The sequence below is a fragment of the Musca domestica genome, unplaced genomic scaffold (assembly GCF_030504385.1).
Source record: "Musca domestica strain aabys unplaced genomic scaffold, Musca_domestica.polishedcontigs.V.1.1 519, whole genome shotgun sequence".
Classification (NCBI taxonomy): domain Eukaryota; kingdom Metazoa; phylum Arthropoda; class Insecta; order Diptera; family Muscidae; genus Musca; species Musca domestica.
The window spans coordinates 26,109-98,197 of record NW_026712349.1 but is presented as its reverse complement, the minus strand read 5'-3'; the positions used below and the strand labels follow the sequence as shown (position 1 = coordinate 98,197).

The 72,089-nt window shown below is 37.8% G+C and overlaps 1 protein-coding gene and 1 long non-coding RNA gene across 2 annotated transcripts; one reads left to right on the top strand and one right to left on the bottom strand.

Moving 5' to 3' along the window:
- The first annotated feature begins 20,085 nt into the window (after positions 1–20,085).
- On the top strand, positions 20,086–50,216 carry LOC131805377 (uncharacterized). Its single transcript, XR_009343664.1, has 3 exons — positions 20,086–20,262; positions 20,338–20,417; positions 49,863–50,216. It is a non-coding gene; the product is annotated as an uncharacterized LOC131805377 (long non-coding RNA).
- A 7,227-nt stretch (positions 50,217–57,443) lies between these two features.
- LOC131805376 (uncharacterized) lies at positions 57,444–60,451 on the bottom strand. The gene is made up of 2 exons (XM_059128481.1): positions 59,809–60,451; positions 57,444–57,466 (listed from the first exon to the last, which is right to left on the bottom strand). The coding sequence occupies exons 1-2, from the start codon at positions 60,449–60,451 to the stop codon at positions 57,444–57,446; spliced, it is 666 nt and encodes a 221-aa protein (XP_058984464.1).
- Positions 60,452–72,089: the final 11,638 nt, after the last annotated feature.

Genomic DNA, 72,089 nt, shown 5'->3' with positions numbered 1-72,089 from the left:
TGATGCATAAAAAATTAGATGGGTTGCGAAGCGAAAACATCGAGAATCTTAACCAACCAACCAAAAGTGCAATTGCGGCCACATCCCCGATATCCTAACATCATCACCTACACATCGACTAAATACTCTCATACATACATAGTTTATTTCCACGGAACGTTGCTCTCTTTTGCTTGTGCAATGCTTAATTAATAACTGCAAAAAAAGTTTATGTTTTATTTGGGGGTGGGGCACGAAGCGAGGGGAGTAGACAGACGATGAAAAGTAACGAACACCGAACCAAAATTTGTTTCAAAAAAAAAAAAAATCTTTAAAACTTGAAAGTTCGAGAGGGGTAAAAATGGCATTAACTACAATGTGAAATAATCCAGTCAACATGGTTGGCTCACCAAAGCAGTTCAAGGTTGGCTGTTTGCTCAGAAGTAAAAAAAAAATACTGAAAATGAAAAACGAATCTAAAACGAAACGAAGAAGTTGCAGAGTACACAGGGAAATAAACTTTTGTTTAAGTTTGCAAAATTTCAAGAAAATTTCAGCGGGTGATTTTGATTGCTTTTTTCGGTTAGCACTAGTCGGATGTTTAATTGAAATTCACGAGAGACGAGAGAGGTTAAAGGGTTTTAAGAAATCACAGTTTCGCTTTAGCGATTAATTTATAGATGGAGAGGCTGTTGGCCCAAGGATCAATCAAAGTAGCTGTTCTGAATTTTTACAGTGCAGGATAGATGTATCAAATGATTTTTGGTTATTCGAACTTTAAGGTTACGAAAAGTTCTAAAATGGTAATAAACATCTAAAATGGTACCATTTGGTATTATGTGAACGGCTAGAGCTAAAAACTTGCAATTTGATATGAGAATCAAGGTAGGAAAGTAAATTTGATATATGAAGCTGGCTTTGAAAATGCATACTAAATGTGCGAACTGTACCAAATAGCACTAAATTTTGGAACATTTTGGTTTAGGGTGAACGTAGGAAGCTAGAATTTTGAAATTTTGTATTGGGATCCCTGTTTATGGTTGGTTGGTGAATAAAGGGGTGGTTTTTGGAAATTTATGTACTACAAGTGCACGGGAAGTACTATATTTGGTACACTTTGGTATTGAGTGAACACATAGTTTTAAAGTCTGAAATTTAGTATTAGGGTCGTAGGTCATGTGTCACCTGGAGATGGTTTCGGAAATGTGTACTATTATTGTTCGAAAAGAACTGAATGGTACTATATTTGTTATCGGTTGAAGAGATAGAGATACAATTCTGAAATTTGATGTTAAGGTTTCTGATGTTATCGTATTATAGATTTGATGGTGGTTTTGGAAATCCGTCCTGTATTTATATGAAAAGTACTAAATGGTACTAAATTCGTTATTGGGTGATAGGAAAAATCATCAAATTTGATATTGGGTCTCTATTGGTATATGCAATTGAGATATGGAGGTTGTTTTTAAAAATGTGTGCTATTATTGTATTATTGAAGGAATAAATCTGAAATTCCGAAATTTCATATGGATATGGTGTCTTTGGTTGAGAGATGAAGTTGGTTTTTTACATGCGTAGTATAACCGTACTAAATGGTTCTAAATTTCGTAATGGGAGAAATCAGAGAGCTGAAATCCTGAAATTTGATAAAGGGGTCACTGTTAGTTTCTAGGATTTATATATGGAAACGTTAAAATAGTTTTGGAAAAATTAGTAAAATCATAGTAAAGGATTTTGAAGACTGTATTTTATTGATTAAATTTTGAACCACAAATTACAAACACTTCGGTAGGTACTCCTACCAAATTGGTCTGTAGCCCACTTGTTGCTAATATCAAATTGTAGACATTTTTCGTTAGGAGAATTTTCATCGCTAAAACCTACCAAAGTACAGTCAATTAGGTTTGGAACATTTGCTGAATTCTTCGAATTGAACTTCAGAATGTGACGCAATATGAGAGCTACAAAATTCTAAGTGGAGGTGATAATATTCGGTTAGTAGATCAAAATCCCAAAAGGGTATTGGGTTTTGTGGCCAAGCTTTTTATCCCTTCAGGCAGTTGGCTAAATATTATTTAGTGCCTCATCGAAATAACGGCTATAGACCCTAAGTCCCTTTGGACCAAATCCATTTCAGGACATTTGGAGTCGAACTTGCGATGTGGGTCCCTGCGTCTGTCTATCTGGTGAGCACGCAAATTTGGTACATCGTAATATTTTCATCAAACTAAATCGAGATCAGAGATGAGCAATATCGGTCCATACCTTCTTGTAGCTCCCCCACATAATTCGAAATTTTGAAAAAAATATTTTACTTCCCAGAAAAAAAAGAAACAAAAACCCGATTTTGCCCCAACTTTGCTCCAACAAATCCTAATATTTGCATAAGATCTAGGCCAAGTCCGAAAATGGACAATATCGGTCCACTCCATCAAGAAATCTAACTTCAAGTAAATTTAACTCTTATAAAATGTTATATAAAAGTTCGATATTAAACCAAGGTCTGGTGTGAAGATGGAATACATCGGTCCATCCCTTCTTCTTCCCTTAGAAAGGTTCAAAATTTTAATATACGTGAAGCTTATAAAACGCGAAATTAAAATCCGATTCCATTCAGACTTGACACATCTCAATATTTCTGTCAACACAAGAGAGATCGGACCATACCTTCCCCACATAGGGTTCAAGATTTGAAAAAGAAAACGCTCAAAAAAAGCGAAATAAGCATGCAACTCTATCCAAATTCACAATTTTATATGCCATAACTTGCGAAACAAGTCAGTTATTCTTTAGAACTCGCTATATCTAAATATTTCTCCCAAACAGAAAGCTGGGATGATTTTGGAATTTATGATTTCGTTCGACAATTAAAAACCAGTAAAGAAAGTCCTAAAGTCGGGCGGGGCCGATTTTATGATACCCTACACCACTTTGCTAATTTAGTTGAGCTCCACTTAATAATTAACAGTTTTTATGGGAGAATTCAATCATATCCGCTATGATTATAATTATAATTTAAAATTCAAAGGACTAAATATGCCAAAGCATTTGTATCTTTTAAATTCGGACTTGTATTGCCCATTTGGTGCAAAATTAATTTGAAATCAGATAAAGATATATATGGGAACTATATCCAAATCTGAACCGATCTCGATAAAATTTGGCAAAGATATTTTTGAGCTGTATTTGATATATTTCACTGAATATCGTTGTTACGGAGTGCATATTACGGCTGTGGGTAACAAATACAAAAAATCGGATGAACAATATATATATGGGAGCTATAACTATATCTGAACCGATCTTTACCAAATTTGGCATACTACTTACGGTCGTATGTGCCAAATTCCATCCCATTTGAACAGATATTAGACGTTTGGTGCACAATAAATGGTATATCGGACGAAGTTAGATATGGGAGCTATATCCAAATCTGAACCGATCTCGATAAAATTTAGCAAAGGTATTTCTGAGCTGCATTTGATATATTTCCCCAAATATTGTTGTTACAGAATGCTTATTACGGCTGCGGAAGACAAAAATAACAAATCGGATGAACAATATATATGGGAGCTATAGCTATATCTGAACCGATTCCGATAAAATTTGGCATACTTATTTTCAGGCCTAATTTGGTTGTATATGCAAAATTCCATACTATTCGGGCTGATATTACACGTTTGGTGGACAATAAAAGGCAAATCGGACCGATTATCTCCAATTTCAATAGGGTTCGTCCCTGGGCCGAACAAATGTTGTTTGCAAAATTTCATTTCAATCGGATAATAAATGCGACCTGCATTTTGTTCACAAGAATACGGACGGACGGACAGACGGACTGACATGCATAAATCAACTCAGAAAGTGATTCTATGCAGATCATCAAGAGGAACTATGGGTCTATCGTGTTTCCTTTTGCCTGTTACAAACAAATGCACAAAGACATAATACCCTGACCACCTTGTGGTGTAGAGTATAAATACCACAGTATCGATCGCCTCAAGTAAGGGCTTCGCCGGGAATGGGACGGTGTGACGGTTTCATTGGCCGTTTGAAGGCCATAATTCTGGAGGGTTTATTAAAGTCTGGGGCACGCAAACAATTTGGCCACAGAACTTGGACATTCCAACAGGACTCAGCACCCTCGCGCCACCTAAGAATGGTTACAAAATGAGGTTCCTCGCTTCATTTCCAGCGCACAATTTCCACCAAAATCTCCGGATACCAATATATTGGACTATTGGGTCTGAGGTGTTTTGGAAAGCAAGGTTCGCACCTAAAAATACCAAAATGTCGATCACCTCAAGCAAGCGATCATCTAGAGCAACATTCGGGCAGCGTGTGACGGTTTCATTGGCCGTTTGAAGGCCATAATTCGTGCCAAAGGTGACCAATTCGAACAAATCTAAACTTATTCTAAAATTTGATGCTATTTTCGATATTTTTCTTTCATTCAATAAAATTAAAAAATATATAAAAATTATGGCGTTTGACTTTGTTGCAGTTTTTTTATCTCACCCTGTATTTTGGCCGATATTAGCCATTATTTACGCAATAAACCTGAAATCGGATAAAGGATATATATGCGAGCTATATTCAAATCCTAGCCGATCTCGATAAAATTTGGCAAAAGTATTTCGATATCTGGTACCAAATATCATTGTTGTCGAATGCATATCACGAATGTGGGGGTCTTAAGCACCAAATCGGTTGAAACCTATATATGGGAGCTAAAGCTATACCTGAACCGATTTCCTCCAAATTTGACGTACTTGCTTCTAGACTGGATTCGGTCGGATGTACCAAAACTCAGGGCTTTTGGAATGATATTGGCCATTTGGTGCACTATTAACACGAATTCGGTTGACGATATACATGGGAGCTATATCCAAATCAGAACCGATCTTGATACAATTTGGCAGAGACATTTCTGGGCTGTATCTGATATCTGGTACCACATATCATTGGTGTCGAGTGCATATTTGCGAATGTGGGGGACTTGAACACCAAATCGGATGAAACATATATATTGGAGCTATAGCTATATCTGAACTGATTTTCTCCAAATTTGATGTACTGGTTTCTAGGATGAATTTAGTCGTAATTGCCAAAATTCAGTTCATTTGGCTGATATTAGCCATTTGGTGCACACTAAACCTGATATCAGATAAATATATATAAAGGAGCTATATCCGAATCTGAACCGATATCGATAAAATTTGACAGATCAATTTTCGAGCAGTATCTGATGTCCAAATATCGTTCTTGTGGAGTTCATGAAACATATATGGGAGCTATGCCTATGTCTGAATCGATTTTCCCCAAAATTGATTTACTTGGTAATTTCGGCATATTTTGCCATTTGGTGCACAATTAACCCGAAATCAGTTGAAGATATATGTGAGCTATATCTAAATCTGATCCGATTAGTTGTTGTAAGGTTGTAAGGAATCGCTGACTTGTTTCCCAAGTAAAAGCATTAAAAAGTGTGACCCTTTGTGGGTTAGGTATCAGAAGGTGTACTTAGATATACATCACCTTCACAACATATCCTGCGTTAGCAAAAATATTGTGATGGGTGTAATTTGAATAAACCAGATGCTTATTTCGGATTTTATGATCCTTTTGAATATTCATAAAGTTGACACTTTGTGGGGGAGGTGCCAGAGGGAATGGTCCGACCTCTGCCATCTTTGTAACAGATCTTATGTTGATGGAAATATTAAGATGTGCAAAGCCTGAATGGAATGGCTTCATACTAGACCTTGGGTTAATAAAAATATTGTGATTTGTGTAATGTGAAGATATTCGGACTTTTGCATAATTTTGTTCCTTTGTGGGGGAGGTACTTGATGGAGTGGACGATATTGTCCATTTTCGCACCTGACCTAGCAATGATGCAAATATTAGGATTTGCCAAGTTGAAGCAAAATCAGATTATCCTTTCTCTTTCTGTGCAGTAATATATTTGTTTTAAAAATTTCGAGCTTTTGTGGTGGAGTTACCAGAAGATGTGGAACAATTTTGGCCCTCTCCGAATTCGATTTAAGTTCGAAATTAATATTACGATGTTCTAAGTTTGGACCAAATGGGATACTCCCTTCGAGTATCGTGCGCATAAGCCAGACAGATGGACGGACGTTCGGATATACGTACTGACGAAAATCGCTAGATCGACTCCGAGTGTCCTGAAACGGATTTTATCCAATAAGACCTAGGGTCTAAAATCGTTATTTCGATGAGCCACGTTTTGGCCGTATCAAATGATATATACCCTCTCTACACATAAAACTGAGGGTATAGAAGGATATGAACCTCATTTCCACCCCTCCTCCTCCATCATTCAAAAAAAAATCTGCAATTTATTGTCAAAATTTTGAAAAATTCCCATTAAAGTGTTAAATTACATTAGCCGTCGCAAATCGGTGTTAATAATCGACGAGTCAATGAATAGATAATCACTGATTTATTTTCAATAAACCCCACTCTCTGCATCCGGCTTGCGAGCGATTTTTTGGCAACGTTTCCATAACATCCTCGTTGTTTTTTATTGGAACGTTATTTCGATGTTGTTGTTGCTGGTTTTATTTTGTTTCTCTTTTTTTTCCCAGCTACCCGTTTTCCTCGCTGATGCTGATGAAAGTTTTTAATGTTCAGCTGAGTTTGTCTATGCGAGTATGTTTTGCGAATAAAATTGACTCCGGAAATGCTGTGCAACACAAAAACAACAGCACCAGTGTCGAGCAGTCAGCCAGCCATCCAGCCAGCAAGCAAGCAGCGATTTCAGTGCCAGTAATACCAATAGCAACAACAACACCAGCAACATAATCTTCTTAATGGTTGTAAAAAGGATTTTCGCTGTTATAATTTTAAACATTAGCTGCAGTTGAGTGTGTGTGTGAGTGTGTTAAAGTACGAGTGTGTATGTGTGAGCTACATTTTCTTCTTCTTGTTTTTCGGTTTGCAACTTAGGTTGCTGCAGTTGCCGTTGTCGTTGTTGCTGCTGCTGTTATTGCATGTTGTTAACGTCTTCTTAATTTTTTCGTGTTGTTGTTGTTTTTTTTCTCATTCTTCATTTATTCGTCCTTCGGCATCCTTCAGAATCCACAATTCCACAAGATTATTTATGACATCCATTTTGTCGGTGTATTTTTTGTGAGTTAAGTTGAATTCCCCAGCTTCTTCACCATGTCTTCCTCGACGACGACGTTAATAATGACTTTTAACAAGAACTGCATACGAACGAAGGAATGAATACAGAATGATCGGATCCGACCGGACCGGACCGGACACCAGGAACATTGTCGTCCTTGTCGTTTCAATACTTTTCCACTTTTGTTGTTTTATTTTTAATGTCCTGCATTAAACAATCACCAGCAGCAGGAAAATGCTCAACGCAAATAACTCAACGCTCTTGGAATCATGGAAAGGAGGGATGGAGGGGTGGAGAAAACGGAGGAGGGGTGGTAGAATATACTTGAAATTTGTTTTGAAAACTCTTTGTTTGGCTGGCTGTTGCGCACAAAATTAATAAGAAATTTATGTCAGCAATGATTTCAACTACAAAACTTAAATATTCCACTCTCGTAAAAATGTTAAGAAATCATGTCGAGCGTTAAAAGCGCTGGTGTTAATTTGCCAAACACAACGCTAAAATTGAAGTTAAGTTCTTACGTAATTTCGTAATTTAACTTGGCAATGTTCTATGAATATGAATTTGATTTGGCGTTTTATTTTTTGTTTCATCTGAACAACATTGTGTTAAATTGGCGTAAAACAATCGTGAATGGGAGGAATCAGAGTTAGAAAGGCTGAGTATGCCATACCCTAGAAAACTCGGAAAATGCCAAACAATTTTGGGTAAAGTTTGAAAATTTCAGCACTTTTAGACCCCGGAACCCTATTGACAACAACACATTATTTTGCATAAGAAAATCCCAAATTTTCTCAAATATTGACCTCTGAAATTCTGGGAATACCTGTGTCTCCTATTTTTCATTGTTTCAATGTAAGGCACTTCAGTTCCTGATTCCAACAATATAATTGATCTCTTGAGAAAGTCTCCTTTTTCCAAAAATTGATCTTAGCATTTTGAAATTTAGTCCTTATTGTGGGGTGCCAGAAAGACCATATTTCGTCAGGGAGGTAATAAGAAAGGGAGGGAGAAATGCTTACTTCTTCTTACATTATGGTACTTTTTTGGTGGAAAAAATATAGTTTTTTGTGGGTAAAAAAATTGGTCGTGAGCTGAACATATCGCAATATAATATTCGGCAAATTAGCTGAAAAATGAGGTGAAATTTCAAAAAGTGCAAGAACTTACACCGCAACAGAAAAAAACCAGTAAAGAAAGTCTTAAAGTTGGGCGGGGCCGACTTTATGATACCCTACACCACTTTGCTAATTTAGTAGAGCTCCACATAACAATAAAAGTTTTTATGGGAGAATTCAATCATACACGCTATGATTATAATTATAATTTATAGTTCAAAGGACTAAACATGCCGAAGCATTTGTATCTTTTAAATTCGGAATTGTATTGCCCATTTGCTGCACAATTAATTTGAAATCGGATAAAGATATATATGGGAGCTATATCCAAATCTGAACCGATCTCGATAAAATTTGGCAAAGATATTTCTGAGCTGTATTTGGTATATTTCCCTGCATATCATTATTACGGAGTGCATTTTACGGCTGTGGGTAACAAATATGACAAATCGGATGAACAGTATATATGGGAGCAATAGCTATATCTGAACCGATCTTTACCAAATTTGACATACTAGCTTCTAGACCCAATTCGGTCGTAAGTGCCAAATTCCATCCCATTTGGACAAATATTAGGCGTTTGGTGCACAATAAAATGTAAATCGGACGAAGTTATATATGGGAGCTATATCCAAATCTGAACCGATCTCGATAAAATTTAACAAATGTATTTCTGAGCTGCATTTGATATATTTCCCCAAATATTGTTGTTAAAGAGTGCATATTACGGCGGCGGTGGACAAAAATAACAAATCGGATGAACAATATATATGGGAGCTATAGCTATATCTGGACCGATTTCGATCAACTTTGGCATACATACTTTCAGACCTAATTCGGGTGTATATGCAAAATTTCATACAATTCGGGCTGATATTACACGTTTGGTGCACAATAAAAGGCAAATCGGACGAAGATATATATGGGAGCCATATCTAAATTTTGACCGATTATTTCCAATTTCAATAGGGTTCGTCCTTGGGCCAAACAAATGGTCTGTGCAAAATTTCATCTGGATCGGGCAATAAATGCGACCTGTACTTTGTTTACAAAAATACATGGACAGACGGACGGACGGACAGACGGACGGACGGACATGCATAAATCGACTCAGAATGTGATTCTATGCACATCATCAAAAGGAACTATGGGTCTATCTCGTTTCCTTCTGCCTGTTACAAACAAATGCACAAAGACATAATACCCTGACCACCTTGTGGTGTAGGGTATAAATAGACTCAAACGAGCTAAAGAGTTGCTTCGTTTGGCCGAAAGTGGTTAACTGCCGAATTTGGTTTTCTCCGATGAAAAAACATTCGTTGTCCAGCAGTTTGTAAACAAACAAAATGATCGTATTTACTTGCCAATGAGATCAGCTGGAAATGTGTACCTTCGGTTGGCCACCAGAACTCAAGCGCTGGCCATGGTGATGGTGTGGGCCGCCATAACAGCCGATGGTCTCTCTCTGCTCGTATTAATCGACCGTGGCATCAGAATAAATTCCGAATATTAACGCGAACATTTTGGCCGCAGACCTTGGACATTCCAACAGGACTCAGCACCATCGCACTCAGCACGCGCCAAAATGAGTTTCCTCGCTTCATTTCCAGCGCCAACAAATTCTCCGGATACCAATCCGTTGGACTATTTTGTCTGGAGTATTTTTGAAAGCAAGTTTGGCACAGTAGGCAGGTTAAGTTCGTAAATGGGCCATGTAGGTCCACGTTTTCATATAGCCCCCATATAACGGTACCTCCCGATATTCGGTATTTTGATGATTTTAGCGTCATTATTCACCGGAATTGTTTCAAATTACGTATTTATAATTCGATATGGGAACTACAGTCTGTGACAGAAAATTATCTATGCAGGTCCACGTCTTCGTATAGCCCCCATATATCAGTACCTCTATATATTCGGTATTTTGACGAGTTTAGGTACAATACCCACCAAAATTGTTTGAGATGTCGTATTTGAACTTCGTAATGGCTGCTACAGCCTGTGACAGATAATTGTCTTTGTTGGTCCAGGTCTTCGCACAGCTCCGGTATAATGGTACCTCCCTATATACGATATTTTGATGATTTTAGCTACATTATTCACCGTTTATTTCAAGTTTCGAATTTGAATATGGTAATGGCTTATGACAAACAATGGTTATGTAGGTCCACGGCAATATTCGGTATTTTTAAAATTTAACAGAATTTTTTAAGGATTTTATTTATTTTTTTTTTTTTAATTTCCAAATTCGTTCCAAATGGTGGAGGGTATTCAAAGTTTGGTCCGGCCGAATTTACTTCTTTTTAACTTTTTATTTTTTGGATGGCAAATATAGTTTTTTTTTACAGTTGAGCCTTCTCAAAAATAGTTTCGAAGATTATTTTGTCGTACGTCTCTGTATCTCGTCTCACAGTCAATCTATGGTTTGTGATGTGTAAAGTTTGAAAAAAATCGAGAAATCATATCGCTTTTTATGAGAGTTAAAATACTGATCCCTTGTGCCGCACCTGTCCTTAGTCTATAGACCATATCATTAACAAGATGTGGTGGGACCTTAAAAAAAAAAAAATAATAATAATAAATAAATAAATAAATAAAATAAAAAATAAAAAAATATTGTAGGCTACCGTTATATACCATTTCAAGGAGGGAATGTTAAATTTGTCATTCCGACACCATACAAAATATATATTCATGATCAGTATAAGTCTGTTCGTATGCTGAAATCACGATACAGCACACATTATTTGATATTAAGCTTAATTATTCCGTACAATAGTTTGTAGTGCATCGAGGATGGTAGATATTGGAAATGGGATATATCGGTTCAGGCAGATTTTGGTATAGCCCCAACATAACGGTACCTGGCGATATTCGGTATATTGACGGCTTTAGCATCATTTTGTACGGATTTGTCCAAAAACTGAACATTGTGGCAGAACATTGTATATATAAAGGTACCTTCCGATATTGAGTGTTTTGATGAGTTTTTCCCTCGGAATTGTTCTAAAATTGATATAAAGAGTTAGTAATGGCTTCTACTTCTGTTTGCAGAACATTGGCTGACCACTTTTTATACCCTACACCACAAGGTGGTCAGGGTATTATGTCTTTGTGCATTTGTTTGTAACAGGCAAAAGGAAACGCGATAGACCCATAGTTCCTTTTGATGATCTGCATAGAATCTCTTCCTGAGTTGATTTATGCATGTCCGTCCGTTCGTCCGTCCATGTATTCTTGTGAACAAAATGCAGGTCGCATTTATTATCCGATTGGATGAAATTTTAAAAACAACATTTGTTTGGCCCAAGGACGAACCCTATTGAAATTGGAGATAATCTGTCAAAATTTATATATAGCTCCCATATATATATTCGTCCGATTTGCCTTTTATTATGCACCAAACGTGTAATATCTACCCGAATAGTATGGAATTTTGCACATACAACCAAATTAGGCCTGAAAATAAGTATGCCAAATTTGATCGAAATCGGTTCAGATATAGCTATAGCTCCCATATTGTTCATCCGATTTGTTATTTTTGTCCTCCGCAGCCGTAATATGCACTCTGTAAAAACAATATTTGGAGAAATATATCAAATGCAGCTCAGAAATACCTTTGCTTAATTTTATCGAGATCGGTTCAGATTTGGATATAGCTCCCATATATAACTTCGTCCGATTTACCTTTTATTGTGCACCAAACGTCTAACATTTGCCCAAATGGGATGGAATTTGGCACATACTACCGAATTTAGTCTAGAAGGTAGTATGCCAAATTTGGTGAAGATCGGTTCAGATATAGCTATAGCTCACATATATATTGTTTATCCGATTTGTTGTATTTGTTACCTACAGCCGTAATATGCACTCCGTAACAACGATATTCAGGGTAATATATCAAATACAGCTCAGAAATATCTTTGCCAAATTTTATCGTGATCGGTACAGATTTGGATATAGTTCCCATATATATCTTTATCTGATCTCAAATTAAGGCTGAATTCGGTTGTGCGTAACAAAATCCAATCGATTCGGGTTTATTTTGACCATTTGGTGGTTGGGATATATTTGGGGTTGTGGAAAATTACAAAATTCTACTAAATTTCGTAGTTTGGTAAGGAAATCTGAAATAAGGAACTTAGGTCATTAATGCGATGTTGGATAGATGTATCAAAGAGTTCTTGGAAATTCGAATATTAAATGTAACAAAAGTACACTAAATTTGGTACCATTTAGAGTCATTTGTACAAATAAGTGTAAAATCTGGAAATTTGGTATAAGAATCAGAAATCTGTGTACAATAATTGTGCGAAGAGTACTGAATGGTACTAAATTGGTCTTGGTTGAAGAGATAGAGATAACATTCTGATATTTTATATTCTCATAATTATTGGCATATGAGGTCGTACTACAATTGTTCGAAAAGTACTTTGTGGAACTAAATTTGGTATTAGGTGAAGGAAAAGGACTTGAATCCTCAAATTTCATATTGAGACCTCTGTTGGTACCTCGAATTGAGATATGGTGGTAGTTTGTATAAAAAGTGATAAATGGTACTAAATTTTGTATTGGGCAAAGGATAGGGCTGAAATCCTGAAATTCGATATTCACTGTTGGTGTCTGTTGTTAAGATATGGGGCCGGTTTTGTGTGAAGGAATGCAGCTGAAATCCCGGAATTCGATATTGATGTCTCTTTTAGTATCTAGGATTGAGATAAGGAGAGATTGAAATAAAGAGTGTTCTATAATTGTAAGAAAAGAGGAAAATAGCATTAAATTTAGTATTGGGTGAAAGAAGAGTGCTGTGATTAAGGTATGGAGGTATTGGAAATGTTTAATATAATTGTTCAAATTTTTTTTTTTACTCATAAAAGTTCTATAGCCATAACATGTTACATTGCATGCCATTTGATATATATCCGGAGAATTTTCCCATCGATCATGGACAATATACCCTTCTTAATATTTATTATCATTATTGTACTTAAAACCTTGACAAAAGCAACACCCAATTTTTATTTCCCCCAAAAATAGCAATAAACAATACAAACTACAAATATTTCACTTACATTTGCATATACGCATATGTACATGAATGTTAGCACCTATCATCACATACATACTCGTACATTCACACAGACATGTAACATCCATTATTCTGACATGGTTACGTTTTAATGTTTATTTTATGCCTTTCATGCTTTTTGTTTAATTAAACATTGACGATCATTGAAGCGTTTATTTGAGGTTTACTCGTTATGTGAGGTTAGATACTATTTGGGTTTTATTTATTTTATGCCTCGTTTCATTGTTTTGCAACATCAAAGAAAAAATCTTGTTTAAATGACCTAACAAGCCAAAAATTATTTTTATTATTTGAATATCATCATGGTTGTCAGTCAATAGCTGCCAAATGTTTAAAGGGAGAAGAGATATTTGACTGGGTTCCCCTTGGGTAAGATATGAGATGGTAACAACTTAAAAAGCAGTAAATTCGGCTGGGCCAAACTTTGAATACCCTCCACCATTTGGTACAAATTTGGCAATTTTCAAAAAAATAAAATCCGTTAAAAATTCTGTTAAAATCTTAAAAATACCGAATGTAGCCGTATATTAGGGTATATACGACTACGGGGACCTGCATAGGTAACTTTTGTCATAAGCTATTACAATATTCAAATGCGAAACTTGAAAAAATCTGTTTATAATGTTCAAAATACCGAATATAGAGAGGTACCATGGAGGTTATAAAACGCGAAACTGCACAGACAATTTTCTGGCATAGGCTGGAGTATCCATTGCGAACTTCAAATACCTATTTTGAAGCAATTCCGGTGAAAAATGTCGCTAAAATGATCGAAATACCGAATACCGGGAGGTACCGTTATATGGGGGTTATACGAAGACATGGACCTAAATGATTCATTTACTGTCATATGCTGAAGTATTCATTACGAACTTCATATACCTATTTTGAAGAAAATTCCGGTAAATAATATCGCTAAAATCATCAAAATACCGAATATCGGGAGGTGCGGTTATATGGGGACTATACGAAGACGTTGACCTACGTGGCTCATATTCTGTCATATGCTGGAGTATCCACTGCGAACTTCAAATACCAAATTCGAGACAATTCCGGTGAAAAATGTCGCTAAAATTAACGAAATACCGAATACCGGGAGGTACCGTTATATGGGGACTATACGAAGACGTGGACCTGCAGAGACAATTTTGTGTCATAGGCTGGAGTACCCATTACGAACTTCAAATACAAAATTTGAAATAATTCCGGTAAAAAATATCGCTAAAATCATCAAAATACCGAATGGCGGGAGGTACCCTTATATATAGGGGCTATACGAAGACGTGGACCTGCACAGACAATTTTCTGGCATAGGCTGGAGTATCCATTGCGAACTTCAAATACCTATTTTGAAGAAAATTCCGGTAGATAATATCGCTAAAATCATCAAAATACCGAATATCCGGAGGGTACCGTTTTATGGGGGCTATACAAAGATGTGGAACAGACAATTTTTTGTCATAGGCTGTAGTATCCATTACGAACTTCAAGTACCAAATTCGAGACAATTCCGGTGAAAAATATCGCTAAAATGGTCGACCGAATACCGGGAGGTACCGTTATATGGGGACTATACGAAGACGCGGACCTGCACAGACAATTTTCTGTCTTAGGCTGTAGTATCCATTTCGAACTTCAAATACCAAATTTGAAATAATTCCGGTGAATAATGTCGCTACAATGATCAAAATACCGAATATCGGGAGGTATCGTTATATGGGGGCTATACGAAGACGTGGACCTAAATGGCTCATTTACTGTCATATGCTGGAGTATCCATTATGAACTTCAAGTACCAAATTCGAGACAATTCCGGTGAAAAATGTCGCTAAATTGAACGAAATACCGAATACCGGGAGGTACCGTTATATGGGGACTATACGAAGACGTGGACCTGCACAGACAATTTTCTGTCATAGGCTGGAGTAGCCATTACGAACTTCAAATACAAAATTTGAAATAATTCCGGTAAATAATATCGCTAAAATCATCAAAATACCGAATATCAGGAGGTACCGTTTTATGGGGGCTATACGAGGACGTTGACCTACATGGCTCATTTTCTGTCATATGCTGGAGTATCCATTACGAACTTCAAGTACCAAATTTGAAACAATTCCGGTGAATAATGTCTCTAAATTAATCAAAACACCGAATATCGGGAGGTACCATAATATGGGGGCTATACGAAAACGTGAACCTGAACAGACAATTTTCTGCGTCAGGCTTTAGTATGTATTAGGAACTTCAAGTACCAAATTCCAGACAATTCCGGTGAATAATGTCGCTAAAATGATCGATATACCGAATACCGGGAGGTACCGTTATATGGGGACTATACGAAGACGTAGACCTACATGGCCCATTTACGAACTTAACCTGCCTACTGGCAATATAAACATGTGTGCAAAATTTTAGCCTTTTATCTCAATTCGTTCGAAAGATAGGGCGATTACAACAGACAGACGGGCAGACAAACGGACGGACATCGCTAAATCGACTTAGAATTTTACGCTTTTCAAGAATATGTATATTTTTTTGGGTCTGGCATGAGTATTTCGAGGAGTTACAAACGGAATGACAGAGATAATATACCCTCCATAGTATGGAGGAGGGTATAAAAAGGAAGTCTTATTATAATTCTTTTACATCCGAGGAGGTTCAGGTCACTTCAATCGACACGTTGGCCTTAGAGTAGCTGATCTCAGAGGCCACTCCTATAGAGAGGCTGGTCACAGAGGTCTCTGCCATAGGATAGCTGGCCTAAAAACCACAGTTTGGAAGAAGTTGGTTCCAGGGGTCATTACTATAGAATAACTGGCCTACTTTAGAATAGCAGGCCTCAGATCCAACTACTTAAGATTAATATGTCTCAGGGGCCACTAGTGTTCATGATGAGTGAACAACTCGGTTCTGAGAACGACTACCCTTAGAAATGCTATATATGTTTATATATGTGTCATATCCCAAGAATGACCTAATTTCCCCTCCCTTATATCAACAAATATATCTCAATTCAATCAACATAACATCCGTCACACAGAATAATCTTATCAATTAAAGAAAAAACGAAAATAAAAATATCTTTTAATTCCGATATTCCACAATCGAATTATAATCTTTTCGTCTTTGGTAGCGTGCACACCCACACACATACACTCGAACTCCTCTCTCGTATTCGTATACGCCATGAATTTTAATTTATAATTTATAATGAATTTTTATCAATCAGGCATTTCATTACAGGTATCTCTTCGCCTCAATCAACAGTTCTGCATTAAGAATTTATAATGAAGCCGCGTAATTTGCTTTCGGTTCATACAAAATATTTACATAAATGATGATATTTATAATTTAATCAAAAAAAAACGAGAGAAGAGAATACCTGGTGTCCTGTTACACAAACGCACGCCCGCACACACACTCACCACTACATCAATACTCCATCTCGCTGTCATAAGTCACAGCATCGGCTGTAGCGAAATATGTATTTTATACCATTGACATTGCTGCTTAATAGACTGACTGACTTCCAGTCATAACAAGTTCGGAGAATGTGTATGTGTGTTTATGTGAGGAAGTGTGAGGTTTCATCTGCTGGCCATCTCATCATCATTCCTCGTCTCTGTTTGTATATTCTCAGATCCTCATTATTTCTTCAGGATTCATGGCGTGTACACGTGCCCAGTTAAGAATAGCATAGTTAATATGCGAAAATGCATGCACACAGACACACATACATGCTCACACACACACTCTCAGACAATGGCAAGATGATGTGTGAAACGAACGAGTAATCCATGTGAGATATGAAATGATTTAAGGCGAAAGGGGAAAAGTGATTTGGGATGACAAGAAATGGGATCAGATTAATTGAAAACAATTTTGTCACGAAGCACGAATACTGCTACCCTATTGAAATATCCTCCTAAGCCTGCTACTCAAGAAAATTAGTCTCCGAAGAGAGATATACCAGAGGGTCTCTGAGGCCAGCTACTCTATAGGAATGCCCTCTGAGTCCTGCTACTCTATAGGAGTGACCTCTGAGGCCAGCTACTCTATAGAAGTGGCTTCTGAGGCCAGTTTCTCTGTAGGAATGGCCTCTGAGGACATCTACACTAGAGAAGTAGCCTCAGAGGCCAGCTACTCTGTAAGAGTGACCTCTGAGGCCAGCTTCAGTGTAGGAGTGGCCTCTGAAGCCAGTTACTCTAGAGAAGTAGCCTCTGAGGCCAGCTACTCTATAGGAGTGACCTCTGAGGCCAGCTACTCTATAGGAGTGGCCTCTGAGGCCAGCTACTCTATAGGAGTGGCCTCTGAGGCCAGCTACTCTATAGGAGTGGCCTCTGAGGCCAGCTACTCTATAGGAGTGGCCTCTGAGGCCAGCTACTCTATAGGAGTGGCCTCTGAGGCCAGCTACTCTATAGGAGTAGGCCAGCTACTCTGGAGAAGTAGCCTCAGAGGCCAGCTACTCTGGAGAAGTAGCCTCAGAGGCCAGCTACTCTGGAGAAGTAGCCTCAGAGGCCAGCTACTCTGGAGAAGTAGCCTCAGAGGCCAGCTACTCTGGAGAAGTAGCCTCAGAGGCCAGCTACTCTGGAGAAGTAGCCTCAGAGGCCAGCTACTCTGGAGAAGTAGCCTCAGAGGCTAGCTACTCTAGAGAAGTAGCCTCTGAGGCCAGTTACTCTGGAGGAGTAGCCTCAGAGGCCAGCTGCTCTGCAGAAGTAGTCTCAGAGGCCAGCTACTCTAGAGAAGTAGCCTCTGAGGCCAGCTACTCTAGAGAAGTAGCCTCTGAGGTCAGCTACTCTAGAGAAGTAGCCTCTGAGGCCAGCTACCCTATAGGTGTGGCCGCTGAGGCCAGCTACTCTAGAGAAGTAGCCTCTGAGGCCAGCTACTCTAGAGAAGTAGCCTCTGAGGCCAGTTACTCTAGAGAAGTAGCCTCTGAGGCCAGCAACTCTAGAGAAGTAGCCTCTGAGGCCAGCTACTCTAGAGAAGTAGCCTCTGAGGCCAGCTACTCTAGAGAAGTAGCCTCTGAGGCCAGCTACTCTAGAGAAGTAGCCTCTGAGGCCATCTACTCTAGAGAACTAGCCTCAGAGGCCAGCTACTCTAGCCTCAGAGGCCAGCTACTCTGGAGAAGTAGCCTCTGAGGCCAGCTACTCTAGAGAAGTAGCCTCTGAGGCCAGCTACTATAGAGAAGTAGGCTCAGAGGCCAGCTTCTCTAGAGAAGTAGGCTCAGAGGCCAGCTTCTCTAGAGAAGTAGGCTCAGAGGCTAGCTTCTCTAGAGAAGTAGGCTCAGAGGCCAGCTAGTCTACGGAAGGAGCCTCAGAGGCCAGCTAGTCTAGGGAAGTAGCCTCAGAGGCCAGCTAGTCTAGAGAAGTAGCGTCAGCGGCCAGCTACTTTAGAAAAGGAGCCTCAGAGGCAAGCTGCTGTAGAGAAGTAGCCTCTGAAGCCAGATACTCTAGAGAAGCAGCCGCTGTGTCCATTTACTTTAGAGAAGTAGCCTCTGAAGACAGCTACTCTAGTGGACGAGCCTCGAAGGACCTCTACTCAAGTCATGGCCCATAAAGCCAGTTATTCTGGAGAAGTAGTCTCAGGGTGTAGCTACTCTAGACCTTCCGGACTAAAATAGGACTATTTACATTATCATTTCTGGAGTCAATACATCTTTCCTTCCCAGAAATTAAAACCTCATCACCCCTTTTCACCAACACCCTCCCGTGGCAACATATGCCCTGTGTGTGATTGTGGAAATTTTCCTACCTTTTGTGATTTTCACAAAAGTTTTCTTCTTTGCATTTTTTTGCGCTTTATTCCACTTCTGCGTTTTTTTTTTGCTCTTCTTAATTCCAAATAAATGATAATAATAATTGCACACAAAATGTACACATGTTTCTTATAAGTGATATGCATTTATTTTAACAACAATAACAAACAGCTACCACCCGCTGTTGACGTTTGCAGTGTTGTCTGGTTGCAAACAGCATGACAGTCAGTCAGTCAGTCAGCCAACCAGCCAGGCAGTCGACTGTTTGTTCGTTAAGAGACTCATTAAAAATTATTGTTGGAATTTAAATGGTATGCAAGTTGTTAGTGTTGTTGTTACTGTTGTTGGAGTTATTTTGCATAACACTTCCAGGTTTTACAAAAGATTTCCATAATTTCAGACAGTTCACTTTGAATTGTCATTAAAAATTAGAAAAGAGCAACGAGCAAGAGGTGTTAAATAATTTGCGAACTAAGTGCTGGGCGGAGGCACTGAGTATTAAAAAAAAAAGATGTTGGGAGTGTTTAGGAATAACAATAGGAAAATTATATTAAATAGTAAGGGAGAAGAGGAAGAAAGAGTAAAGTTTTTAATGTATGAGGTCAATGTCCTTTTGGGTGCGACAGAAAAAGTGAAGAATTCTCGGTAATAATAGCTGCCACGGCCAACATTTTTATGAAATAATTTTATAGACCGTACCATCAATTTGAATAAATATTTCATGTATATTCAGGATTTTTCACCTTTTACCAATAATTTTTGGTGTAAATTTGTAAATCTAAAACTTTTTGGGATACATAATTGGTCTAATAAAAATGCATTTCAAAATTTCATTTTGAAAACATTTTGCTTTACATAATTTTTAAACAATATAGGCTTTGTAATTTCAAGCAAAAGCTTTATTCGATATTCGAATATAGCAAATCTTAAAAATTATTTGATTTAGAAAAATTTGATTGCAAATACATTAAAAATTGGGGAAAAACATTATTTTAATAAATCACAAAAATATCAAATCCTATCTTTTTTAATGTGGAAAATATTTAAAGAGCTCACAAATGGATAATCAACAAGAAGGGCATAATTGTTAACCCTCTTGGAATCTATTGGAATATTCTCAAAAAAGGAATCCTAATCTCCAACACAAATTTTCAAACATATTGTCGTAAGTAAACTATAAGTTATAACTGAAATCGCATTTTCGCTACTAAGATATTTATTCTTACATTTAACGTGTCAGGTAAGCAAGAAATCAAACCTGATTAATCATCCTGCAAGGAACCCCGATTAAAAATCCTGACGACATCACGGAATTTAATGGTTAGTCCAACTTTTGTATATGAATACGTTTGCCTAAGTTATATAATTATACCAATTTACATCTGTCCTGGACGAATTATACAAACATCTGTCAGTTAAGCTGATAGATGTATACCCTCAGCCTCAGATATATATATATATATATATATATATATATATATATATATATATATATATATATATATATATATATATATATATATATATATATATATATATATATATATATATATATATATATATATATATATATATATATATATATATATATATATATATATATATATATATATATATAGAAATAAAGGGTATAGCCTAGTCGAAATAACGCTTTTTGACCCTAGGTCTCTTTGGACCAAATCCGTTTCAGAACATTTGCAGTCGAACTTGTGATGTCCGCCCGTACGTCCGTCTGTCTGGTTGGCTGGCTGGTGCGCACGATAGCTCTCGTAGGGAGTTACCGATTTGATCCAAACTTGGTGCATCGTAATATAATTATCAAACTTAGATCGAGTTCGAAGATGGACAATATCGGTCCACTCCTTCTGGTACCTCCCACACAAAATTTCAATATTTTAGGGATTAAGCCTGACCATTTTGCAATAAAAAATATTTTCAAGACAGATAATTTACTGCACAGAAAGAGAAAGGACAGCCCGGTTTTGCTCCTACTTTGCATATCTTAATATTTGCATCAGGTGCGAAGGGTCTAAATTTTGAATAATTATAACTCTCATAAAATCTGATGTATGCTTCCGGTTTTCTTCAAATTACACACATCATAAAATTTTATTAACCCACGGTCTGGCTTGAAGATGAGATATTTTTGTCCACTCCTTCTTGTATCTCCATGGAGCTCATAAAACCTGGAAATTAACACCCGATTCCATTCAGACTTGACACATCTCAATATTTCCATCAACATAAGATCTGTCATAAAGATGGTGGAGATCGGAAAATTGCTTCTGGTACCTCACCCACATTGGGTTCTGCGAATCCCTTCCCAGAAAGGGTCACAATTTTCAAAATTTATGTATATTTGTCATACCTTCCGAAAAAGTCTGCGATTCTTCCCAAAAGGACTTGGCAAATACAGGGTGAGATTAAAAAGCTGCAACAAAGTCAAAAACCTTAATTTTTATTATTTTTTTAATGTTATTGAATGAAAGCAAAAATGTCGGAAATAGCATGAAATTTTGGAATAAGTTTAGGTTTGTTCGAATTGGTCACCTTTGGCACGAATTATGGCCTTCAAACGGCCAATGTTGCTCTGCGGTATATTGGCCCATTCCCGGCGAAGTGCTTGCTTGAGGTGATCGTCACTTTGGTATTTTTTAGTGCCAACCTTGCTTTCCAAAATACTCCAGACACAATAGTCCAACGGAATGGTCGCCATTGTGCGCGGGAAATGAAACAAAGTACCTCATTTTATAACCATTTTTGGGTGGCGAGTACTGAGAGCGATGGTGCTGAGTCCTATTGGAATGTCCAAGGTTTGCGGCCAAAATGTTTGCGTGTCCAAGGCTTTAATACACTCCCAGAATATTTTCGCTATAATGTTCGGCATTTATTCTAATGCCACTGTCGATTAATACGAGCGGAGAACGACCATCGGCTATTATGGCGGCCCACATCATCACCATGGCCGGCGTTTGAGTTCTGGTGGCCAACCGAAGGTGCACATTTTCAGCTGACCTCTTTGGCAAGTAAACACGATCATTTTGTTTGTTTACAAACTGCTGGATAACGAATGTTTTCTCATCGGAGAAAACCAAATTCGGCAGTTCACCACTTTCGGCCAAGCGACGCAATTCTTTAGCACTTTTGAATCTACTTTCTTTCTGTTGCGCTGTAAGTTTATGCACTTTTTGGAATTTCAGTGGATTTACTCCGAGCTCATTTTTCAATATTTGCCGAATGGAATAATGCGATATGTTCAGCTCACGAGCCATTTTTCGGCCACTGCAACGCGGGTTTCGATCAAGTCGCTTCTTTACTTTTCGAACCATTTCTGCTGATGTTGCTGTTTTCTTCCATCCACTTCCTGGACGTCGGGCTACGCTACCAGTATCACGGTAACGAGCGATGGTACGGGACACCAAAAATATATTCCCATTTAAATGCTGGAGTGCTCTAATGATAGCCACCTGTGGTTTTCCAGCCAAATATAAATACTATCACGCTTGAATTCCATCACGAATAACTTTTTTTCTGGAAGATTTTCACCGAAATTCTTTTGTACGCTTGTAAACACTATAATGAGCTGTCACTGGAATAATTTTAGCAGCTGACGGACGAGTGACTTAGAAATGATAGCAGTCTGAAATTGGTTGCAGTTTTTTTCTGAACCGATTTTCACCAAATTTGATGTACTTGCTTCTACACTGAATTCGGTCGGATGTGCCAAAATTCAGGTCATTTGGATTGATTTTGGCTATTTAGAGCATAATTAACCCGAAATCGTTTGAAGATATATATTGCCCATAGTTGTGTAGGCTATAAAAATAGTGAGAAAAGTTTTTGTGCTCCTAATTGAAGATTTCCGATATAATATAGGGTCGATTTAATAGAAAATATAAGCCTTACATCTCTGAAAACCCTCTCTTATTCCACTGTCCACTTTCCTCCGGGAAATTCCCGCTGAATTTTATTCCAAAAAATTGTACGTCGATGTGCTTTTGGTGATGGGTGCGCTTTTAAATTGGTTTCTGACGAATGTAAGGATATTTGAGCATTTCTGACGGTATGGCAGTACATTGTGGAACCTCCTCCTCCTATATGTGTTTACATCTGAGTGATGGATGTCTGTGTGTGTGTGTGTGTGTGCCGGCTAAGTGGTATTCACATCCATTTTACAACATTCGGAGTTAAATAAAACCGAAATCAACGTCATCCTGTGTACTTGGCACATTCATTTTATGAGGCCTTCCGTTACGTTTCGGAACTGCCGGTTTTTTTTTTTTTTTTTTGCCCACTCTCGTTCTCTTCCCCATCCCATCATTCGTTTGCTGCATACATTTGCTCAGGTTTTATTTTTTGCTTTTTGATTCTGTGATTTTTTTTCGAATCGTTCTGCCATTTTTGCAATGTTGCTCATAAGTGGTTGTTGTTGTAATTGTTGTTGTTGCTGCTGTTGCATATGTTATGACTGCTGCAGGAATAAAGTGACTCAAAAAAAAAAAAAAAAATACGGAAAAAATGTGCAAAGGACACAAAGTGAAACGAATCCAAAGGAGCAGGAGAGAGAAACGTGCTCTACAATCTGCTCACATTATGCACTTGAAACGGAGGAAAGCGTGAAGAATTTAAAGTAAAGTTAGTGTTTCCTCACCCAGCCACATCCCAGCTTTTGTGGGGGACGACAATACGACGATGGCAACAGCATTAACACTTGGACTGCTGCATCATCGTCAGTTTCATTCGACAAAAATCATCATCATCTGTAGCAGCAGCAGCAGTAGAAGAAGCAACGTAGGGCGGCATCATTTTGGTCGCGCTTGTTGATGTAGCCATCACACGACATGACCACGCCAACATGTTGGCGCATATGTTCGGCAAACATTCACACACACACACACCCAGACACATACCTACCCACTGCTCACCCACAAAGGCTTGTAATTCTCTTCATTATGCACCGCAATCATCGTCATCAACATCGTCCGATTCTGTATCAGCCTTGTCGACGTCATCATAAACACCACCAACACGACAGGATGTTACAACCAGTTAATGACGACAGTGGGTTTGGCTCGGTTCGGTTTGGTTGAATGAATCGTGGCGGTGAATGTGATGGCGGCGGCAATACAAGACCAAATGTTATTTTTTTTTCTGTTGGTCTTCCGGAAGTGGTCAGAATCGAAAATATGTTAGGGTTTTGTAACCATCGTCATTGGAGAAAATTTGTGGGAGCTGTTGAAATTGAATGGAATATCAAAATATGGACAACAATTATAATTGTTTAACACCTACATCGGCTATATAGAAGGACTGGATATATTAACAACATAGTATGGAGGGTATATTAAGTTTGTCATTCCGTTTGTAACACCTCAAAATATACATTTTAGACCCCACAAAGATATCGCATTCCGATTTAGCGATCTCCGTCCGTCTATCCGTCTGTGGAAATCACTCAAGCTTCCGAACGAATTGAAGTAGATTGATAAAATTTTACTCAAATATATATTATATCTGCAGGAGTTTTGGTGTTGAAAATGGGCCATGTAGGTCCACATCTTCGTATAGCCCCCACATAACTGTACCTCCCGATATTCGGTATTTTGTTGATTTTAGCGACATTATTTACCGGAACTATTTCAAATTTAGTATTTAAAGTTCGTAATGGATACTACATCCTAAGACAGAAAATTGTCTGTGCAGGTCCACGTTTTCATATAGCCCCCATATAACGGTACCTCCCGATATTCGGTATTTTGACGATTTTAGCGACATTATTCACCGGAATTGTTTCAAATTTGGTGTTTGAAGTTCGAAATGGATACTGCAGCCTAAGACAGAAAATTGTCCGTGCCGGTCATTATCTTCGTATAGCCCCCATATAATGGTACCTCCCGATATTCGGTATTTTGATGATTATTCATCGGAATTGTTTCAAATTTGGAATTTGAAGTTCGAAATGGATACCACATCCTAAGACAGAAAATTGTCTATGCAGGTCCACGTCTTCGTATAGCCCCCATATATCGGTACCTCCCAATATTCGGTATTTTGATGATTTTAGAGACATTATTTACCGGAATTGTTTTAAATTTGGTAATTGAAGTTCAAAATGGATACTACACCCTAAGACAGAAATTTGTCTGTGCAGGTCCACGTCTTCGTATAGCCCCCATACAACGGTACCTCCCGATATTCTGTATTTTGATGATTTTAACGTCATTATTCACCGGAATTGTCTCGAATTACGTATTTAGAGTTTGTAATGGGATCTACAGTCTGTGACAGAAAATTGTCTATGCAGGTCTAGGTCTTCGTATAGGCCCCATATATCAGTACCTCCTTATATTCGGTATTTTGAAGATTTTAGGTACAATACCCACCGAAATTGTTTAAGATGTGATATTTGAAGTTCGTAATGGATGCTACAGCCTGTGACAGAAAATTTTCTCTGCTCGTCCAGGTTTTCGCACAGCTCAGCTTCTGATTATTCACCGTTTATTTCAAGTTTCGAATTTGAATATGGTTATGGCTTAAGACAAACAATGCCTATGTACGTCCCCGGCGTATAGACCCCAACATAACGGCTATATTCGGTATTTATACCCTACACCACAAGGCGGTCAGGGTATTATGTCCTTGTGCATTTGTTTGTAACAGGCAAAAGGAAACGAGATAGACCCATAGTTCCTTTTGATGATCTGCATAGAACCACATTCTGAGTCGATTTATGCATGCTCGTCCGTCCGTCTGTCCATGTATTTTTGTAAACAAAGTACAGCTTGCATTTATTGCCCTATCCAGATGAAATTTTGCACAAATCATTTGTTTGGCCCAAGGACGAACCCTATTGAACTTGGAGATAATCGGTAAAAATTTACATATAGCTCCCATATATATCTTCGTCCGATTTTCGTTTTATTGTGCACCAAACGTGTAATATCAGCCCGAATATTATGGAATTGTAAACGTACGATCAGATTGGACCTGGAAATTAGTATGCCAAATTTGATCGAAATCGGTTCAGATATAGCTATAGCTCACATATATTTTTTTCATCCGACTTGTTATTTTGGTCCTCCGCAGCCGTAACAACAATATTTAAGGAAATATATCAAATACAGCTCAGAAATACATTTGCTAAATTTTATCGAGATCGGTTCAGATTTGGGTATAGCTCCAATATATAACTTCGTCCGATTTACCTTTGATTTTGCACCAAACGTCCAATATTTGCCCAAATTGTATGAAATTTGGCACTTACGATCGAATTGAGTCTAGAAGCTAGTATGTCAAATTTGGTGAAGATCGGTTCAGATATAGCTATAGCTTCCATAAATACTGTTCATCCGATTTGTCATATTTGTTACCCACAGCCGTAATATGCACTCCGTAACAACGATATTCAGGGAAATATATCAAATACAGCTCAGAAATATCTGTGCCAAATTTTATCGAGATCGGTAAAGATTTGGATATAGCTCCTATATATATTTTTATCCGATTTCAAATTAATTATGCACCAAATGGGCAATACAAGTCCGAATTTAAATGATACAAATGCTTCGGCATATTTATTCCTTTGAACTTTAAATTATAATTATAATCATAGCGTGTATGATTGAATTCTCCCATAAAAACTTTTAATTGTTATGTAGAGCTCTACTAAATTAGCAAAGTGGTGTAGGGTATCATAAAGTCGGCCCCGCCCGACTTTAAGACTTTCTTTACTGGTTTTAAAATTTTAACCGAATTTTTTAAGGATTTTATATTTGAAAATTTACAAATTCGTTCTAAATAGTGGAGGGTATTCAAAGTTCGGCCCGGTCGAACTTACTGCTTTTAACTTTAACTCTAGCACATACATTTAAATACTTTTCTTTCTTGTTTAGTACGAATTTACAAAAACCAATCTTTATCACACGGATAAGCACTAAGATTGACTCTCGTGCAATATTTCGGATGTTTCGTTTGGCCGTTGATTCTCGATCCGTCAGTCAGTCAGTTATTTCACTTTTCTTTTATATATGTAGATTGCTATTATTATTAATAGAGAGGCGGTTTGTGAAAAATTCAGTATTTAGAGAGACGGAGAGGGGAAAGATATGGCCAGTTCCAAGTCAAGTATCCTGCAACATATTTCGTCAAAAAAAAAAAAAAAAATACATGACATCTTAGTTATTTCCACGAGACACTTTTTTCATTGTGTAATAAGTTCTACTTGAACCTGAAAAAAATCTCAATATTAAATTATATTCCTCTAGTACAAAAAAATGCCTTCAAAATTTAAGCTCGCATGGGTCAATTACCCACACATCTGTATCTTAGTCCTTATTTGTCACAACCATACACACACACACTTGCATCCTCAAACCCCTGGAACATAAGTTCACTAATGTAATAACATACTTCACTCTACTTAACACCCGGTCTGAAGTGGGACAAAGTCATGACCCGTTTGTGTTGTGCGACTGATGTTAATGCATCTGCAATGTCATGTCGTTTTACAACTCATCTTTGCCTTTCGTATCTGAGTATCTATCCTCTCGTAACTCGCTATTGCCACATCAATGGCAAATGACGTTTGTTTGTCACTTTTGCTGCCGCTAGAAATGTTGTGACTGATGATGACTGTCAACCATTCCAATTCTGCTCTGCAGCGAGTCAGTCAATCTCCTGGTATGGTGTATGGGTGTGTTGGAATCTACGACTACGACAAGTACCCAACACATACATAGGCAAAGCTTTTATTCAACCATATTTTAGGTAAATGAATTGCTACTCTGTAAGTTAATGTCGCCCTTAGACGGGGCGAGGTATGCGATATTAGTGTAGACTATCCAACTACGCCCACACTTACACCTTTCTATGCGAAGTGTGTTTAAATTGTTCTGCATTGTTTTAAACGGCGTGTATGAAGCGTTGTCTGCATCATGCATATTTAGTACATTTTAGTACTTTTTTCCAAAAACCCAGGCTTCTAGCTTCAGAATCAACTACCAGGCATAACGGCCGAAGCTGGAATACTAAAATTGTATAAAACTGGGTTTTTTAAAAAAGTACTAAAAATTGAATACTTTGCATTGGATAAATGGAATGAGTTGGAATTTGGAATGAGAGTCACTGATGGAGTGTAGGATAAATGGGTTTGTGGAAATTCAAACTTTAAGGTTACGAAAAGGTAGTAGAAGTGGTACTAAACTTCCTAAATGGTTCCATTTGATATTACGCCAATAAATAGAGCTAGAAATCCGGTATGAGAATCAAGGTTGGAAAGTAAGTTTGATATATGAAGGTGGTTTTGGAAATGTGCACTAAGTATGCGAACTGTACTAAATGGTACGAAATTTTAAGTAGCTTGGTTTAGGGTGCACAGATGAAGTTGAATTTTTTTTATCGGATTCCCTGTTGGTGGCAAGTTTGTGATAAAGATGTGGTTTTGAAAATGTGTACTACAAGTCAAAAAAGAAGTGATAAATAGTACTATATTTGGTACAATTTGGTATTGTGTGAACAGATAGTGCTTGAAATTTGGTAAAAGGGTCGCTGTTCATGTGCAGCCTGTGCATATGGAGGTGGTTTTGGAAGTGTGTGTAATAATTGTACGAAAATTACTAAATGGTGCTATATTTGTAACAGTTAGATTTAGGGTGAACGGATGAAGCTGGAATTTTGAAATGTTGTTTTGAGATCCCTGTAGGTGTTAGCTTCGAGAATTAAAGTTGGTTTGGGAAATGTGTACGAAAATTACAAAATGGTATTCAAAGTATTCAAATTTAGTACCAGTTAGTACACCTAAGTACGATTTTCCAAAGGTACCTACATGCCACAATATCACAATACAATAGTAATCTTATTTCTGAATTTCAGAATTTAAACTCTATCGGTTCTTCCAAAATTTAAATTGTACTAAATTGTATACCTAAATAGTACACATAAGTACGAATTTCAAAACCTGTATACACACCTCAGTCTTACAATGCGATAGTCATCTTATTTCTGAATTTCAGCATTCCAGCTATATTGTTTTACTCAAATCGAAATAGTACCAAATTTAGAACCGTTTAGTAGACATGGTACAAATTCATATAACTACCAACATCAGGCAATCAATAGAAATCTTATTTGCAAATTTCAGGATTCTAACTCTATCGGTTCTCCCAAAATTTAATTTGCACCAAATTTAGTACCATTTACTACGCGTAAGTAAAATTTCCAAAACTACATACATACCTTAGTCTTACAATGTAATAGTAATCTTATTTCAAAATTCCACGATTCCAGCTTCATCCGATCCTCCAAATTCGAATTGGAACAAATTTAGTACCGTTCTGTACATTTCGTAAACATGAGTACACACTTTTAAAACTACCTTCTTATATCGACCCTACCCCTCAAACACTGATTCCCATTCCAAATTTCAATTTACCGGTTAGAGGATTCAGATGATACGAAATAATACAAAATGTACAACATTTTACCACTTTTCGTACACGTATAGTGTGAATTTCCAAAACCTCTTTGGTTCACCCATCCATCAGTGACCCTCATTCCAAATTTAAGAGTTCTCTCTCTACTGCATCGTCAAATACAAGGAGTATCATATTTAGTACTTTTCGTACCGTTCCGGTACGAATTTTAAAAAACCCAGCCCTCACTCAAAATTTGAAGATTCTAGCTTCAGCTGTTTCGTGTTAAGTTAGGCAGTCAATCGGTTAGTTAGTCAATTACTTTGCTTTTTATACCCTACAACACTATCTGTTGGGGTTATTATAAGTTTGATTGGGCCAAAAATTATGTAACACCTTGAAATATTGGTTTCTCAAATAGAAAACTATAGTCGATCTAGCTATGCATGTCCGTCCGTCCGTCTGTCCATGTTAATTTGTTATCACTCTATATGTCGCAGTTATGGCCTGATCTTCTTGAAATTCAGAATGAAGGTGGGGCTAAGGCCAGAATAGCATAATATCGCATAATATTTACGGGTTGAAATGGACCCAAAAATAAAAACTTTCCTGATTTTGCAGTTGCTCTTCAGGTCGCAATTATGAACATTAGCATGGGACTAGAAATTAGGGCTGGACCGAAGTCTTCCAATTTTGATGGTCATCGAGTAATATTATAGTATTAATATTATTATGAAATAGACCATAACATTTGTGTTAAATAAAAGTTAAATTTTCCATTAAACCGCGAATATTTTTAGTCTCGGCAAAATCACAAAAAGACGAAAAGGTCAATTCTGACCGTTGCGTAGATGCCGATAGTAAATATATCGGATATATATAGCGAAATATATACAATGTGTATATACAAAGAAAGGGGATATTAGCTAGAATGCTTATATCTCAAGAATGGCTGGACCGATTTTGACAAATTTTGTCAATTCAGAATACCTTCTTGACAGAAAAGTATAAATTCTAAAAAAATCGCTTAAAAGATGTCAAATATGATGTTAATGTAGATTTTGTAGTATTTTGTGACATTGTTTTATTTTTTCATGCTTTTATCGCATGCGATTTTTTTTAGTTTGACTTAAAATATTGAAGTGTATATTTTGTAATATTTTTTACCTTACAACACAGGTTGGGGTTATTATTATATATATTGCAATCATCGTTCAATCCTCACGAACATTTTCGTAAGGGTAGGGTTCGGCTCAGAAGGGCTGGGCCTATAGTTTTCAAGATGTCCGCAATATTTAGGGGTTGAAATGGACCAACAACTACAAATGTGCCTGATTTTGCAGCCGTTATAAAGATCACAAATAGAAACCAAAAGATACGAAATATCGTATGAAGTTAGAGGGCAGCGGGTAGAACGGACCACTGCTTTTGTGTGAAAAATACCAATATTTCCATTCTACCGAAACGCTGAAAATTACTTACAGGCGAAATCCAAAATACAAAACTACGAACTTCTGGCTTTGTCATGCTGATTTCGTTGACAAATATAACCAAATATCGTAGACAAGTAAATTATATAGATGAGTCTAAATTTAGGGATGCAGAGGGGCCTCTGTTTTTATTTAGGGGTTCAAATAAACTAAAAACAGAAAAAAAATTTCCTGATCACACAATTGAAGCCAATCGACACACCGAAGAGAGTTAAGGACAGGGAAGAATTCTAGCATTTTGGATGACCATTGGATTATATTTAGCTGTAAAATGGACCACAACAACTAACAGCACGACGGAGTGCGTAAATATTGGGCAAATGTCCCTGGTTAAAATGCTAATGGTAATATCTGGGCAGTGCTCCGTGACATAATTTCAAAAGCGAAATCTTCCAAAATGGATTTGGAAATAAGGGTTCTTCTAACATATTGTAGTGTTGTAGGGTATCACATGGTCGGCCCCGCACGGCTATAGCCTTTGCTTTCTTGTTTATTGATATAGATTATGTAATAATAATTTTTTTTTATTATAATTAAAATTATTATAATAACTTCATTATAAATTTGTGAATCATTGTGAGGCGCTTTTTCTATTTCGTTAAAAATATTATTGTATACATCTAATAATTCTATCCTCAGCAATCGTATAACTCATAATAGCAGTTCACCTTTGAATCCCATCAAAAATATTTCAAATTACAATACACATTTTTACATAATAAACCAATCGGGGGGAGAGGGTAAGAAGTGAAAAAACACATTCAAATGAAAATGTACACATGTGAATTGTTAAAAGTTGTGCATAAAGAAGTGAACGAAATAAAACCCACGAGAACCTCATCCCCAAGCAACACCATCCAGAGCAATACCACAAGAAGCATTAATGCTCGCTCCTTGCACCCTAATGGCAAGAGAGCGAGCAACCAAGCAAATGGAAGCTGTGGGGGAAAGAAATGCTGATTATGCCACAGAGTTAATTGCACTTAGTTAAATGATGAAAGCAGAAGAAGCCTTGAAAAGGCGCAAAAGAACGGGGAAAAAATGAAACGGAGAAACTCGAGACGAATAAATGAACAACAGTATTTCCGTTTGACGGTCTACAACTCCAAAGGAGTTCGTGCCGACATTCATGTTTTGTTGTTGAGGCGTTAACGATGCTGTCGCAGTTTCAAGTGCAACATGCGCCTCATACCGTCGAAAAAAAAAACTTTGCTTCCCCAAAAGTGGATGGGAATAAAAATGGGTGTGTGTGTGCGAGTCGTAAAACAGGTGCTTGAAAAAAGTTCAGATTATCTGGGTAAGGAAAGTGTTGGATTCAATTCAATTTTTTTTTCTTTTTTATAATTTGATTGTGTTCTTTTTGTTGTCGAAAAAATGTCACATACAATTTAAGTTGGAGGGGGAGGAGAGAAGGTTGGTAGCACATAAGGAAAAATGAGAGCATGTGATTCTCGCCAACTGCAAGGAAATTGGGTTTGGGTTAAAATCTCCACATGGCGCACTTGGCAATATATAATAACAACAAACTCAAATATCGAGGAACGGCTTAGTTCCTCCTGGGTAGTAAGGGATGGAAAAGTAAAGTAATTGACTGTCCGACTGACTTAATGATTCATAAACGCCTAGAAGAAAGTCTAAGCTAGAATCTGGAAATTTTCGATGGGGATCGCTCTTGTTTCGAAGGTGCCAAATAAGACTAGGTTTTTGTAAATGCGTGCTAGAACGGTACGAAAAGTATTAAAAGTTACTAAATATGGTACCCTTTGTATTTGAAGAAGCAATAGAGCCAGAACTGTTAAATTTGGAATGAGGGTTAGTGATGGAGTGTATGATAGATTCATTGTATGACATGGGTATGTGGGTGGTTTTGAAAATTCGTACTTAGATGTACTAAATGGTACTAAATTTGGTACAATTTAAATTTTTGGGAAAATTGATAGGTTTGGAAACCTGAGATTTTGATAAAGGATAACAATCATAAATATTATTGCCAGAATATTTATGATTGTTATCCTTTATCAAAATCTCTGACAACAAACTCAAATATCGAGGAACGGCTTAATTTCTCCTGGGTAGTAAGGGATGGAAAAGTAAAGTAATTTACTGTCCGACTGACTTAATTATTCGTAAACGCCTAGAAGAAAGTCTAAGCTAGAATCTTGAAATTTTGGATGAGGATCGCTCTTGTTTCGAAGGTGCCAAATAAGACTGGGTTTTTGTAAATGCGTGCTAGAACGGTACGAAAAGTATTAAAAGGTACTATGGTAAATATGGTACCCTTTGTATTTGATTAAGCAGTAGAGCCAGAAGTGTTAAATTTGGAATGAGGGTCAGTGATGGAGGGGTGTATGATAGAGTGTATGTTTTGAAAATTCATACTTAGATGTACTAAATGGTACTAAATTTGGTACAATTTAAATTTTTGGGAAAATTGATAGGTTCGGAAATCTGAGATTTTGATAAAAGGAAATTCGAACTTATGTGTACTAAATGGAACTTAATTTTGTACAATTTAATTTTTTTAGAGAAACGGTAGAGTTGGAATCCTGCAATTTGGAAACAAGATTGCTATTGCATTGTGGGATTGGGGTATGTAGAAAGTTTTGGAATCTCTTACATATGTATACTAAAATTTGTACATTTAAAATTTTTGGGAGAACTGGTGGAGTTGGAATTATGAAATTTTAAATAAGATTTCTATTGAATTGTATGATGTTGGTAGTTATGGAAATTCGTACATATGTGTACTAAATGGTACTAAATTTTGAACAGTTTGAAATTCGGTGAACTACTAGAGCTGGAATGCTAAAATTTGGAAAAAGGATTATTATTGCATTCTAGGACAGAGGTATGTAGGTAGTTTTGGAAATTCGTACTTATGTGTACTAAGTGACACTAAATTTGGTATTATCTAAATTTTGGAGGAATCTATAGATTTGGGAATCTAAAATTTAGAAATAGGATTACTAGTGCCTTGTAGGTTTGAGGTATGTAGGAAATTTTTGTAATTTCGTACTTATGTGTACTAAATGGCACAATACTTTTGGTACAATTTTAGTTTTGGGAGAACCGGTGGAGTTCGAATCCTGTAGTTTGGAAATAAGATTACTTTTGCACTGCGGTATTCGGGTATGTGAGAAGTTTTAGAAACTTGTACTTATGTGTACTAAATGGTACTAAATTTGGATCAATTCAAATTTTGGGAGAACCGGTAGAGTAGAAATACTGAAATTTGAAAATAAGATTACTATTACATTGCGGGATTAGGGTATGTAGGTAGTTTTGGAAACTCTTTCCTATGTGTACGAAATGGCACTAAATTTTGTAAAATTCAAATTTTGGAAGAACCGATATAGTTGGGATCCAAAAAATTGGAAAAAAGATTACTATTACATTGCGGGATTGGGAATGTAGGTAGTTTGGAAACTCACACAAACAGGGTGAGATAAAAAAAAACTGCAATAAAGTCAGACGGCACAATTTTTACATTTTTTCTTTTTAATTTTATTTTTAATGAGAGCAAAAAATGTCGGAAATAGCATCAAATTTTAGAATAAGTTTAGATTTGATCGAATTGGTCACTTTATGGCCTTCAACCGGCCAAGGAAACCGTCACACGACTCCAGACAAAATAGTCCAACGGATTGGTATCCGGAGATTTTGGTGGCCATTGTGCGCTGGAAATGAAGCGAGGAACCTCATTTTGTAACGATTCTTGGCTGGCTCGTGCTGAGTGCGAGGTTCTGAGTCCTGTTGGAATGCTGAAATTTAGAAAAATAGACTATTATTGCATTGTAGGACAGAGGTATATAGGTAGTTCTCGAAATGTGTACTTATGTGCACTAAATGGTACCAAAGTTTGTACAAATGGTGAGAACCGATAGAATTGGGATAACGAACTTCTGAAATAAGATAACTAAAGCGGGTCTTGTGAATATAGGAAGATTTGGAAACTTGAACCTATGTGTACTAAATTTAGTACATTTAAAATTTTGGGTGAACAGGTACTCTTCGGAAATAAGATTTCTATTGGATTGTATGATAATAGTAGTTATGGAAATATGTACTTATGTGTACTAAATGGTACCAAAAATAGTACAATTAGGATTTGGGTGAACCAATAGAGCTAGTAGTTTGAAATTGCTATCGTAAATGAGATTGCTATCGGAGTGTAGGATTGGAATAATTTGTATTGGACAAACGGAATGAGCTAGAGTTCTGAAATTTGCAATGAGAGTGACTGATGGAGTGCAGAATAGTTGTAACAAAGGGTTTTTGGTAATTCAAATTAAAAAATGGTATCAGTTGGTGTTCTGCCAAAAGTTTGGAAGGTAAGTTTGTTATATGAAGGTGGTTTTGAAAATGTGTACTAAATTTGCAGAACTGTACTAAATGGCACTAAATTTGGAAAAGTTTGGTTAAGAGTGAAGGGATGAAGGTGGAATTTTGAAATTTTGTACTGAGGTCCCTGTTGGTGGTAGGTCTGTGATAAAGAGGTGGTTTTGGAAATGTGTTCTACAAGTTCACAAAAAGTACTAAATATCACTGCATTTGGTACAATTTGGTATTGGGATAACAAATTTACCTGAAATTTAGTATCAGGATCGCTGTTTATGTATAGCCTGGACATATGGAGGTGCTTTTGGATATGTGTGCTATAATTTTTCGAAAAGTACTAAATTTGGTACATGGCGAAGGGAAAGAGATAACATTCTGAAATGTGATGTTAAGATTGCTGATAGTATCTGTTTTTTTAGAAAAGTACTAAATTGTACTAAATTGGTTCTTCGGTGAAGGGATTGGGTTGGAATGCTCATACTTGATATTGATATCCCTTTTGGTATCTGGAATTGAGATATGGAAGTGGTTTCGGAAATTTTAATAATTGTACGAAAAGTACTAAATTTTGTATTGGGTGAAGGAATAGAGCTGGAATCCCAAAATTTGATATTGAGGTCTCTGTTGGTATCTGGAATTCAGGTGTTTTTGGAAATGAGTAATTTAAAACTAAGAAGAAGAAGGACTAAGTGGTACTAATTTTGGATCACTAAGATGGCGAGGGTAGAGTTTTAACGCATATTATTAAGTTAATGTGCGTACTAAATGTTACTAAATGCTGTATTAAGTAATGGAATGGAGTTGAAATTCTGAAATTTTATATTGAGGTCACTGTTGGTTTCTATTATTTACATATTAAATTAGAAATAGTTTTGGAAAGAAAAATTGAATGTGGCGCCATTATGCAATGGTTTTACTAAAAGGTAAAAATATTCTTATTATTCTTTCCGAAAAAGGAAAAACTGGAATAATATATTAAGCCTTGAAAGTATGAAAATTCAGTAAGAGGTATTAATTATTTTGTTTAAAAATTATGTCAAATTAGTACTCACAAGTTAAAGGTAACAAGTAAGTTCCGCGGGGTCGAACTTTTGATACCCTTCCACCGTAAGATAACCATTTAAAATTGCCAAAATCATGAAAATACCGAATATCGGTATGCTATATACAATCGTAGGCCTATTTGCACAATTTTTGGTCAGAGTCAAAAGTACCTATTAAGAACGCATTATACTGAATTCCAGACAAATCCAGTGAAAAATTTGGCTAAAATAATCAAAATACCGATTATCCGGAGGAACCGATAAATGGTGGCTATATGATATCGTGAACCTATATGGAACATAAATATTTTAATTTCAAAAAAAAAAAAAATGGAAGAGAGGGGAACTTCCTCCTTATAATTACTTTTAAATCGCCGATACAAGTGTCTCCTAATTTTATCTCTACTTTCATAATCTGCTGGATTTTTCCTATTTTTTTTTTGTATTGCATAAAGTTATCAAAAAGTAGAAAATATATTCGATGTCGGAATCGAGTCTTTTTTTCACGAATTTGAATCCACAACCCTTTCGTTTTTATGGCTTCCAGAACTTTTTTTTTAAATTGGAGTTTAATTTTTTTAAATTTTCAATTTATAATTTTTTGAGTTAGAAAAATGTATAGCAGGCCAATGTCTTCCACTTTTCTCATCATATTTTCCATTTCAGCACACATTTTCAATAAATTGTAAAATCGTATTCAATACGCTATATTGATGCGGATGAAATAAAATGGATTCGAGTTGTAAGAAGAAGATCGACGATGCTGGTCAATGGCTAGACATTAAAAAAGCACACATTCTAATCGAACCACATAACATTGAGTACGAAGTTTAATACATACATACTTATACAAAAATACAACATCTTGCTGTGCTATTTGAAAATTTATGGGTCCCATGAAAGAATATTGAAAAATAAAAACAAATCAAATTTGAACTTTGGAGTGATGGGAATTTAAAATACTCGAAAATTTTGTGAAAATTTCGTGGTGAAAATATTAAAACTAAAAAATATCAGATTCGAAATATCCAATCATCATTGACTTTCACCAATTCAATCTCCCCCTGTCCATCTTCGTAAAATTTCTCTCTTTAAAATTTTAAATTTTTACCAATGGTTCGTGTTTATAATTCTTATTTTATAGGGTATATTAATTTTGTCATTCCGTTTGTAACTCCTCGAAATACTCAATGCAGACCCAACAAAGTATATATATTCTTGATCAGCGTAAAATTCTGAGACGATTTAGCCATGTCCGTCTGTATGTTTGTCTGTCTGTTGTAATCACGCTATCTTTCGAACAAATTGAGATAGAAGGCTAAAATTTTGCACACGTGTATATTTTGCCAGTAGGCAGGTTAAGTTCGTAAATGCGCCATGTAGGTCCAAGTTATCATATAGCCCTCATATAATGGTACCTCCCGATATTCGGTATTTTGATGATTTTAGCGACATTATTCAGCGGAATTGTTTCAAATTTGGCATTTGAGGTTCGTAATGGATACTACAGCCTAAGACAGGAAATTATCTGTGCAAGTCCACGTCTTCGTATAGCCCCCATATACCGTACCCCCCGATATTCGATATTTTGATGATTTTAGCGACATTACTTACCGGGATTTTTTCAAATTTCACATGTGAAGTTCGAAATGAATACAGAAAATTGTCTGTGCAGGTCCACGTCTTCGTATAGCTCCCATATAACGGTACCCCCCGATATTCGGAATTTTGATGATTTTAGCAACATTAATTACCGGAATCGTTTCAAATTTGGTATTTGAAATTCATAATGGATATTACATCCTAAGTCAAAAAATTAGCCATGTAGGTCCACGTCATTATATAGGCCCCATATAACGGTACCCCTCGATATTCGGTATTTTGATGATTTTAGCGGCATTATTTAACGGAATCGTTCCAAATTAGGTATTTGAGGTTCGTAATAGATACTGCAGCATAAAACAGAAAATGGGCCATGTAGGTCCACGTCTCCGTATAGCCCCCATATACCGTACCCCCCGATATTCGATATTTTGATGATTTTAGCGACATTATTTACCGGGATTGTTTCAAATTTCGCATGTGAAGTTCGAAATGAATACTTCAGCCCATGCCAGAAAATTGTCTGTGCAGGTCCACGTCTTCGTATAGCCCCCATATAACGGTACCCCCTATATTCGGTATTTTGATGATTTTAGCTACATTATAAACAGATTTTTCTTCAAGTTTCGCAATTAAATGTTGTAATAACTTATGACAAAAGTTGGCTATGAAGGTCCACGTCGTCGTATAGGCATTCGGTATTTTAAGATTTTAACAGAATTTTTAACGGATTTTATTTTTATTTATTTTTTTTTTTTTTGGAAATTGCCAAATTTGTACCAAATGGTGAAGGGTATTAAAAGTTCGGCCCGGCCGAACTTACAGCTTTTTTAATTGTTAGTACTCAAAATGTATATTTTTTTAAATTTTAATTTTTTGGAGAGAAAAATGGGAAAATGTTCACCTTTTGCATTAAAAAGTCTTCAAAATCATTTTTTTTTTTTTTTGAATTTTACCAGTGCGAACTAGTTAAACCCTTGCAAAATGGGCCCACATTCAATATTTCTGTCTAAAACTATTTCAATGTCTCCATATGTAAATCCTGAACCTCAATATCAAATTTAAGAATTTAAGCTCTACCCATTCACTCAACGGCGAGATTAGTACCATTTAGTTCATAGTACGCATTTCCAAAAACACCTTGCTCACTCAACTACAGACATCAATAGTCACATCCATATCAAATTCAGGATGTCAGCTTTAATCCTTTAGCCAATACCAAATTTAGTACCATTAAGTGCTTTTCGTACTTTAGTAGACATTTCCAAATCACCCCCATATCTCAATCCCAGATATCAACTGAGACCTCAATATCAAATTTGAGGATTCCAGCCCTATTTATTACGATTTATTGCTTTTCGTAGAAATATAGAACGCATTTCCAAAATCGCCTCCATATCTAAACCACAGGCACCAACAGTGACATCTATATCAAATTTCAGGATTTCAACTCAATTCCTTCACCCAATGTCGAATTTAGTACACACTTTTTGTACAATTATAGTACACAGGCATTTCCAAACCACCTCCATATCTCAACCCCAGGTACCAACAGTTTCCCCAATATGACATGTATGCCAAATTTGAGGATTCGAGCCTTATCCGTTCAATTATAGTAGACATTTTTAAACTAATCTCCATACATCAACTTCAGATACCAATAGTGGTCGCAATATCAAATTTCAGAATTCCATCTCTATCCCTTTATTCAATATCAAATATAGTACCACTTAGAACTTTTCCTACAAATATAGGACGCATTTACAAACCACCGCCAAATCTCAATACCATCAGTAATCTAAATATAAGATTTCAGAATTTTATCGCTATCCCTTAGCTCAATACCCCAGCTAGTACTATTTAGTACTTTTCGCACAAATATACGACGCATTCCCGAAATTACCACCGCGTGCTTGGGCTAGGCGTGAACAACGACCCTAATATCAAATTTAAGTTTTAAAGCAATATATTTTTACTCAACAATCAATTGTCCTAAATATAGTACTATTTAGTACTTTTCGTCCACTTGGAGTACACATCTCCAAAACCACCGTCGCTTTATCACAAACCTACCACCGAAAGGGAACCCAATAATAAATTTCAAAATTTCAGCTTCATTATTCATTCAGCCTAAATTAAACTGTTCCAAATTTAGTACAATTTAGTGCAGTTCGTACACTTAACACACATTTCCAAAACCACCTACATATCTCAATTCCAGATACCAACGGAGGTCTCAATATCAAATTTGAGAATTCCAGCCCTATCCATTAATTCAATACCAAATTTAGTACCATTTTGTACATTTCGTACAAATATAGGTCACATTTATAAACCACCACCAAGTCGTAATACCATCAGTAACCTAATTTTCAAATTTCAGATCTTTATCTCTATCCCTTCACCCAATACGAAATAAAGTACCATTTAGTACTTTTCGTACAATTGTAGTACATATTTCCGAAACAACCTCCATATGTCCAGGGCGTAAACAGCGACCCTTACACAAAATTTAAAATTTAAAGCAACCGAATATAGTACTATTTAGTACTTTTTGTCCACATTTGTCCAAAACCAAAATCTCTTTATCACATACCTACCACCAACAGGGACCCCAATACAAAATTTCAGCTCCATCCGTTCATTCTGAACCAAACTGTTCCAAAATTAATACCAATTAGTACATTTCGCCCACTTGCAGTACACATTTCCGAAACCACCTCCCAGATACCAAGATAGACCTCAATATCAAATTACAGAATTCCTAAATCTAAAAATAAAATTTCAGATTTTTATCTCTATTCTTTCACCCAATACTAAATATAGTACCATTTAGTACTTTTCGTACATTTATAGTACACATTTCAGAAATCACCTCCATATTTCTAGGCTATACTTGAACAGCCACCCTAATACTCGAACTCAGACTTCAAGTATATAGTGTGTTCACCAAATACCGAATTGTACCAAATATTTAGTACTTTTCGTACACTTGTAGTAAACATTCCCAAAACCACTTTTTATCACAAACCTACCATCAACAAGTACACCAATACAAAATTTCAATTTCATCCGCCTACCCTAAACCAAAAGGTTCCAAAATTAGTACCAGTTAGTAAATTTCGCACACTTTCCCAAAAACCACCTTCAGATGTCAAATTTTCTTTCAACCTTCGTTCTTGTGCAAAATTTCAAGGGTTTAGCTCTATCCGTTCACATAATACCAAATTGTTTGTATCTTTTAAATTCGGACTTGTATAGCCCATTTGGCGCACAATATTTATGGGAGCTATATACAAATTGGAACCGATCTCGATAAAATTTGGCAAATATATTTCTGAGCTGTATTTGATATATTTCCCTGAATATCGTTGTTACGGAGTGCATATTACGGCTGTGGGTAACAAATATGACAAATCGAATAAACAGTATATATGGGAGCTTTAGCTATATCTGAACCGATCTTCACCAAATTTGACATACTAGCTTCTAGACTCAATTCGGTCGTAAGTGCCAAATTTCATCTAATTTGGACAAATAGTAGATGTTTGGTGCACAATCAAAGTTAAATCGGACGAAGTTATATGTGGGATCTATATGCAAATCTGAACCGATCTCGATAAAATTTAGCAAAGGTATTTCTGAGCTGTATTTGACATATTTCCCCAAATATTGTTGTTACAGAGAGCATTTTACGGCTGCGGAGGACAAAAATAACAAATCGGGTGAACAATATATATGAGAGCTATAGCTATATCTGAACCGATTTCGATCAAATTTGGCATACTTATTTTGAGGTCCAATCTAATCGTACGTGTAAAATTCCATACTTTTCGCACTGATATTACACGTTTGGTGCACAATAAAAGGCAAATCGGACGATGATATATATGGGAGCTATATCTAAATGTTGACCGATTATCTTCAATTTCAATAGGGTTCGTCCTTGGGCCAAACAAATGATTTGTGCAAAATTTTATTGGGTAATAAATGCGAACTGTACTTTGTTTACAAATATACATGGACAGACGGACGGACGGACATGCATAAATCGACTGAGAATGTGATTCTATGCAGATCATCAAAAGGAACTATGGGTCTATCTCGTTTCCTTTTGCCTGTTACAAACAAATGTACAAAGACATAATACCCTGACCACCTTGTGGTGTGGGGAATAAGAATGGAACAACTATCCTGCACTCCATCAGTGACTCTCATTCAAAATTCTACCCCATTCCCTTTGTCGAATACAAAATATTACATTTTTAGTACATTTTAGTACTTTTCGCACCCTCTTAGTACGAATTTCACACGCCTTCTCATCAAGGCTTGTCTGAAAAGAAGTAATGTAACATCCATCACTTCCATCCATCTCCCCTTGGCGAACACCCTATCTACCATATCATATGACATGGCTAAGAAGTAGCAGCAGCGACAACAGCTGGTTGTAGCAACAAAAAATATATTGTTTGACAAAGAAAAAATTAAAAGCAAATATTTCAATATAGAGTATGGCCAATTGCAAGACATTTTGAAAGGAGATCTCTCTGAATGGATATGTATTATGCTGCTGGACTAAAAATCCCTCACACACACACTCACCCATACACAACTCCATGCAGAAATGCATACACGAGCATATTGTAGCTACAAAAATTCTTTTGTGAAGCAAAGCAAAACACAAAAACGAAAAAAGGAAAATCATGAAACATTAAATATTTATTTTAAATCAAATATTTATTGACATTCATTCGTTTGTTTGACGTTCTCTTGGAGTGGGGCCACAAACGAGCGAACAATGCCAACCCAAAATCGATATTGAATTCGAACCTATTCACCCATACAAACACACACTCACACACCCATAACATCAATATAAAAGTCCACCCCAAAAAATTGCTGACATTAAATGCAGTTTTTCCATTAAAAAAAAAATAAAAATATAACCAAAAAACCCCGAATAAAATTATGCGGTTGTTACTTTTAACGATTCGCATGATGCTGATGAAATCGAAAATTCGAATATGGTTTATGTGGAATTTGAAATGGGATTTTTATTTCTCTGCCATGGATTAGGAAGAGGGGGAGGAGGGTACTTGCAATTGCATGCCTCGTTAGCAAGTGACAAGTAAATGATTGTGAGCATAATGGATTTTCGAAGTTAAATTGAGGAGAAATCATTTTAAATAAACTTGAACGTCGGGAATTATAGCATTTAGTTCCATTAGGGAAATAAGAGTTATTTGAACATGAACATTCTTCATCAGTATATAAATTTATTTAATTTTATCCATCTGCATGTTGAGATAATGTGCTCTGTATATAGGGGTACCTACCTGCAAGTCATAATAAATATAAGGCCCATATATCGCTCCTCTTCTTTATTAGGAGTTCTGCTTTATTCGAAAAATTAGTATTCAGGGTAAGATAAAAGAACTGCAACCAACTTCAGGCTGCTGTCATTTCTAAGCCACTCGGCCGGCAGCTATTAAAATTATTCCAGTTATAACTCATTTTATTGTTTTCAAACGTACAAAAACATTTTGGTGGGAATTTTCCAGAAAAAATTATTCGTGAATTCAAAGGTTGGCAAACCACAAGTGGCTATCGTTAGAGCACTCCAGCATTTAAGTGTGAATAAATCTTTTGTGTCTCGTTCCATCGCTCGTTACCGTGATACTGGTATCGTAGCCCGACGTCAAGGATGTAGACAAGGAAGTAGAAAACAGCAAAATCAGCACAAATGGTTCGAAAAGTAACTTGATCGAAACCCGCGTCGCAGTGGCCAAAAATGACTTGTGAGCTGAACATAATATTCCATTCGGCAAATATTGAAAAAATGAGCCATTGAAATTCCAAAAAGTGCAAAAACTTACACCGTAACAGAAAGAAAACAGACTCAAAAGAGCTAAAAGGTTGCTTAGCTTAGCCGAAAGTGGTGAACTGCCGAATTTGGTGTTCTCCGATGAGAAGACATTCGTTGTCCAGCAGCTTGTAAACAAACAAAATGATCCTGTTTACTTGCCAAAGAGGTCAGCTGAAAATGTACACCTTCGGTCGCCCACCGGAACTCAAGCGCCAGCCATGGTGATGGTGTGGGACGCCATAACAGCCGATGATCGCTCTCCGTTCGTATTAATCGGCCGTGGCATCAGAATAAATTCTGAATATTATCGCGAAAATTTTCTGGAGGGTGTATTAAAGCCTTGGGCACGCAAACATTTTGGCCGCAGATCTTGGACATTCCAAGAGGACTCAGCACCATCGCACTCAGCACGCGCCACCCAAGAATGGTTACAAAATGAGGATCCTCTAATCTTCTTCGGATACCAATGCTTATCTGGAGTATTTTGAAAAGCAAGGTTAGCACTAAAAAATACCAAAGTGTCGATCACCTCAAGAAAGCGCTTCGCCAGGAATGGGCCAAAATACCGCAGAGCAACATTCGGGTAGTGTGTGACGGTTTGAAGGCCATAATTCGTGCCAAAGGTGACCAATTCGAACCAATCTAAGCTTATTCTAAAATTTAATGCTATTTTCGACATTTTTGCTTTCATTCAATAAAATTTTTAAAAAATAGTTAAAATTATGGCGTTTGACTTTGTTGCAGTTGTTTTATCTTACCCTGTATACCCACTATAGCCGTAAGACTGAGGATATTCAAAATTGGCCTCGGGTCTTATGTCAGATAACTTCTTGCAGCTTCATCGACAAAATTCTCTCAGAATTATATTATTTGAATTGTTCTTTGTGAAAAAAAAAATGAATCTGTACGGAAGTTTTTGAGAATTTTATCTTTATTCCTTTAACCAATACCAAATTTAGTAGCATTTAGTTATTTTCGTACAGTTTAGTAGTGTTAATTTTCAAAACAATATCCATATCTCGACCTCAGATACTAACAGTGACCTTAATATGAAATTTCAGGATTTCACCTCTGTAATTGCCCCTAATTACAAAACTTAGTACATTTATTACGCATATCTAAATTGAGCTCCTTTTCCCAACCACAGGCACAATCTGAGTTAGCCATATCAAATTTCTGGAATCCAGCTCCATCTCTTCACTTAATACCAAATTTAGTACTATTTCCAAACCCCTCAATATCTGAACTAAAAGTGACATCAATATCATACTTTAGAATTGTATCTCTATCCCTTCACAAAATACCACATTTATTTTTTTCTACAGTCAAAGTAAGAATTATGAAAACAATCTCCATATTTCAATCTCAGATACAAACATTGACTTTTATATCAAATGTCTGTATTTCAGCCCTGTAGTTTCCCTCAATGCTAAATTTAATACCATTAAGTAAAATTTTAGTACGCCGCATTCCGAAACCAGCCCCCTTTCTCATCTCCCACAGACAGCAACAGTGACATATATATCCCAATTTAGTAATATTTAGTACTTCTCGCACAATTGTAGTACATATTTACAAAACAACCTCCATATCTCAATTCCAGATACAGAGAGACCTCAATATCAAACTTACAACAGAGACCTCAATATCAAACTTAAGGACACCAGCCCTAACCTTTCACCCAATACCAAATATAGTACCATTCAATACTTTTCGTACAATTATAGTACATATTCCCGCAACCACCTTCATATGGCCGGGCTACGCGTGCACAGCGACCCTAAATTTTAGATTTGTCGCAAGTCTACCAACAACAGGAATCCCAATTGAAAGTGTCAAAATTCATTACTTTTTCCTTCTTTATCCAGTTCTTGAAATTGGAAGAAAAGTATTGTGCTATTTGACTGGATAACGGATATTCTGAAGAATATTACGTGTGTGGTTATCAAGAAAATTGTCTTTACAGTAAAAGGTTTTTCAGAACATATCCCTGTGCTAAGACTTACTTACTTACGAGTTTAATGTCCCGTGAAATGAGGCCAACCGGAAGTCTCTTTGGACCAAATCCGTTTAAGTACATATGGAGCCGATCTAGCAATGTCCGCTCGTCTATCGGTATGTCTGCTGTTTGGAGCGCACGATAACTATCGAAAGGCGTATCCGATTTTTTTCACACTTGGTACATCGTCATATTATTGTCAAACTTTGATCCAGTTCGGAGGTGGGCAATATCGGTCCACTCCTTCTGGTACCCCCACCAAAAAAGGCCAAAAAGAAAAGGATAATCCGCTTTTGCTCCAACTTTGCAAATACAGTGGATACAGTCCAAACTTGGTCCTTTACGAAATGGACATTATTGGCCCTTTCCTTCGGTCCCTTGTCCATAGAGGTCAACAATTCGAATAATCACAACAAAAGTAAGTCAAAATATATTTTAATAACCGAAGATTGGTTAAGGGTATACATCTGTCGGCAAAACCGACTGATACTTTTTAAAAGTTTTTTGTCACAGAAGTTATTTTTAATAACTTCTGTGGAGAATATCCCAGCCAAAAACAATGGAACTGTTGAGGATTTGTGCCTTTTTCCGAAACCTCCACTAATAAACAAGCGTTGGTTTACAAAAACAACAATAAAGGGATTAAGCCTGACCATTTTGCAACAACAAAATACTATGGTATCGGAAAAAACAAGCCAACACCGTTTTTTTTTATTAATTTAGCTTGTTGCAATATTTTCAATGATATAAGTGACGAACAAAGTCCTTAAGGTGCACTTAAACATATTTGTTTATAAAAGGCCTTTAAAAATGCTCATATACAAATTTCACCAGTCTTAAATATAGGGTTGCCCATATTCGACGGACCCATCTGGCAACGCCATAACTTTTGACAGAGATGTCACATCGCTTAATGACATACCGCGTTTGAAGCGTCAGTCCAAGCAGATTTTTACCATGAACCAATACACGCCACGCGAGCACTCTGAAATAGTTGAAATTTACATTCAACACAAGAAGTCAATTGTGAAAAAAAATATGAGAAGTGCGCCTTCTAAGAACACCATTAAGCGTTTATACGAAAAATTTTCGACTGGTAAGGCTCTTTCTAATCCGAAGTGGCCATATAAAAGTCGACCAAGGCGATCGGCCGAGAATATCGCTGCCGTACGAGCCAGTGTTGAGAGGTCCCCAAGAACATCCCAAAAACGCCGTTCTCAGCAGTTGGGCATGGCTCGGTCCACTTTACAACGGATTATTCGCATTGATTTGCATTTGTTCCCGCACAAAATTCAATTGACGCAAAGAATGTTGCCTGCAGACAAGCCTCGTCGATTGGAATGGGCCCAAAGAGTCATCGAAAAAAACATGGGTCCCTCGAATATGTGCAACCCTATACTAAAATAGTAGGTCACAAATTGTGTTGTCAACAGAAATAAAATTTAGGCACCGTACCGCTTACATGAATACCTCCCTTCATTCCTCTCCTTCACCCATTTAAACATGTAGGCCACCAGACCCATGGTGGATACATAATTAAATTTTAAAAATTCTATTTTAAAGGGTATGCGCTTATTCGCACCATTTATGAATTATCAACATTATTTTGAACATAAAAAAATACGAATTGTTTTTTTTTACAGTTCAATGGCTATAACGGTCGTCCTGGCTGGCCTACAGTTGCAGCCTCTCTGTAATTGCGGTTCAATAATCACTGAGCTTACAATAGTTTTGTGTGGCAAGTGAAAGATGAATGGAAGAGGTGAACTTTTCTGGCGGCTGACACAGAAACACAAACAATCATGGACAAAGACACACACACACAACGATACATAGCATTACCCAGAGAACCGAGGGTGTGAGAGTTTTTAAACACTCTCCCAACTCCAATGGCAAATCTTCAGGAGTTTCGTTGAATAAAGTGTTGAGTTTCGAGAGGTTTTCATTAATTTTGAAATACTTTGAGCCAAGACCCATAAGTAAAGAGAGAAAGAGAGAGTGAGTGGGAGAGAGAGAGTAAAATATTTAAATGACCCGATTTGAGTTGAAAATATCAATTATTTTTTTATACCCTCCACCATAGTATGGAGGGTATATTAATTTTGTCATTCCGTTTGAAATACTCAAGTCAGACCCAACAAAGTATATATATTCTTGATCAGCGTAAAATTCTAAGACGATTTAGCCACGTCCTTCTGCCATAAGTAAAGAGAGAAAGAGAGAGTGAGTGGGAGAGAGAGAGTAAAATATTTAAATGACCCGATTTGAGTTGAAAATATCAATTATTTTTTTATACCCTCCACCATAGTATGGAGGGTATATTAATTTTGTCATTCCGTTTGAAATACTCAAGTCAGACCCAACAAAGTATATATATTCTTGATCAGCGTAAAATTCTAAGACGATTTAGCCACGTCCTTCTGCCTGTCAGTGTGTCTATCTGTGTGTCTGTCTGTTGTAATCATGCTATATTTCGAACAAATTGAGGTAGAAGGCTAAAACTTTGCACACATGTATATTTTGCCAGTGGGCAGGTTAAGTTCGTAAATGGGCCATGTAGGTCCAAGTTATCATATAGCCCCCATATAACGGTACCTCCCGATATTCGGTATTTTGATGATTTTAGCGACATTATTCACCGGAATTGTTTCAAATTTGGCATTTGAAGTTCCTAATAGATACTACACCCTAAGACAGAAAATAGTCTGTGTAGGTCAACGTCTTCGTATAGCCCCTATATAACGGTACCTCCCGATATTCGGTATTTTGATGATTTTAGGGACATTATTTAACGGAATCGTTCCAAATTTGGTATTTGAAGTTCGTAATAGATACTGCAGCATAAAACAGAAAATGGGCCATGTAGGTCCACGTCTTCGTATAGCCCCCATATTCGGTATTTTGATGATTTTAGCGACATTATTTACCGGAATCGTTTCAAATTTGCCATTTGAAGTTCGTAATAGATACTGCAGCATGAAACAGAAAATGGGCAATGTAGGCCCACGTCTTCGTATAACCACCATATACCGTACACCCCGCTATTAGGTATTTTGATGATTTTAGCGACATTATTTGCCGGGATTGTTTCAAAATTCGCATGTGAAGTTCGTAACGGATACTTCAGCCAATGCCAGAAAATTGTCTGTGCAGGTCCACGTCTTCGAATAGCCCCCATATAACGGTACCTCCTATATTCGGTATTTATAAACAGATTTTTCTTCAAGTTTCGCATTTAAATATTGTAATAACTTATAACAAAAGTTGCCTGTGCAGGTCCACATCGTCGTATAGGCATTCGGTATTTTTAAGATTTTAACAGAATTTTTAACGGATTTTATTATTTTTTTTTTTTTTTTTTGGAAATTGCCAAATTTGTACCAAATGGTGGAGGGTATTAAAAGTTCGGCCCGACCGAACTTACTTTTTTTTACTTATTAATTATAAGAATATTGACATAAAGTTTGAGAGGTAAGCTTGATATTTTCCGATTTCAATTGAAATTTATAAATAATAATATTGTGATGGAACACAGAACCGATGTCCGATACAATTTGAGGATCCTTGCGATCAATTTGTCGGACAAATTAAAATTAAGATCTTTTCCGTAATAATGCAAAATCTCTAGAGGTTTTTATCTCCAGTTATAAGCCTTTTGAAGACTTTGACTCTTTCTTCAGCGAATTGGTTGTATCTTACAGTCTGGGTTAAGCTTTGGATTATACATTTAGAGGGTATCAAAATTTCGGCCCGGCCGAACATAACACCTATTTAACATGCTTATTTTCACGTCATCGTAAAAAATTTTTATTTTTCCCAAATTTTTGTTTCCTGGGCATAGCTATTACATTCATTGCCATTGAAACGAGATAAATTCCTGGGAAATGTTTCTTGGCCATAATCCATAATCTGTGCTCACAGTTTCCCCCAAAATGCATTCCCAGCGCTGTCTTCACATCTTCTTCTTGTTCTCTTGCTAGTTGGCCCAATAGTTAAATGTTTTTTTTTTTTTTTCCAGGCAATAAAACATAAAAATTAAAAACTTTTCATTTTCATACTCACATCCTTCCGGTTCATCCTTCCTGACTGACGACTGATGAAGAATGGTGGTAGGAACAACAACCAGTGTTCCAATGGCAATTATCTGGGAGGTTTCTCCGTTTGCCTTTTGCAATTGTATTCGTTCGGAAAACAAATCACTTTTAATACTTTTAAACGAAGGGAAAAGGCAACACGAGGAGGAGTTTGGTGAACAGTTCCATAGCCATAGTCCGTGCCTGAATCGCAAAGTATGTTTATGATGCTGCGAAAGCGATGGAAGATTTAAGTCTAAGATGCTAGTGAAGAAAGTTTCCTTATGTAGGGGCTGGATATGTGTGTGATTTTGATCCGTTAATTGGTTGGGCGAAAAGAACATGATAAACAGAACAACAAATTCACAGGATAACTTAATGGGTATTCTATGATGATAGTAGACCTTTAAGGTCTTCTATGGAGATCGATAGATGTGACCTTACAGGTCCCCTTTGGCGATAGATGACCTTACAGGTCCTCTATGGCGATAGATGACCTTACAGGTCCTCTATGGCCATAGATGACCTTACAGGTCGTCTATGGCAATAGATGTGACCTTACAAGTTCTCTATGGCGATAAATGCTCTTACAGGTCCTCTATGGCCATAGATGACCTTACAGGTCTTCTATGGCGATAGATGACCTTACAGGTCCTCTATGGCGATAGATGACCTTACAGGTCCTCTATGGCGATAGATGACCTAACAGCTCCTCTATGGCGATATATGACCTTACAGCTCCTCTATGGCGAGAGATGACCTTACAGGTCCTCTATGGCGATAGATGTGACCTTACAGTATCTCTATGGCGAAAGATGTGATCCTACAGGTCCTCTATGGCGATAGATGACCTTACAGGTCCTCTATGCCGGTAGATGACCTTACAGGTCCTCTATGCCGGTAGATGACCTTGCAGGTCCTCTATGGCGGTAGATGACCCTACAGGTCCTCTATGGCGATAGATGACCATACAGTTCCTCTAAGGCGATAGATGTGATGTATGAAGATAATAGACCTTTAAGTTATTCTATAGAGACAAGATACCTTTAGGGTCTTTTATGGATATAAAATACCTTTATAGAAAATTATAGGAGACTTTTGAGGTCTTCTGCAGAAACTTTTCCTTTTTTGAAAGACCTTTCACTTGACTATAGACTTCTCTGTTACAAAAGTTAATTTCACCGAAACTCACTTCAATGAAACTTTGTTGTCGCTTCTGCCACGCACACTAAATCCTCAATTTCCCCGGCAACCTGTAAAGTTGGACACACAACGACAACGACAACACCAGCAACAACCGCTACAAATCGTATCATAAAATTGCCATTTCGGTCAGATTAACATTTTTGGGGTCATGGCAACTGAGTGACTGACTATCTTTGTTGGCTGCATTCACGCTGATTATATTTGTGGCTTAAGCTTTTGGTAACAGTTTCCTTTTCGCTTGCCAGCTGCAGACGTAAATTCGGTGGTACACACACCCACGCCAACAGGCACACACACACACACAATTGAACAATCGATTGGCCCGCCATACAATAATCATCTCTGTGCAACTATCCGTTGCATTGCAGCCTCTCTAAGTGAATAAGACGGATTTTCTAGAATCCATTGCCAGGAAAGCCCATAATTCCAAGAAATGTGCCACCATGCTGGTGATGAACAATGAAACGGCATACGCACAGACAGCCACACACACACACCCAAACGAACAACTTCTGAGCGAAATAAGACGTAAAACGCCAAACTGATGGAATTCTATTGAAAAAGATACAGTGAGAGATGTTGAAGCATGAAATGAGAAAATTTTGGAAATTCTGATTTCCAAGAAAACATTAATTTAAATTAAGCCAAGAGCTGAAATGAACGCAATTGTGTGAAGGAAAATAAGTGAAATGATGTCAAAGAGTTGATTTTAATTAAAATTTGAAAATTCTGTTTAAAACTGAGAAAATTCTGGAAAATTCGGGAGAAACTTCCAAAAAAAAAAAAAATCGTCATCTATGGCCCTTATGGACCTTAAAGGCCATCTATCGCCATAGAGGACCTCAAAGGTCATCTATCGCCATAGAGGACCTCAAAGGTCATCTATCGTCATAGAGGACCTAAAAGGTCATCTATCGCCAATAGAGGACCTTAAAGGTCATCTATCGCCAATAGAGGACCTTAAAGGTCATATATCGCCAATAGAGGACCTTAAAGGTCATCTATCGCCAATAGAGGACCTTAAAGATCATCTATCGCCAATAGAGGACCTTAAAGATCATCTATCGCCAATAGAGGACCTTAAAGGTCATCTATCGCCAATAGAGGACCTTAAAGGTCATCTATCGCCAATAGAGGACCTTAAAGGTCATCTTTCGCCAATAGAGGACCTTAAAGGTCATCTATCGCCAATAGAGAACCTTGAAGGTCATCTATCGCCAATAGAGGACCTTAAAGGTCATCTATCGCCAATAGAGGACCTTAAAGGTCATCTATCGCCAATAGGGGACCTTAAAGGTCATCTATCGCCAATAGGGGACCTTAAAGGTCATCTATCGCCAATAGGGGACCTTAAAGGTCATCTATCGCCATAGAGGACCTTAAAGGTCATCTATCGCCAATAGAGGACCTTAAAGGTCATCTATCGCCAATAGAGGACCTTAAAGGTCATCTATCGCCATAGAGGACCTCAAAGGTCATCTATCGTCATCAAGGACTTTATAGAGGAGTTTTATGGTTCATGGAAGATCGTAGTTACTTCTATCAATTACCCCTTCTCTCCCACTGTTCATCGAAAAATCACCCATAATAACGAAGAGCGACATTGCAATTTATTTGGATATCTGCCAAAACTTTCTTAATGAAAATCTCAATTGTATTTGCATGCAGGCCATTCGCAACTTTTCGTAGATTTCTTTTTTGGAATGTGTGCTTTTTCGTATTCTTCTTCTTCTGGAGGAAGGAAATTATACGGCCAAAGAATATGTTCCGTCGACACCACTACTCCACCACTGCCACCATCAATTGGTCGAATTCTCAATTGAAATCGATTTGAACGATTTAATGATGGTTATGCCAATTATACAATTCGGCGACCTGATCACAAGTTGAATGAGCGACGACGTCTTGCGTTGGAGAAATTATTTTAATTGGCATTTTTTCGGGAGGAGTGTGGGTGCAGAGTAAAAGCGAAGAAAGTAATTTTTTGTGAAAAATAGTATTAAAACTCAATATGAAGTTGCAGGGCAAAGAAAAAATTAAATAAATAAAATTATCAGTGCTAAGGATGAAAGTTGGGGAACAGTAGGAAAAAATGAAAAAGTTTTTGTGTTGGAAAAAATTATATTCTTGGAAAAGGGTGCTTTTAAAGTTCGTTTTATTAAGAGGATTTGCGGAGATTTGTGAAAGTTTTATAAATTTGTTCTTTGCTCAAGCAGTTAGAGGAAAGGGAAATGCTGGCATACACTCAAATAATCGATTCTATGTCTAATCTTTAGTCTAATTCGTCTAAGCAAAATATCTGACCATACTTCCACTTCCGTCTTGAAATAAAACACTTTTCAATTTCTAAATCGGACATATATGTCTGTTTTGTTATTGTTCGAGATTCAATGCAATGATTGGTTAAATCTGGAGTATTCCTCCATTAACTTAACTTCATATTAGTATCTATAAATAGAGCAATAGTTTTTCAAAACGAAACTATCATCTTTGCAAGAATATCATGATTTTATCCCGGCGAAGGGTATGGCTCCTTCAGCTGACATATATTTTTCTCGAATCTTAAAAATAAACCAGTTAACAAAAGTCAAAAGTCGGGCGGGGTCGACTATATGATACTATACACCGCTATGCATATTTAGTAGAGCTTTCGTAACAATCGAATTTATTTTAAGTAGATCATACCACCTATCAACACTTAGCTTCAGAGCACTTACAGTTTGCTACAGAGTCCATGATATCACTTAGAGAAGAATTATATTAAAACAATTAAAAAAGCTGTAAGTTCGGCCAGGCCGAACTTAGAATACCCTCCACCATTTGGTACAAATTTGGCAATTTTCAAAGAAATAAAATCCGTTAAAAATTCTGTTAAAATCGTAAAAATACCGAATATAGCCGTATATATGGGTCTATACGACGACGTAGACCTACATAGGCAACTTTTGTCATAAGCTATTACAATATTCAAATGCGAAACTTGAAAAAAATATTTAAAATGTAGCTAAAATCATCAAAATACCGAATATAGGGAGGCACAATGGGGGTTATAAAACGTGGACCTGCACAGACAATTTGCTGGCATAGGCTGTAGTATTCATTACCAACTTCAAATACTAAATTTGAAATAGTTCCGATAAATAATGTCGCTAAAATTATTCAAATACCGGATATCGGGGGAATCCTTTATATGGGGGCTATAAGAAGACGTGGACCTGCACAGACAATTTTCTGTCATAGGCTGTAGTATTCATTACGAACTTCAAACACTAAATTTGAAATAGTTCCGTTAAATAATGTCTTTGAATCATCAAAATATCCAATATCGGGGGATTTCGTTATATGGGCCTATACGAAAACGTGGACCTACATGGCCCATTTTCTGTTTTAGGCCGTATTAGCCATTACAAACTTTAATTACTAATTTTAAAACAATTCCGGTAAATAATGTCGCTAAAATCATCAAAATATCGCATATCGGGAGCTACCGTTATATGGGGGTTATACGAAGACGTGGACCCATTTTCAATACCAAAAGTCCTGCAGACATAATACACATTTGGGTAAAATTTCATCAACCTACTTCATTTCGTTCGGAAGCAAGAGTGATTTCCATAGACGGACAGACTTTTCTAAATCGACATAGAATTTTATGCTGATCAAGAATATTTGTTGGGTCTAAAATTAATATTTTGATGAGTTACAAACGGAATGACAAACTTAATATACCCTCCATACTATGTATGGTGGAGGGTATACAAATATTTGTTTTACATGTATCGAAGAATTGTCCTCATCTCAAAAATGATTCCCATTTGATTTGTTATTTCCTCCTCCATCTGTTCGTTATAAAAAGACTTCCACTTCATTACAAAACTAACCCATATGTTGTCATAACAACTCGGCTTTATTCCTAACCTCAAAAACACTGACATATCAACCACTAATATTGACAATAAAATGACAGGAGCAACATATCACTGACTTCGACATATTCTTTGTTTCGATTACAATCTAACGGGACAAAAAGCATCCAAGTTTTAAGAATTTCTTATCACTCCCTTTTTGTGGGTTTCGATATTGTGAGCAAAGATTTCAAATGTGGAAAATCTACTCGTACTTATATGGACATATTATTGTATGGACAAAAATTAGTAACCCTTTAAAAGAGCAATCAATCGAATACTGGGGGAATACTTTCAAGAAGTCTGTTGAGTAGAGGATATTTTTATATAATTCTAAGCTTTAATGTTTGATATTCGGATAGGTCTCGTTGGACCAAATCCGTTTCATGACATCTGGAGTCGATCTGTCTGACTGTCTTTCTGGCTGGCTGGTGCGCACGATAACTCTCGAAGGAAGTATCCGATTTGGTCCAAACTTGTTACATCACAATATTATTGTCCAACTTAGAGCGATTTGGACAACATCGGTCAACTCGTTCTGGTACCTCCCCCACACAAGGTCAACGTTTTCAAAATAAATGATTTACTTTAAAGAAAGAGAAATGATCACTCTATTTTGTGCAAACTTTTTATCAGTGCTACGTCTGGTGCGAAAATAGATAATATAGGCACTAAGGGTAATAATTTGCAATAATTATAACTCTTACATATATAATGAAATATAAGTGTCGGATTCTCTTCAAACTTCGCATATCCCAATATTTCTATTAAAATATGATCTGGTATGAAGGTTCATATTACCGTATCTTTTTTACCTTTATCAAATTCAATGTTTAACAAGTAAAACCAGTAAAGAAAGACTTAAAGTCGGGCGGGGCCGTCTTTATGATACCCTACACCACTTTGCTAATTTTGTAGAGCTGCGCGTAACAATTAAACGTTTTTATGGGAGAATTCAATCATACACGCTATGATTATAATTTAAAGTTCAAAGGACTAAATATGCCGAAGCATTTGTACCTTTTAAATTCGGACTTGTATTGCCCATTTGGTGCAAAATTAATTTCAAATCGGAAAAAAATATATATGGGAACTATATCCAAATCTGAACCGATCTCGATAAAATTTGGCAAAGATATTTCTGAGCTGTATTTGATATATTTCCCCAAATATTGTTGTTGCGGAGTGCATATTACGGCTGTGGGTAACAAATACAATAAATCGGATGAACAATATATATGGGAGCTATAGCTATATCTGAACTGATCTTCACCAAATTTGGCATACTACATTCTAGACTAAATTCGGTCGTATGTGCCAAATTCCATCCCATTTGGACAAATATTAGGCGTTTGGTGCACAATAAATGGTAAATTGGACGAAGTTATATATGGGAGCTATATCCAAATCTGAACCGATCTCGATAAAATTTAGCAAAGGTATTTCTGAGCTGCATTTGATATATTTCCCCAAATATTGTTGTTACAGAGTGCATATAACGGCTGCGGAGGACAAAAATAACAAATTGGATGAACAATATATATGGGAACTATAGCAATATCTGAACCAATTTCGATCAAATTTGGCATACTTATTTTCAGGCCTAATTTGGTTGTGTGTGCAAAATTCCATAATATTCTGGCTGATATTACACGCTTGGAGCCCAATAAATAAAAACATATATGGGAGCTATATCTAAATTTTTACCGATTATCTCCAATTTCAATAGGGTTCGTCCTTGGGCCAAACAAATGTTGTTTGCAAAATTTCATCTCAATCGGATAATAAATGCGACCTGCATTTTTGTTCACAAGAATACATGGACAGACGGACAGACGGGCTGACATGCTTAAATCAACTCAGAAAGTGATTCTATGCAGATCATCAAAAGGAACTATGGGTCTATATCGTTTCCTTTTGCCTGTTACAAACAAATGCACAAAGACATAATACCCTGACCACAAGGTGGTGGTAGGGTATAAAAAGTATCGGTCGGTTTTGACGACAGATGTACATATACCCTCAGCCAGTGTTCGATTATTTAAATAAATTTTGACTTCTGTTATGATTATTACAGCTCTTGGTGCTCTATGTAGTGTGTTTTGAAAGAATGAGCCAATATTGTCCATTTCGTATCGGACCTAAATAAATAGGATATAAATATTGCGACGTGCCACGCTTAGACCATAAAGACAACCTCCTTCACTTTATGTTAGATATGTGATAATTTTTTTTGCCAAAATTATAAGAAAATCGAACATTTATATCCAATTTATGGGAAATCACAAAGTCCACACTCATCTCAGGTTTCTGGTTGAGAGACATATATTTAGATATAGCAGGTTGTAAAGAATCGCTGAGTGGTTTCGCAATTGTAACCCTTTGTGGGTGAGGTACCAGAATGGGTCCGTAGATTTATAGCATATTCACAACAGTTCCTGTGTTACAAAAAATGTTTATATGTATGTGTGAAATATGAAGAGAACCTGATGCTTATTTCGAATTTTATTAACGTTTTTGGTTATTCAAAATTTTTAACTTTTGTGGTGTGACGACGTGTTTTCACTTTGAAGCTGGGGTAGGTTCAGCGGGGGCCAGAGTCGTCACAAAAATTTATTTGTTAGGACATAAAGAGAGAGAGAGAGCGAAGCAAAAATATTTTCTTAAAACGTTATAAATTTATTTCCTTAAATAACACTAAACACTACACTAAACACAATAAAATCACGTTCAGAACTTTTTACGAAGAACACTAAATCACAAAGTTCAGTCGACATGTTAATAAACGGGTAGCAGTGGTGGCAGCTTGGCACAGCGGCGGCCCGATGAATAGGCGAGCGACGAATAGAGTGGCGGCAGCTTGGCACAGCGGCGGCCCGATGAATAGGCGAGCGACGAATAGGGTGGCGGCAGCTTGGCACAGCGGCGGCCCGATGAATAGGCGAGCGACGAATAGGGTGGCGGCGGCTTTGGCACAGCGGCGGCCCGATGAATACGTCAGCGGCGAGTAGTAGTGGCGGCAGCTTGGCACAGCGGCGGCCCGATGAATAGGCGAGCGACGAATAGGGTGGCGGCGGCTGTGGCACAGCGGCGGCCCGATGAATACGTCAGCGGCGAGTAGTAGTGGCGGCAGCTTGGCACAGCGGCGGCCCGATGAATAGGCGAGCGACGAATAGGGTGGCGGCGGCTTTGGCACAGCGGCGGCCCGATGAATAGGCGAGCGACGAATAGGGTGGCGGCGGCTGTGGCACAGCGGCGGCCCGATGAATACGTCAGCGGCGAGTAGTAGTGGCGGCAGCTTGGCACAGCGGCGGCCCGATGAATAGGCGAGCGACGAATAGGGTGGCGGCGGCTTTGGCACAGCGGCGGCCCGATGAATAGGCGAGCGGCGAATAGGATGGCGGCGGCTTTGGCACAGCGGCGGCCCGATGAATACGTCAGCGGCGAGTAGTAGTGGTGGCAGCTTGGCACAGCGGCGGCCCGATGAATACTCGCACGACGAATCGGGTGGCGGCAGCTTTGGCACAGCAGCAGCCCGATGAGTACGTCAGTCGCCGTCAACGCAGCCCGAAGAATAGGGAGTATTGCTACAACCCTCACTTGACCCTGCGTTCAGTCGCCGTCAACGCAGCCCGAAGAATAGGGAGTATTGCTACAACCCTCACTTGACCCTGCGTTCAGTCGCCGTCAACGCAGCCCGAAGAATAGGGAGTATTGCTACAGCCCTCACTTGACCCTGCGTTCAGTCGCCGTCAACGCAGCCCGAAGAATAGGGAGTATTGCTACAACCCTCACTTGACCCTGCGTTCAGTCGCCGTCAACGCAGCCCGAAGAATAGGGAGTATTGCTACAGCCCTCACTTGACCCTGCGTTCAGTCGCCGTCAACGCAGCCCGAAGAATAGGGAGTATTGCTACAGCCCTCACTTGACCCTGCGTTCAGTCGCCGTCAACGCAGCCCGAAGAATAGGGAGTATTGCTACAACCCTCACTTGACCCTGCGTTCAGTCGCCGTCAACGCAGCCCGAAGAATAGGGAGTATTGCTACAGCCCTCACTTGACCCTGCGTTCAGTCGCCGTCAACGCAGCCCGAAGAATAGGGAGTATTGCTACAACCCTCACTTGACCCTGCGTTCAGTCCAGTCCAGTCACCACAAATAGTCAAGGCTTATTGTTTGGCTTACTAAGACTCAATTCAACCGAGGTTGCGCGCCTTTTCTTCCTCCCAATCACACTTGACTTACCAGCCATCAACAGAAGACTGATCCCGATTGGGTGAAATGCGTCTCCTTTTATACCCTTTTGGCTGGACAACGATTGTTGTTTTCTCATGACAGCAGCTGATCCCAATCTGACAGTTTTGCGTAGTTCCGCCATTTGCCACCAGGGGTTCCAATGTTGTATTTTAAGTATACTTCTTTCTACTAGGGGACAATAATAATGTACCCCAAAAACGAAAGCATGACTTTTGGGCGTTACATGGCATCTCTTCCTCCCTCTGATTTTTGATTCCTTGATTTGCTTTCTCTATTGCTATTGGGTTTCAATAGCCAGGAAGCCCTAGGGTGTTATGTAACCTTTTATTTCTCCGACATGGGCACTTTGGTTCGACTATATCTCGGTCGAATAGGAAGGTATGTTAGAGACCAATTGCAGAAGTTCGGAGAGATACCTTCACTACCCCGTCTGCTGATATTATTATGCGGTACTGCTTGCCATCTTGTTTAACAATTCGCTTCAGTTTGTGTCCCTTTTTCCAATTGTTTTTAAACTTCTCGATACGGCTTTGTAGGTTTTCGGGATAATTTGGCAGTTCGAGAAATGTGTTATTGTTCACGGGATTGTCTGTCGAGGACGATGGCGTTGACTCAGTTGGGATTTCAGTGACTGGCAATTTGATTGTACTTGGTGTGCTATTATTCTCCTTACTGGGTATAAACACTTCATCGATGGAAGGTTGACTGCTACACACTGTTGGCTGATGAGGTGTCATCGTTTGGCTTGTGGATGATGATGAAGACGACGAGGCTGATGAGGATGAGGATGACGATCGGGAAGATATCGATGGTGATGACAGTTCGACAACGTGTCCCGGCGTTCCTGGTAATGATTTATCTTCCTTCACGTTGGGGGACCTGTGATCGTCCGATATGACGGCAGCATTGGATTGCGATGGAATTTGTACGTCATCACTATGCAACAGATTTGCTTGTTCGGTTATGTTATATAGCGGTGATGATGGAGGAACTCCAACCAGCGTCTGCCATTGGGTCCACCACTCCAAACTAGGATCTTCGGAAACTGTCACAAAACTACTTGCGGTCGATCTGGAGTCTTCTTCTAAATGTGCGAAAGCATGTGAGGATGAAATAGGAACCTCCTTCGCCCGTTTGAATTTTTTCGTGTTGGGGCTATCTTGCTCCATCGTGATGTTGAAATTTTGAGAATTGCGATGGTCTTTGAAGTATGGGCTTATATTAGGACACTGATTAGTTTGGGTATTGTCAATTTAATGTCTAAAAATAAAATAAGAAATTATAATGAAATGGCATCACATAAACGTAAGTGGAACTACAATCAACATTCTACTTCTATGTCTACAATTTAATTTTGTTCTTCATAAAAAGGCTTAATTTCACTTAAGTGCGCGACGCGGGTGATGTTGTCTTTTCCTCGGACTACAACGATTACTGGAGATTGGAATTTTTGTACGACAAACGGCCCTCCGTATTTGGGCGCTAGTTTGGCGGCGAAATTTTCGACGGCCTTCGACTGAGGATGTAGACGAACTAGAACTTGCTCCCCAATCTTTGGTTTCCAAACTCGTCGTCTAAGGTTGTACTGTCTCCGCTGGTTTTGAGATGCTTTTGCCAAGTTTCGACGCACTATCTTAAATATTTCTTTCAACTCCTGGGCACGGTCTTCTGGTAAGACTATTCTAGCACCAGTTCCTGTTGTGAGCTGATCATATAATGCCTGGGGCAGCCGCGGTTCTCTTCCTTGTGTCAGGTATGCCGGCGAATATCCAGTGGATTCTGATGCACTAGTGTTTATGGCTAACATTATTTCGGGCAGCATATCGTCCCATGTATTATGTTGTTTCGAAACTTGTGCTATCATTGTTTTCACTGTCCGATTTGTCCTTTCAGTAGGGTTCTCTTGCGGGGTGTAAGGAGCCGTAAGTTGATGCTTTATACCCATTTCTGCTAGGAATTTTTCGAATTGGTTGCTAGTGAATTGGGTTCCGTTATCGGTTATCAATATTTTTGGAACCCCATATCTAGAAATAATTCTTTCTCTGCATGCCTTTATTAATCCCTCTGTCGTAGCCTTCCGCAATGGAACCAACTCCGTCCATTTTGAGAATCTATCCATAATAACGAGTAGCATTGAGTTACCGTGCTTAGATCGCGGTAGGGGTCCTACGAAGTCCGCACAAATAGTGGCCCATGGTTCCTCCGGGATTCTTATCAACATTTCCCCTGCTGGTTTCTGTTGGCTGACTTTATATTTTTGGCAACATTCGCACTGCTGGACATAACGTTTGATGTCCTGGAACATACCAGGCCAAAAATATCGGTTCGCCACCTTGTTGCTAGTCTTTCGCACTCCCAAATGACCTCCGGTGACACTGTCATGATTTTCTCTAAGGACCTGAATCCTTGATCCGGTGGGCACACACAGCTTCCATGGTGTGCAATCTTCATCGTTTATTTGCTTGGGAAAATGTCGATAAACATTTCCCTCAATGATTGTATAGTCTGGATACTTCTTCGGATTCTTGGTTATGGTTTCCTTCAACTTTTCTAGCCATGGGCACGGACTGGTGTCATATTTTACTGTGGCTAGGTCTAACGTTTCCAAAGGTGTTCTCGAAAGCGCATCTGCCACAACGTTCTGTTTTCCTCTACGGTATCTGATCAAAAAATTATATTGCTGTAGCTCGAGAGCCCAACGTGCGAGTCGACCTGTAGGGCTTTCAATAGAATTTAACCATTTTAGGGCCAAATGATCGGTAATAACTATAAACTGGTAACCCTCTAAATAGGGTCTCATGTGTCTAATGCCCCACAGTATGGCTAGACATTCCTTTTCAGTCGCTGAGTAGTTCTTTTCAGCCTGTTTTAAATGTCTGCTGGCGTAGGCTATGACACGTTCCACGTTATCTAACTCCTGTGTTAGAACTGCTCCAAGGCCATAGTTGCTGGCATCAGTTTGCAATATGAACGTCTTTGTGAAATCCGGACAAGCCAGAACGGGAGCTTCAGTTAACTTTGCTTTTAGGTCTGAGAATGCTTCTTGTTGTTCGGGACCCCATTTCCAATGTTTTCCCTTTTTAAGAAGACTAGTCAATGGTTGTGAAATTGTTGCAAACTGTGGGACAAATCTTCGGTACCAAGATGCTACTCCAAGAAATCTTCGTACCTCCTTTACCGATGTTGGAGGTTTCATTTCCACTATTGCGGCAACTTTATCTGGATCCGTCTTTATTCCCTCGCTACTCACAACATGGCCTAAATACTTCGTTTCTTTTCTGAAAAATTCGCATTTCTCAATGTTTATTCTCAGGTTAGCTGATCGCAATCTTCTGAACACTTCTCTCAAGTTCCGCAAGTGTTCCTCAAACGTTTTTCCAATGACGATGATATCGTCAAGGTATGCAAAAGCGTGGGGGTCCATTTCAGGCCCAATCACACTATCTAATGCCCGTTGGAAGGTTGCCGGTGCTGAATGCAAACCGAAAGGCATCACTTTCCACTGATATAGACCTTTACCAGCTACCGCAAAGGCCGTGTATTTTCTGCTCTCCTTCGCCATAGGTATTTGCCAATATCCGTCTTTAAGGTCCAGGCTACTCACGTATTTGGCATCCCGTAGTCGATTCAGTATTGTGTCGATGCGGGGTAAAGGGTAGGCATCTGGAACAGAACGTTTATTCAATTGGCGAAAATCCATACAAGTTCTCCAATTCCCATTTTTCTTTCTGACTAATGTGATGGGGAAACAGTATGGGCTTGTAGACGGTTCTATACATCCTCGTTCTTCGAGCTTTCTCACTTCGGCATTAATCACGGCTTGCATTGCAGGATTTCGCGGAGCATATCTTAATTTAATGGGTCGATCGTCGGTCATTACAATCTTATGTTCAGCTATTGACGATAGGCCATTTAATTGTTGGAACTTAGGGAGTTCCTGTGCCAGAAAATTTTCAACGATCTCACATTGCGTTTTACTCAATTCATCGTTTAAGAATTTAGCTCTGGGGGATACACTATTCGTAGCTGTCATTGTATCTATTACCTCTTTTGATGGGGTTTCCTCTCCTATAGCCACGGTACAATGCTCCGTTGATGTGGTTGGCTTACTTAATTTGACACTTATACCGGCGCAGTGAATGGTCGTGTGGAACTGTTTTAGAAATTCCAATCCCAATATGATGTTTTCCTTGAATTGCGGCATGATGAGAAATGTAACATCTGAGCTTTGGTTTCCAAATGTAACAGGTAACACTGTTGATCTTGTGATGTTCACCGTGGTGCCGTCTGCGAGGATAACATTTGCCTCATGCCGTGAATAAGTAAACCTTTTCTTGATTTTTTTCGCAAATTCTCTTTTTATAAAACAGCTAGTGGCACCAGTGTCGACAGTTGCTTTAATAGCTTTCCCCTCTATTAAGACAGTTGCAGTAAGGCGATATTCTTCACATTGCAATGATGTAATATTCTGGTTACTCTTCTTTGCCGGGGGTTCATCCTGCTGCGTTTCTGGATTGGATGAGCTTTCGTTTAGCACTTGGTCACCTTGATTGGTGCAATACAGGTTATTTCTAGAGTTGTCCGCACGTCGATTATAGTTTTGTTGATTTCGAGGCTGTTCTGACCGAGAATTATTTGGTATGCTTTCGAGTTCGTCTGCCAAGGAGATCAATTCCGAAAGTGTGGTAAAGTCTTTACGGCGAATGTACCATTGATAATCCGAATGCGCGTTTCTAAAAATTCGTTCCAATTTTTGTTCTTCGGTCATATTGGTGTGCTGCATAAGATGCTGTATAGAGAGTACATATTCCTTAAACGGCTCCTTATTACGCTGTATCCTTCTCCTAATTTCATCCTCCAATTTCTCAAAGTATCTCGGTGGCAAAAAGAATTTCAGAAAATCACTCTTAAATTCGTTCCAGGTAGTCCAGTGTCGGTTGTTGTTCCTTAGCCAGATTAAAGCTTTACCTCGTAACAACTCTGGCATTACTTTAATTATTTGATTCAATTCCACGATGTACATTTCAGCCATTTCTTCTACACGTTCTACGAATCCAATAGGGTCCATTCCATTTTCAAAAGTAATATTCCATTTTCGGATTTGGTCGAGAATTACGAGTAACGACGAATTATTGGATGGCTTGGGCGGAGAATCTTTTTGAAATCCATATTCGGGGTTTGTTGGCGACAGCTTCTGTACTTTTTGATCGTTTGTTACCCCTGTGCTTGACTCTCCATGTGACCTTTCCGCGGAAATGTGGGGAAGGGCGTACTCTGTTTTTATTGGGGATAATACTATTGCTTCTGCTCCACACGGTGTTACGGTTATAAGGGGTTGTTTTGTGACGGCTCGCAATGTCGGCGATTTGGTCGGACTGGTACTTTCATGTTTGTTCTGCAACTCTATAAGCCGTCTGTATACATCGGCTTCATGGTCGTGGTGGAGAAATTTAGCCCATCTTTTTCGGAGATCGTCCACTTTTCCAACTGGATCAAGATTGAATTCAGTAAGATATGTTACCAAGTCTTCTTGCTTTAGCATATAGGCCCAGGAGACCTTCAACATTGTCTTTTCGTTTGACATTTTCTTTTTTTTTTTTTTCTTTTTTTTTTTTTATTATTATTTTTACTTGTTTCAGTTTTTTTTTTTTTTTTTTTAACTGTTTTTTTTTCACTGGGATTTCATCTGTATTTGTCTAATTATTGTTCACTCATTTATTTATTCTTTCTCTCTTTTATAGTCCCTGCTCGGGCGCCATTGTGACGACGTGTTTTCACTTTGAAGCTGGGGTAGGTTCAGCGGGGGCCAGAGTCGTCACAAAAATTTATTTGTTAGGACATAAAGAGAGAGAGAGAGCGAAGCAAAAATATTTTCTTAAAACGTTATAAATTTATTTCCTTAAATAACACTAAACACTACACTAAACACAATAAAATCACGTTCAGAACTTTTACGAAGAACACTAAATCACAAAGTTCAGTCGACATGTTAATAACGGGTAGCAGTGGTGGCAGCTTGGCACAGCGGCGGCCCGATGAATAGGCGAGCGACGAATAGAGTGGCGGCAGCTTGGCACAGCGGCGGCCCGATGAATAGGCGAGCGACGAATAGGGTGGCGGCAGCTTGGCACAGCGGCGGCCCGATGAATAGGCGAGCGACGAATAGGGTGGCGGCGGCTTTGGCACAGCGGCGGCCCGATGAATACGTCAGCGGCGAGTAGTAGTGGCGGCAGCTTGGCACAGCGGCGGCCCGATGAATAGGCGAGCGACGAATAGGGTGGCGGCGGCTGTGGCACAGCGGCGGCCCGATGAATACGTCAGCGGCGAGTAGTAGTGGCGGCAGCTTGGCACAGCGGCGGCCCGATGAATAGGCGAGCGACGAATAGGGTGGCGGCGGCTTTGGCACAGCGGCGGCCCGATGAATAGGCGAGCGACGAATAGGGTGGCGGCGGCTGTGGCACAGCGGCGGCCCGATGAATACGTCAGCGGCGAGTAGTAGTGGCGGCAGCTTGGCACAGCGGCGGCCCGATGAATAGGCGAGCGACGAATAGGGTGGCGGCGGCTTTGGCACAGCGGCGGCCCGATGAATAGGCGAGCGGCGAATAGGATGGCGGCGGCTTTGGCACAGCGGCGGCCCGATGAATACGTCAGCGGCGAGTAGTAGTGGTGGCAGCTTGGCACAGCGGCGGCCCGATGAATACTCGCACGACGAATCGGGTGGCGGCAGCTTTGGCACAGCAGCAGCCCGATGAGTACGTCAGTCGCCGTCAACGCAGCCCGAAGAATAGGGAGTATTGCTACAACCCTCACTTGACCCTGCGTTCAGTCGCCGTCAACGCAGCCCGAAGAATAGGGAGTATTGCTACAACCCTCACTTGACCCTGCGTTCAGTCGCCGTCAACGCAGCCCGAAGAATAGGGAGTATTGCTACAGCCCTCACTTGACCCTGCGTTCAGTCGCCGTCAACGCAGCCCGAAGAATAGGGAGTATTGCTACAACCCTCACTTGACCCTGCGTTCAGTCGCCGTCAACGCAGCCCGAAGAATAGGGAGTATTGCTACAGCCCTCACTTGACCCTGCGTTCAGTCGCCGTCAACGCAGCCCGAAGAATAGGGAGTATTGCTACAGCCCTCACTTGACCCTGCGTTCAGTCGCCGTCAACGCAGCCCGAAGAATAGGGAGTATTGCTACAACCCTCACTTGACCCTGCGTTCAGTCGCCGTCAACGCAGCCCGAAGAATAGGGAGTATTGCTACAGCCCTCACTTGACCCTGCGTTCAGTCGCCGTCAACGCAGCCCGAAGAATAGGGAGTATTGCTACAACCCTCACTTGACCCTGCGTTCAGTCCAGTCCAGTCACCACAAATAGTCAAGGCTTATTGTTTGGCTTACTAAGACTCAATTCAACCGAGGTTGCGCGCCTTTTCTTCCTCCCAATCACACTTGACTTACCAGCCATCAACAGAAGACTGATCCCGATTGGGTGAAATGCGTCTCCTTTTATACCCTTTTGGCTGGACAACGATTGTTGTTTTCTCATGACAGCAGCTGATCCCAATCTGACAGTTTTGCGTAGTTCCGCCATTTGCCACCAGGGGTTCCAATGTTGTATTTTAAGTATACTTCTTTCTACTAGGGGACAATAATAATGTACCCCAAAAACGAAAGCATGACTTTTGGGCGTTACAGTGGGGAGGTACCAGTAGGAGTGGGCCGATATATACCGTTTTAGTACCAAATCTTGAGTTCATAAAAATATTGTTATGAGTGCAATTTGAAGACAATCGGACACTTACATCATATTTTATAAGAGTTGCAATTATTCAAAATGTTGACCCTTTGTGGGAGAGCCACTTGATGGAGTGAACCGATGTTACCCATTTTTGCACCTGACCTAGAACTGACGAAAATATTAGGATTTGCAAAGTTAGAGCAAAATCGGATTATCCTTTCTCTTATAGAAAATATATTTTTTTAAAATTTCGACCCTTTTCTGGGAGAGGTACCAGATGGAGTGGAACGATATTGGCCTTCTCTGAACCCGATCTAAGTTTGACAAAAATATTACGATGTCCCAAAGTTTGGACAAAATCGGGTACTACCTTAGAAAGTTATTGTGCGCACCAGACCTGACAGACAGACGGATGGACGGACATCGCTAGAACGACTCCAAATGTTCTGAAACGGATTTGGTCCAAAGTGACCTAGGGCCTAACATCGTAATTTCGTCTAGGCACGTTTTGACCGTATAAAATTATTTATACCCTCTCTAGCCATATGGCTAAGGATATAAAAATGTCGAAAATATTCCGCATAAATTCCTTATGAAACAAATCGAGTACCCTATATAGTATGTGGTAATATTTATATGAAATACAGGTGTAGGAGATATTATGGAAAATATTTTCCCAATATTCTCCAACTTCCAACCAAAGGGCAACAATTTTGAATACTAGCTCTATTAAAATATGAAATTAGCTTTCGCTTTTCGCCAAGCCTTGCTATCCACTTCTGATACCTTTCTCATTAAGGATCAACATTTGGAATAATCATAACTAGCTTCATATCAAAAAAGTATACATGATTATTATTATATAGTCAATATTAAGGGTATTTAAACCCTACACCACGAGGTGGTCAGGGTATTATGTCTTTGTGCATTTCTTTGTAACAGCAAAAGGAAACGAGATAGACCCATAGTTCCTTTTGATGATCTGCACAGAATCACTTTCTGAGTTGATTTATGCATGTCAGTCCGTCTGTCCGTCCGTCTGTCCATGTATTCTTGTGAACAAAATGCAGGTCGCATTTATTATCCGATTGAGATGAAATTTTGCAAACACATTTGTTTGGCCCAAGGACGAACAATATTGAAATTGGAGATAATCGGTAAAAATTTAGATATAGCTCCCATATATATCTTCGTCCGATTTGCCATTTATTGTGCACCAAAAGTGTAATATCTACCCGAATAGTATGGAATTTTGCACATACAACCAAATTAGGCCTGAAAATAAGTATGCCAAATTTGATCGAAATTGGTTCAGATATAGCTATAGCTCCCATATATTGTTCATCCGATTTGCTATTTTGTCCTCCGCAGCCGTAATATGCACTCTGTAACAACAATATATGGGGAAATTTATCAATTGCAGCTCAGAAATACCTTTGCTAAATTTTATCGAGATCGTTTCAGATTTGGATGTAGCTCCCATATATAACTTCGTCCGATTTACCATTTATTGTGCACCAAACTTGTAATATTTGTCCAAATGGGATGGAATTTGGCACATACGACCGAATTTAGTCTAGAAGGTAGTATGCCAAATTTGGTGAAGATCGGTTCAGATATAGCTATAGCTCCCATATATATTGTTCATCCGATTTATTGTATTTGTTACCCACAGCCGTAATATGCACTCCGTAATAACGATATTCAGGGAAATATATCAAATACAGCTCAGAAATATCTTTGCCAAATTTTATCGAGATCGGTTCAGATTTGGATATAGTTCCCATACATATTTTTATCCGATTTCAAATTAATTTCACACCAAATGGGCAATACAAGTCCGAATTTAAAAGATACAAATGGTTTGGCATATTTAGTCCTTTGGGCTTTAAATTATACTTATAATTATAGCGTGTATGATTGAATTCTCCCATAAAAACTTTTAATTATTAAGTGGAGCTCAACTAAATTAGCAATGTGATGTAGGGTATCATAAAATCGGCCCCGCCCGACTTTAGGACTTTCTTTACTGGTTGTGTTTTGGAATTGTTCCTATGTAATGATACTAGAAATATTTAATTTATTCTAATATATAACAAGTTTTTAATTCATCATTTTTTGCAAAAAAATTGGAAATTGGTAAATCTGTTGATATACGCCTACACCGGAATTTTAGAGTTTTGAAGTTTTTAATTTTTTTTCAACGGAATTGGTTTTATTATTGAATTGCTCATTATGAATGTAACAGGCCATATGTAGCGAACCGGCTGATTTTAAAAATTTTACACAATTTTTTTTAATGTTGACCTTCTTTGAGGAATAATTGAAATTTGATTTATTTTAAGTACGATTGTTTCACTAATGGCAGGTACGAAGTTAAACGAAATCGACCAATAATTTATCAATTTAAGAGGTATGATAGTTTAACCTTTCTTAGTTAAAGAGTCACAAAAAGTGGTGGGATATTGCTTGTCATCGGTTGAAAAGACAGATTTTATTTCTTTAATCGAACTACAGAAACACAACTCTTACAATATTTTTTCTTTTGTATTTTTTCTTCTTTCGAAACCAACAATTGTTTTCTGCTGGTATGTTGAACGATTCGACAGCTATCGTAGTACATATGACTTATGTCTTTAAAAATCAAAAACATTCTATTGTCTTTTCAGTTTTTTTTTTTTTTTTTTTTTTTTTTTTTTTTTGGTTTTGTTGGTGATGATGATTTCTTCTTTTTAGTTCTTCAATGGGTCGCACTATTCCATTTTTATCGAACACAAATTATTTCCAAGTCAATGAATTACATTTGAAGATGTAGATGTTGAGAGGGAAACGTGTACAAGCTGGTTAATATCTCGCAAATAAAACAGCTTCTAATATAGCTTCTGTTTTTGTCGTGGTTGGTGATATTTGTGTGGAAGCTCAAATATTGTCACATTATGTGTTTAGAATGTATGAGATATTTGCAAAGAAAATTTCATCGATTTCGCAGCATTTATGAATTTATTTGAAAGTCTATTAGAACTTTATTGTTGGTTTTTAAATATTTTTAAGGTACAATATTCACGGAATTTTTAAACTATTTTTCCAAGGACTAACAAACTTGTAATTGCGGATTTGTAAAGAATGATTTCTGAAGGACTCAAAAAGTAATTATGGGGTTTTAATATTATTTTTAAGGCTTTAAATAATTTTCTAAGCACATTTCTAAAAGGCTATCTAAAAAATAACCATGGATTGGTAATACAATTTTCTAAAGGACTATGATAGGTATTACAGTATTTTTAAGAATATTTTTACACAATCGCAGTCCTAATCATGGTTTTCTTGTAAAGATATCGGTCGATCATGACTATCGTGTCATAATCCTAAATTGCGTAGTAGTAATCACCTGATTTTAGAAGAATGTTTATATTTGTTTGGCCGAAGGACGAACTCTATTGAAATTGGAGATAATTTGCCTATTATTGTGCACCAAACGTGTAATATCAGCCCGAATTGTATGGTATTTTGCACATACAACCAAATTGGGCCTGAAAGTAAGTATGCCAAATTTGATCGTAACAACAATATTTGGGGAAATATGTCAAATATAGCTCAATAATACATTTGCTAAATTTTATAGATATCGGTTCAGATTTGGATATAGCGTCCGATTTGCCTTTTATTGTGCATCAAACGTCTAATATTTGTATGGAATTTGGCACTTACGACCGAATTGAGTATAGAAGCTAGTATGTTGTATTTGGTGGAGATCGGTTCAGTTATAGGTATAACTCCCATAGATACTGTTCATCCGATTTGTTATTTTTGTCCTCCGCAGTCGTAATATGCACTCCGTAACAACGATATTCAGGGAAATATATCAAATACAGCTCAGAAATATCTTTCGAGATCGGTTCAGATTGGATATAGCTCCCATATATATCTTTATCCGATTTCAAATTGTGCACCAAATGGGCAATACAAGTCCGAATTTAAAATATACAAATGCTACGGCATATTTAGTCCTTTTAACTTTAAATTATAATTATATAATAATATAATTAATTATAATCATAGCGTGTATGATTAAAACCCCCCATAAAAACTTTTAATTGCTATGCGGAACTCTACTAAATTAGCAAAGTGATGTAGGGTATCATAAAGTCGGCTCGCCCGACTTTAAGACTTTCTTTACTGGTTTAACATATTTTTAAGACTTTTTTGAGTTTTGATTGCAGGTTTTAAGACTTTTTTATATAAGACTGTTATGTTTTTCTTTTACTTTTCGCTTCTTTTACATTTTTATAATAATTCTTTTTTAAGATTTCCGATTATTTTAAATTAAAAAAAAAAAAAAAAAAAAAAAAACGTTTTTTAATATTTGCTGGGTCCAATCGGAGATTATCTAAGGTGCAAAGCAAATTCGTGATATCTTAATTACAAAGATTGTAATTTAATGGCATAATCAAATCGTGGGACTCTAAAATATCTTCGTGAGGGCAATCAAAATCAAGATTTCTTAAGACCAACAGAGAATGAAGGATTATCTACAATACCAAAATTTTTTACGAATATTTTCAAGGATCGTAACCTTGAACTTGTGGGTTTGTTAAAAATGTTTTTTTTTTTTTTTAATATTAATAATGGATTTTTCGAAATTTTTTTCTAAACTCACACTTGTAGATTTGTTAATAATAATTTATAATTGACTTGACATTATCGCAAGATTTTTTTAAACATTACTAAAATAAAGGTCATAAATGCGGATTTTAGAGAGTCTTTACGGAAGATTGTAAATATTTTTAAAACTTGGAATTTTATAAATATTGTTTTTGATAAATGATCGAAGTGCTAATCGTAGGTTTTCCAGCATGATTTGCCAACAAAAAAATCCATTCCACTGGATTTTAATTTTACAATATTTTTTCCACTATCAAAGCTATAATCATGTATTTCAGTACGATCTGATCAGTATTTTTCAAGCCCTACACTTTAAATTTATATTTTTTTACCCCCCACCATACATAGTATGTGGGGGTATATTAAGTTCGTCGTTCCGTTTGTAACTCATCGAAATAAGAATTTTAGACCTC

Bases quoted from the DNA above. Each gene is read 5' to 3' on its own strand.
- LOC131805376 (XM_059128481.1), bottom strand. From the start codon at position 60,451: ATGGAGCAAGATAGCCCCAACACGAAAAAATTCAAACGGGCGAAGGAG. The intron at 57,467-59,808 runs GTATCGAGAAGT...TTTGTAACACAG, and splicing joins TCCCGAAAACCTACAAAGCC to GAACTGTTGTGAATATGCTA.